Raw genomic sequence first — 72,089 nt, 5'->3', positions numbered from 1 at the left:
TTTCTCCCTTTTGTAGTATTCCTCCATGTATTTGGCACATGAACTGACGTTTTTGCCCTTGTGTTCATTTGCACGTTTCTTCTGTTCTTTTGCACCTTACATACTGATGCTAGGTAGCATCATGGCCTGTATGGGGCAAGCAGGCAGGCTGGCTGGCCGCCACCGCCTGGGCTGGCAGGCGACCGCTGGTCGCCGCCGCCGCCGTCGGGCATAAAAAATATGGAATAATGAGCAAATAAAAATTCTAGAATGTTGAACACAATAAAAATTCTTGGCATATGACACAATAATAAGCACAATAATCATGAGTTCATCTCAGAAATTCATGAATTTAGACTAAACAAGTTCATCTCACAAAACCATAATTTTGTTCTAAACGAGTTAAATCACATATCAAATAAAAATTCTAGATACATCCCACCATAGATAAAATCATTCATCCAATATGTAGCCTTCTCTTTGGTGTCATCTTTTTTTTTGGTGCAGACGCAGTAGGCATCCTCATAGGACTAGTGGTGTCAGTTTGTGAAGAGCTGCCCTCTCCTAATAGGAATGCAAGCCTGCCACACAGAAGTATGGTATGATAATTAGATGTATAATAAAATTTATTGTATGGTAAATGTGTTAATTTTTTATACCTTCTAGTGACCCATAATGGACCATTGAAGAAATGAGCTTGCACAATAAATAGTCTAGGTACTGCACCTCTCATGAACTATGATTGGTCATTCAATCCATTGCCACTAGCATCCGCAACATCAATAGCATCCCCTGTGGTTCCCTCAATGTCTGTTCTAGCCCATTGATGTCTTACATTTGCATTATTGAACATATCTCCAAGGTGTGTGACATGGAATGGCTCATTTTCTACATCATCTTCCCATTCATCACAACCTATGTCATATATATCTCTTGGTTTCATCTTCATGATTACAGACCACCTAGGGTTTTCTTTGTCTTCAGCATAAAACACCTGGTCAGCTTAGTTAGGAGAAATGTATGGTTCATGAACAATCTTTTCTCCTGTATGTATCAGGTGTGAGAAATTAACAAGTGTGTAACCATACTTGTCCTTCTTTATTCCTCTTTTAGAAAGAACATCAACCCATTCACAATTGAAAAGTTCCACAGAAAAATTCCCATAGTAGTTTAACTCAATAATATCAATTATCCTCCCATAGTAAGTCACATCACCTAAAACTAGCCTACCATCACTTGCACTGGCATAACTTTGATGTTTTTGCAGTTAGCACTACACCACTATTTTGTGTCACTCCATCCAACCGTTTGGGCCTAAAACGGGAACCTCGATTGTTGAAAGCACGGTACCTTTTTGCAGCCTCAACTGGGCCACAAGCTATCCATCTAATGTCATCTCTAACACCATGAATGCCATTGTCCCTCTCTAACTGCATTATCTGTACAATTATACAAGTTTAGTTTTGCACGTTAGCGCTACATGTAAAGCATTTTAAGTGAAGGTACATACATGACTTCTAAACCATTGATGGGACTTCTCATTTTGGATTTTCTCAACATCTCTATGACTGGCTCTATGTCCAGTACCTTTTCCGATGATCTCTTCAGCATGAGCTCTGGAGTTTACATAAGAAAATTTATGGGAGGCAAAAAATAAATTTATGTTTTCAATTTTGAGATATTACCTAAGGTATGTGTAACACCCTAAAATTTAAATTTCTAGAAATAGAGCTAAAATGATTTAATTTGGAATTTTTGTGCACATGAAAACATAGGAAAATAAAATTTTTATTAATTTAAAATTTATCATAAGGTAAAAATATGTTTGTTGCATTCATGTCGGTCGCACCTCGTGTTTCTATGTGCAAAATGTGTTTTTTACGTTTAGGAGACGAATATATATATCTCTAGGAATTTTCTAGCTTCTTTCTGGAATTTAATTCATACCTCCTTCACCTTAATCTTTATGTTTCGAGTTCCCAACAATATTTTTATGAGCTCTAAATACTTTATTTGGGTTCATCATGTTCCAAAGTGTCTCTAGGAATTTTCTCCCAATTTTCGGAGGTCTCGGAGTATTTTTCGTGGCTTAAATATCAATTCTGGACTTTTCTAGAATTATTTTATCCACGAAATTAATTAATTTTGAAAATAATAAATTTCTCATTTTTCTCAACGCTCAAAGCCCATGTGCAATAATCCTAATAAATCCAAAAGGCCCATGCATTTATTTACTAATGGGCTTTAATGATTATTTAGGCCCATTAGTAAATGTGGAGGGTGTAACATCAATTAGTACCATATCGCTAGTTGACATGGATGTGGGGAGTTTTTCTTCCTATATATACCAACCAACCCCTTGGACAAAGCACACCAAATCTACTGTAAGAGGAGCCCCTAGTTTGGGAAATCCCTTGTGTATTAAATTATATTTTTCTTCTCTTTCTCTCACCGTTGCCGTCGTCGCCGCCACGCTGTTCGTGCCGCCGACGAGCCATCCGCTGTGCCAAGCTCCGCGCTGTCTCCGCTTGCTCTGCGCCACCGTAATCCTTCATTGTAAGTTCGCCATCTCCTCCTCTATCCTTCCGTGTCTTCTCCATCGAAAACCATGCACCGTAGGGTCGTTTTTAAGTTTTGCCGCCGAGCTCCGTCGCCGGCCATGGTGCGCCACCGTGATTTTCCCTGTTCTGGCCGGCCACTGTCGCCTCTTCCACCGCTGATCCAATCTCGGCCGCCCGCGTCTGATCCGACAACCAATATTCATCCATACCCATTCGTCTGGGAATTTTGCAAAAGAGCCCCGATGTTTTTTGAAATCAATCCGTAGACTATAGCACAATCACAGATCACGTTTTCTTCTTTCGGAAAGCGTAGTTTCTTCGGTTTAGATCCAAAATACATTTTCACTTATTTACAGATTTGCCACTAATTTTGTTTTAGCCATAACTTCTCCGTTTTAACTCTGAATTGATCCATTCAGCTTGCGTTAGGTTCATATTTGCATTGTCTACCTATTCGTACTATTGTTAAGTAGGTTTTCAACTTTTAAAATTCAGGGTTAGATTTAATCTATTATTTTATTAAAGGAAATCTTGTTTATTTCATATCTTCTACGTTTTAATTCTGTTTTAGTCCATTCAAGTTGCGTTAGATTCATAGCAATGAGATCTACGTGTTAGTAATAGTGGTTACCATGTCACTGTTTCTGAAATTTCATGGTTTGAACTCTAATTTGAATAATACTTATGCAATTGGGTTTTATAAATAAAATATAATTTCTTTCACTTTAGTTTTATAATTCAAATCTAAGTTTGACTTAATTTATATTATTTATAAAATATCTTATATATGTTTTTATATAATTAAAACACATGAAGCTAATGGTTTTATATTTTTCCTATGAGCAAATCTTTCGGTAGTTGTATCTTTTCAACCGTAGCTCCGATTAGCATGCTTTTTGTGTCTTTGTGTTCGTAGCGAGGCGTAGATTCATTTCACAAACTTTTCATCTTGATTTTATATTTGATGTACTATTCTAACTTAGATCTATTGTTTACTTCATGTATGATTGTATGGATGCTTGTGTGGTGCTTTATGATCTTGTCCAATTGGTGAGGTTTGCATGGTGATTAAGAAGTTGTTCTCTTAAGACTAGAAGCTGAGAATTAGAAGCAGAAGATTGAAAGTTGAATACTAAAGGCTTTTGAGCATATTGCTTTGGGGGAAAAGCAAGTTAAGGCAAGTATAGCATGGGATCATCCTTGTTGTCATATACACCTTTAATCATTTAATTCATACTACATGTGTCTACCTTGACTACCACTAAGGATATCCTAGTCTTTTGTACTTGTGCCTTGTTACCTTTGGGGTATTGCATTGGGTACTATGATGCTAGTGCTCAGTTAAAGCCATGATCTTGTAACTTGACTAATGGTATATGCAATAAACATTAAAAGATGCTTTTTAGCAACATGGAATAAGGGGGCTAGAGTATTGGGCTACTTTATGGTGCTCTAGATTCCTCTCCCTAAGGACTTATCTGTAAGTGATCATTTGGGACTTATAGTATAGCTGTGAGGGCTATATGGCTCTAGCTTTAGCTCAGTATGAGGACCTTTTCTAGCTTGTTAGTGGTTACCTTTATTGGCGTAAGAATGGCTTACCGAATCGGTTATAGTGCGGCCTCTATCCCCATGAGTATAGGCTGCGCGTCATTGTGCCATCGGGAAGGGGTGCTCTATATCTGTTTGCCGAGTAAATCTAATGGCCCTAACTTGTTAGATGAACCTTTGAAAGGCTTCATAGTGAACCCTGCCGACCTTCTTTGGAAGTGGGTCAAGAGATTAGCTACCTCGGGCGAAAGGATAAATCACGACTCACAATGAAAGTGTACAACCTCTGCATGTAAAACTGGTATATCAGCCATGCTCACGGTCATGAGCGGCCTTGGAACCCTTATGGAATAGATGATCATTAATAGTTAATTATGATGAACACTAATGATACGGATGATGAAGATGCTCACTAATGACTACTGTTTATGCTATTCATTATTCCTGTTTACATGATCATGTGTTTATGGGTTGTGAATAAACTTGTCTCCCAATTGCTAAAATCATGACTCATTAAAAGCTAATCGTAGTTAAACCAGTGTCAGCCTTTTGAGCCTCATGAACCCCATGTTATATTTATTGAGTATGACATATACTTACGCTTGCTATATTTTTTAATTATTTAGATAAAAATCCCGGATGGGTACTAAATTACTAGAGTTTGGAGGAATTAGGCTTGTGATCAACTAGTCAGTTATCCATATGGATTTGGAGTCTTCGCCTAAAGATCGAAGTTGTTTTCCTGCTGTCTATACTCTGAGGTTATATTCTTTATACTAATACGCTATATATTTAAGCATTGTCCATTGATATTACCCTTATTTGTAGCCATATGTGAGATTTGACTTCATGGGATCACATATGGTGTGTATCTGGTTTTGTTTTTAAAATCGGGTGCTATAGAGTGGTATCAGAGCAATGCTGACTGTAGGACGCAAGCCTAGTAAAAACTGGTCGTTCTAAGGTTTAAAAGTTGCTACAAAAAATCCTTGTTCTATAAATCTTGATATTTTCTTCTCTACTATATATCTATCATTGATATTTATCTCCTCTTTGATGCTTGTTTTAAGCCTTTGTTCTCATCTTCACTTCTTGATTTGATATGCATTTAGAACTATTCCTCATCATCTTCTTGCGTAATCTAAAGATGAATGTTAGGATTGTTACCCCTAGTACAACAAGAATGATAGTATCGCAAGTTGAGTCAATGATTGAGTTGTGCACCTTTATTGCTTGTTGAATTGTCATAATGCTTATGATTGTTTTGAATCTTTGTAATGATTGCAATGATCTTATTGGGTGTTTTCATAATTTCATTTAGTTTATAGGCCTAAGATATAAGGATTACTGAAATAAATAGTCGGGTCTTGGTTTTCTTCTGTTTTCCCTATCCTGTCTTTTCGGAGCAGTCTGCACTCTTTAGCTTATATCTCTAATCTTAGATGATAAAAAATCATGAGAAAATTCTAAACAATAGTAGACTTCCATATCTTTCTCTGAGCACAAGAATCAGCTTGATAGCTATTTTGGTTATAGAGATACGAAAATCACAAGGCGATGTATTTGTGCTGTTTGGAACCTGGAACAGTTTCTCTTGTGCACTGTTTTTGACCTAGTTAACTGTAGAATTTGGAAACATGTTCAATAAGGAAGTTGTGGATAATTTTATAAGCTTTCCAACGGTATAATCTACAATATCATTGGATTAACAGAATGAGAGTTACTACTGTTTTACTGTGCTGCTATTTTTCTACTCGCGAGGAATTTTAGGTTTCTTGTTCTTGCCCATACACAAGAGTATCATTGGGATGTTAGAACATCTTGATACTAGTTAGCTCATCTAAAAGAATGTGCAAGCTATGCTTGGTGTCCCCTAGTTTATTTTTCTTAAGGGGGTAGCCAAGTTGAAGAATTTACAAGATGAAGTACCCTACGTACTAGTTTGCATAGCGGAAGCGTGGTGGTACCCAAAGATGTGAAAGAAGTTCAGAGTCTCAATAAGGTTTGATTAAAGATTCAAGGGAGGTTTAGCCAAGATCATCAAGATATTGATAATGCTACTGGGGAAGTTTTCAAGTTAGTTTGGATTAAGAGACCTCAGCTAAGTGTTGAAGGAGTCCAAGAAAAGGTTGAAGTAAAACCTATGCATTAGCTTTGCCAGATCCGGATGAGAGCTTCATATCTACAATGATGCACCTTGTCAGGGTGTGGAATGTGTCCTTATACAAGAAGAAAAGAAGTGGCTTGTTCATTAAGTCAGCTAAGGAAGCGTGAGTTAAACTACCTAACATGTTATCTGGAGTTATCCATTGTGGAGCATGGTAGTAATATCTTCTTGAAAGTAAGAGTGATATCTAGGAGGATCACAAGAATCTACAGGACATCTTCACTAAGTTGGTCTTAAGCTTGTGATATCCTCATTGGAATGAAATTGGTTATGACTTAGAAAAGTGCTATCACTTAGATAAGCAAAGTAGCGGTCGATGCCCTTAGCAACGGAGAGTTGTGCTAAGAAGGTTCGAGTGACACAAGAACTAAGAATTATATTCCAAGTTTGTGCAACCTAACCGGAATCCTTAATGTTTTGAAGATTGGTAGTAGAATTTCCTCCTAACCAAGAGATTCGTCAGGCTTCGTTGGAAGGTTAATATTATAAGAAAGAGAATTGATATTATGGACTAAAAAGAAAAGGTGGCCTAGTAATTGGAGTTACCTGTGAATTTCTCAAGGTACCTATTATAATCTTGGAGTTAGTTTGACAAGTTACTTGGAGTAAGGTCAATGGTATGCAAAGTAAAGTGAGATCCTTATCAAGATGATGAACTACCCGAGGAAGCAAAGAAGAATTCAAAGACAAAGTATTCCTATTTCTGTGTTGACGTCGTCTGAATCTCGGGGACGAGATTCATCTTAAGGGGTAGAATTGTAACACCCTAAAATTTGAATTTCTAGAAATAGAGATAAAATGATTTAATTTGGAATTTTTGTGCACATGAAAGCATAGGAAAATAAAAATTTTCATTAATTTAAAATTTATCATAAGGTAGAAACATGTTTGTTGTATTCATGCCGGTCGCACCTCATGTTTCTATGTGCAAAATATGTGTTTTTTACGTTTAGGAGATGAATATATATATATATATATATATATATATATATATCTAGGAATTTTTCAGCTTCTTTCTAGAATTTAATTCCTACCTCCTTCATCTTAATCTTTATGTTTCGAGTTCCCAACAATATTTTTATGAGCTCCAAATACTTTATTTGGGTTCATCATGTTCCAAAGTGTCTCTAGGAATTTCCCCCAATTTTTGGAGGTCTCAGAGTATTTTTCGTGGCTTAAATATCAATTCTAGAATTTTCTAGAATTATTTTATCCACAAAATTAATTAATTCCAAAAATAATAAATTTCTCATTTTTCCCAACGCTCAAAGCCCATGTGCAATAATCCTAATAAATCCTAAAGGCCCGTGCATTTATTTACAAATGGGCTTTAATGATTATTTAGGCCCATTAGTAAATGTGGAGTGTGTAACATCAATTAGTACCATATCGCTAGTTGATGTGGATGTGGGGAGTTTTTCTTCCTATATATATCAACCAACCCCTTGGGCAAAGCACACCAAAACTATCGTAAGACGAGCCCTTAGATTGGGAAATCCCTCGTGTAGTAAATTATATTTTCTCCTCTTTCTCTCACCGTTGCCGTCGCCATCGTCGTCGCCGCCGCGCTGTCCATGCCACTGACGAGCCATCCGCTGTGCCAAACTCCGCCCCGTCTCCGCTTGCTCCGCGCCGCCACAATCCTTCACAGTAAGTTCGCCATGTCCTCCTCTATCCTTCCGTGTCTTCTCCATCGAAAACCATGCACTGTAGGGTCGTTTTTGAGTTTTGCCACCGAGCTCCGTCGCCAGCCATGGTGCGCCGCCGTGATTTTCCCTATTCTGGCCAGCCACTGTCGCCTCTTCCACCACTGATCCAATCTCGGCCGCCCACGTCTGATCCGACGACCGATATTCATCCATACCCTTTCGTCTAGGAATTTTGCAAAAGAGCCCCGATGTTTTCTGAAATCAATCCACAGACTATAGCGCAATCACAGATCACGTTTTCTTCTTTCGGAAAGCATAGTTTCTTCGGTTTAGATCCAAAATACATTTTCACTTATTTACAGATTTGCTACTGATTTTGTTTTAGCCATAACTTCTCCGTTTTAACTCTGATTTGATCTGTTCAACTTGCGTTAGGTTCGTATTTGCATTGTCTATCTGTTCGTACTACTGTTAAGTAGGTTTTCAACTTTAAAATTCGTGGTTAGATTTAATCTATTATTTTATTAAAGGAAATCTTGTTTATTTCTTATCTTCTACGTTTTAATTCCGTTTTAGTCCATTCAAGTTGCGTTAGATTTATAGCAATGAGATCTACGTGTTAGTAACAGTGGTTACCATGTCACTATTTCTAAAATTTCATGGTTTAAACTCTAATTTGAATAATACTTATGCAATTAGGTTTTATAAATAAAATATGATTTCTTTCACTTTAGTTTTATAATTCTAATCTAAGTTTGACTTAATTTATATTATCTATAAATATATGTTTTTATATAATTAAAACACATGAAGCTATTGGTTTTATATTTTTCCTATGAGCAAATCTTTTGGTAGTTGCATCTTTTCAACCGTAGCTCCGATTAGCGTGCTTTTTGCGTCTTTGTGTTCGTAGCGAGATGTAGATTCGTTTCACAAACTTTTCATCTTGATTTTATGTTTGATGTACTGTTCTAATTTAGATCTATTATTTTCTTCGTGTATGATTGTATGGATGCTTGTGTGGTGCTTTATGATCTTGTCCAATCGGTGAGGTTTGCGTGGTGATTAAGAAGCTGTTCTCTAAAGACTAGAAGCTGAGAATTGGAAGCAGAAGATTGAAAGTTGAATACTAAAGGCTTTTGAGCGTATTGCTTTGGGGGAAAAGCAAGTTAAGGCAAGTATAGCATGGGATCATCCTTGTTGTCCTATACACCTTTAATCATTTAATTCATATTGCATGTGTCTACCTTGACTACCACTAAGGATATCCTAGTCTTTTGTACTTGTGCCTTATTACCTTTGGGGTATTGCATTGGGTAGTATGATGCTAGTGCTCAACTAAAGCCATGATCTTGTAACTTGACCAATGGTATATGCAATAAACATTAAAAGATGCTTTTTAGCAACATGAAACAAGGGGGCTAGAGTATTGGGCTGCTTTATGGTGCTCTAGATTCCTCTCCCTAAGGACTTATCTATAAGTGATCATCCGGGACTTACAGTATAGCTATGAGGGCTACATGGCTCTGGCTTTAGCTCAGTATGAGGACCTTTTCTAGCTTGTTAGTGGTTACCTTTATTGGTGTAAGAATGGCTTGCCAAATCGGGTATAGTACGGCCTCTATCCCCTTGAGTATAGGCTACGCATCATTGTGCTATCAGGAAGGGGGGCTCTATATCTATTTGCCAAGTGAATCTAATGACCCTAACTTGTTAGATGAACCTTTGAAAGGCTTCATAGTGAACCCTGTTGACCTTCCTTGGAAGTGGGTCAAGAGATTAGCTACCTCGGGCGAAAGGGTAAATCATGACTCACAGTGAAAGTGTACAACCTCTATAGAGTGTAAAACTAATATATCAGCTGTGCTCACGGTCACGAGCGGCCTTGGAACCCTTATGGAATAGATGATCATTAATGGTTAATGATGATGAACACTAATGATACAGATGATGAAGATGCTCACTAATGATGACTGTTTATGCTATTCATTATTCCTGTTTACCTGATCATGTGTTTATGGGCTGTGAATAAACTTGTTGTCTCCCAATTGCTAAAATCATGACTCATTAAAAGCTAATCGTAGTTAAACCAGTGTCAGCCTTTTGAGCCTCATGAACCCCATGTTATATTTGTTGAGTATGACATGTACTTACACTTGCTATATTTTTTTAATTATTTGGATAAAAATCCTAGATGGGGACCAGATTGCTAGAGTTTGGAGGAATTAGGCTTGTGATCAACCAGTCAGTTGTCCCTATGGATTTGGAGTCTTCGCTTGAAGATCAGAGTTGTCTTTTCACTGTCTATACTCTAAGGTTATATTCTTTATACTAATACGCTATATATTTAAGCATTGTCTATTGATATTACCCTTATTTGTAGCTATATGTGAGATTTGACTTCCTGGGATTACATATGGTGTGTATCTAGTTTTGTTCTTAAAACCGGATGCTACAGTATGGATCAACATCAGAACAATTGAATAACACATATCTATGTGCTTGTGCTTTAGCCAAACCTCTCATGACATAACTACTTGGCTTCCCAAGTGGTTTCCCAGGATGAGGAAAAAGAATTGATGCATGTCTAGTAGAGCATCCAAGTGACTCATCATTATCATCATTCTTTGAAAGCCTATTAGACAATGTCTAAAAACCATCAAGAAATGTTGAACAAAAGTGCATAGCCTCTTTTGCTAGAACTAATTCTACAATGCAGCCCTCTAGACGAGCTTTATTTCTCACGTTTGACTTCAAATCACCAAGGTACCTACACAAACAAGTATAAATTAATAGAAACTATAATTTAGCATGTGAAGCAAAGGTACCAAACATGGCTCTTACTTTTTTATAAAAACATACCTTTCCACAAAATACATTGACCGATAACATACATGATCACCTATTTTTGCCTCTATTGCTAAGTGAAGAACTAGATGCACCATGATAGTGAAAAACCCAGGTGGGAATATCATCTCCATCCGACATAACGTCATTATGATTCGGTCCTCTAACTTCTCAAGTTCATTCATGTGGAGAACTTTTGCTTTCAGTTCTCTAAAATATCAACACAGATCAAATAAGACATATGTAACTTCATTTGGGAGAAGACCTCTCAAAGCAAGTGGCATAAGTTGTGGCAGTCATGACTTTTTAGGCCTAAAATTTTTGCTTGACCAACATTTACACATCTAGAGATGTTACTAGAATAGCCATCTGGAACTTTTATGTCACGAAGGACTTTACAGAATTGTTGTTTCTCCTCTTTAGACATGTTATACAAAGCAGGAGGCAAGTAATACTTACCATTAGCCTTTTTTTGTGGATGTTGATCTGGCCTGATGTTCATTTCTTGTAAGTCTTTCCTTGCCTATAGATTGTCCTGATTTGGCATCCATTTCTAAAAGTGTCCCAAATATATTTTCACACACATTCTTCTCTATATGCATGAAGTCAAGATTGTGTCATAGCAAATTATACTTCCAGAGACAAACAAAATAGGCAACTAACACCCTTCTAGGTTTTAAACTTCTCATAGTCTTCAATTGATTTTATCCTTTCCAAAAGAGATACTCCAGAATAAGAAATAGGCCTCAACCGATGCTCTTCGGTTCCGTCAAATGAACTAGCATCATAACGGAACTCATGGTCAGTGGGTAGAAATCATCGGTGTCCCATGAAACATTGCTTGTTGCCATGCTTCAAGCATCTTGAACTTGTTTCATCTTCATAGGACACACAACCCAACTGTCCCATAACACTATACTGTGCCAGTATCCCTGTCCCAGGGTAGTCACTCACAGTATGCAATATTGTAGCATAAAGTTGAAATCTCTCATCTTGAGATGCATCATATGCAGACATACCAGTGTCAAACAACTCATTTAGCTCATCATAAACTGGCTGCATCAATGTATGGAGGTCCTTTCCAGGGTAACCAGGAATTATTAGAGTGAGCATAAGAGAAGAAGTTTTTATGCATAACCATGGTGGGAGGTTGTATGGTACTAATACAACTGGCCAGCAACTATGGGTAGAATTACACTTCCCATATGGGTTAAAACCATCTGTTGCTATTCCAAACCTCATGTTTCGAGAATCTGATTCAATATGAGAGTGCAGGGAATCAGTGATTTTCCAAACCTTTGAATCAGTAGGATGGCGCAAAGCACCATCCTTTGTACGCTCCTCATCATGCCATCTAGTTAACTTGGCTATTTCCTTGTTCATGAAAAGCCTTTTAAGTCTAGGTTTGACTAGAAAGTAATGCAATACCTTATTTGGTGTTGCCTTTCTTCTTTCCTTTTTTGTTAATGATGTTTTATCTGGCTTATTTTTTCATCTTGAAGCTCCACATTTTGAACAGAAGTCATCATCTTTCGTGTCTTTTCGATAGAGCTGACAATTATTTGGGCACACATGAATCTTCTCATATCTAAGACCAAGCTTCGCAATGGTCTTTCGAGCCTCCACAAATGTTCTAGGTATATTTGAACCATTTGGGAGAGCTAGCTATAAAATTTGAAGTAGATCATTAATTGATTTATTGCTCCACTTGTTGGTCAACTTCACACGAAACAATAGGACTAGGAAAGAAAGTTTTGATAGCTCACATCCTTCCCATAAAGGTTCATCAGCAGCCCTAAGCAAATCAAAGAAATCTTGTGTTTCCACATCTGGTCCATCTTTAGATAAACCTGATGAGTGAGGTGCATTTGTGTGATGTTCATTGTCTATATATCCAAAGGCTTCTTGGACTACTTGGCGCATATTAGTGTTTAAACTTGGACGCGGTGGCTCTGAATCTTTGTTAGCAGATATATAAGATGTTGTTTCCCCATGATAGCCCCAAATAGTGTTTCCACGTAGCATTCCATCACACACTAAGTGCTCATACACTGTTTCTTGCATTTGTAACTGCCTATTGACACATTTGACATAGGGGCATTGAATCTTTGCATCAGACCTTTTCCCACTGTAGGCAAACTTAAGAAAACCTTGTACCCCAGCTATGTAGTCATCACTTGGTCTTTTGGATTGCAACAACCTCTTAATAGCACTTAAGTCCATTAATTCACTGAAATCAAGAAATATTATCACTGCATTAGTTATGTGGTATGTCAATATCTAAGACAAAATGTTGGAAATACATAAAAAGCTATGAATGGACTCAAACAGTTTGTTTCATCTCAACTATGAGGAAACAATTTAATATTCTAATAACTACAAATGAATGAGATACTTCGACAATTCCTACTTCAAACTTAACTAATTGGTCAATGTTCTTGGAAAAATGTTTGTATGAAAAATACTTGGACAATTCCTACTCCAGACTTCTGTATGAAAATATATGGCTCAGAGTTGCAGCAAGCATCATTATATGCATTCAGCTATGATTGCAATGATACTATAATGAACAAAGCAAGTACTACATATTCCAATGATTATATTTTCTCTATGTCTGTTCAAATCAAAGTTCATCAACTTAGTAAGGTTGCCTTTTTTCTAATGAACTGGAATTAGATGTGCCAATTTCTATTTGTGAAGGAGAGGAGTTAGGTACAAGAGACCTAAAGAAACTGTACAGGCAAACCAAGTAGAAACAGCCACAAGGCAAATAACTACGGAGTACTACGGTTGCCATAGTATAAATATGGCAAACATAATTCAAAAGGCAAGCGTATGCAGCTCTTCTACATGTTTGTTACTGTACAGTTTCACATGGTTGCCATTTAGTTAGACACAATTATGACTAATGCAGCGAAAAAGTTTCATTATAAATGTTACTGACAACATTATCTGTGGAGATTCAGAAATAGCACCGAGGATATGTAGTTTTGAAACGCACATGGCGGACTCAGCAATGACAAATAGTGGAATTACTTAGGCCTTTAGTTGTGCATTTGTTACTATAATATACTAACTAAATCACAAATTTGTCATGGATTGGAAGGTTGCTTTTGCCCTCAAAACAAGGCTTATGTTCAGCGTTCAGACAATGCATTACACATGACATAGCCATATGCCCATATGTGTGCTATGCAGCATGTGTAGCATATGCCAATCAACACCAAAGTTAAACACAAACTTCTTACTTCAAGTAGTAAGATAGACATAGAGGTACAAGTGTAGAGGAGCCGATAGTTCCGACACTCCTTTTGCTAAGTGTACAAGGGCATCAAGTACATGTTGGCGGTCCTTAACGATCAAATCCGACCACCAATTAAGACTCAAAAAAGGGAAGAAATAAGCAACCTTATACACATATGTCATTACTACTAACATAATTCCACATGTATTTGGAAGAACATTGTTTTGCAGGACATATACACAAATACAATGGAAAATAAAACAAAAGGCGCAATCCAGGAAAGCGTAAAGTAGAATAGCGTAAAGGAATGAGAAGAAGGATCACATACCTTGAAGATTTGAGCCCCAAACCCACGAGGGAGCAGCCTAGGCCCACTCATCAACCGACTAGAGGAAGGCAGTTCGAGGAGGAGCTACCTAGGTGGTGGGTGGACGCCCCCTAAGGCTGCCAACCAGGCCCAGCTTCCTCCTAGCGGTGCATTGTTGACATTTCTTAGAATCACTCTTTACTAAGTTGTCATCCCTAGCAATGATGCTAGAAATGCGTTATTGGTAATTATTGAGAACACTTGTAAATATATATATATATATATATATATATTAAGTATCCATAAGCGCACAGATAATATAGCATTGTAGCATTTCACCCAGGAGTATACCAGATATCGTTATTTATATTTTCCACAGGGAGGAGCGATCGGGTGGATAGAGATATTGACAAATATGTAGACTTATGACAAGATCATTAGCTCTCATGCTTTAATAGGGGTAAGCCAAATGAAAAATAAATGAAGTGTAAGGCACTGATAGTAATCTAGAGATAGAAATAGATATTCATATATGTAGTATGGCCAGGCAGGAGATTAGTTAAGAGCAAAGATTCCTAAGCCATTTCTTATTTACCAAGTCTTTTATACACTCTAGTATATACACTTTCATCTATGGCATAATTAACTCTTCATCTATGCATAAGGAACATTACTAAGGAAGATCAAGAATAGAGCATGATTTCCTTCGAAACCGGGTTCTACTTGTTCTACAAAAGGGGAGTGGATTACAAAGGACTCAATGAGAGTGTCACACTCGTGATCTACCACATGTCTCGGAGTGTAGAGTGCATCCACAGGTAAACAATATTTAAGCACCACGCTTACATACTATAGACCACTTAACTCACTCAAGTACTTAGCTAAGCGCTTTGCGAACGTATGCATAAATTCATTATCAATCATGACTATATCAAGCATAATAGGAAAGCAAACTAGGAACATAATAAATAGAAACATAGTATTGAAGAAGCACAAAGTCACAAAATATAGAGGAATACAATGGCTTTACTAGCCTCTAGATGATGAATCCGAAATCCTTAGCAAAAGCCTAACTTGATGAGGACATCACTCCTTCAGATGTACCCACTGATCCTCCAACCGTCATGCAAGGTCCAATGACCTGAGCTTGAATGCGTCAACTCAATTTAGAGGTGAGCTCATTCTTAAGCGATCCTTTTCATACTTTTGAGAATTGACTACTATCTAATGATGTTATCTTACTTAGGAACATTGGAGAGGGTCATGAGGGTCTTAGAGCAAGAGGTGGAGGCGATGATGACTAGCAAGGACGTCCAACAGAAACTGGAGGCCCAGTCCAACATGATTTCGAGTCTACCTTGGCCTCCAGGACTAGTCTACCTTAAACTAGTCACCCAGGACGCATCCAAACTCTGTTTTTGATGATACACATATGGTTGGAAATCTAATTTGATAAGGAAGCCAATGCAAGTGGTCTCACATCAAAAGCCCTTTGGAATCAATAGGAATCATTGAAACAAGTCAGCGTTTAGAATCTGTCAGGGTGCTGTGACACCGTCTTTTGGTCTGTTGGACCGTGGATCGTGTTTGGGCCCATTAGGGGGTGCGTCCAGGGTAGGCGACGGCCCTAAGACCTTTATAATCATACGCCTCCGCCATCATTAGGTTTTGAGTTTTGCTTAGATTAATCTATCAAGAACAATTTCACCGTTCATCGGTTTGTGAGACCCCAACTTCGTGAGATTAATCATTCATCTGCAATTTGGTTGTTTTCTTTCTTGTTCTTGCTTGTGTTCTTTGTTGCGTAGGTAGGGATTAGCCTTCTTGGCGAGGTCAATCGGATCCATGTCTCGGTTGATAACCAGAGGAGTTGTGGTGCTAAGATTGCATGGTTCGATCTTTCGATCTGAAGCCGGATCGGTGTGTCATTCTTCACCACCTGATGGAAGATCAGGATCCCCGTTTCCATTATAACTCAACTTGAATCTTACTAGCTAGGCTATACTAGAAATTGAAGAATTGAAGCTCTATTCTCTTCTCTGGAAACCCCAATTTCTGATCTGACCTTGACTTATGATCAGGGTTATTGATGCCTCAGGGAGGGGGGTAGGGGCAGGTATATGCAATCCTTGAGGCGGTGGAGGAACCAACATAGAAGGGGAGACCAACATGTGGGACCAAGGGGCCGGCCAGCCTACAAGTGGGGCTGGCCAGCCCCACCTGTCACCCCCTCTCGAGGTCTGCTTCGGGGGGATGGCTTCTGGTGACCTCTAGAACCTTCTGGTGCTATTTTTGTCGTGGATAATTGTGATTTAACTAATTTGACAATTTGATCCACCTTGACGGGTTTCTGCATAAACCCTGCTAAAAACACAGATTCACCAAAACTTATGGAAATTGTTAGTTTAAACCCCTAAGTCTGTGTTGGTGATCACTTTCATGCATTATTTTGAGTTATGTTGATGATTTATGATGGATGTTAACTACTGCCAACAAACTCGCCCAAGCTTAACCTTTGCTCGTCCCTAAGCAATGCCAAACTCAGCAATAGATCAGGAGTTGCATCAAAGTTTTCACTCCTCAAAAATACACATGCATTCAATCAAGAATTCTCCTCTGGATTAGAACAAACTGATCCGACTTTCAAACTCACCCATATTACCTTCAACCATAGGGCTTCTTAGCCTTCACTTGGGTCTTGAGCAATTGAAAGACAGAAAGATCAAGTCAAGCACTATGTCTCAAGTTCTTTATTCAACCATTATTCTGGAGTTTTTACAAGGTTTCAAAATAAAACTCAGAGCTTCCATTGTATGACACTCTCAAGTCTCTCAATATATGTGGTATTTGTGGATCCTCAACAAGGCAATAGTGATGTTATGCCTTTCTTCCTACAACTAAAGCATATGTGGAGCTCATAGGAATGGAAAATAACATGAAAGTGCATACTTGTAATGCATATATTGTAAAATCAAACCTCGGATCCAAAGAGAGTTAAGTCATACAATCAAATCAAGATGTGCATGTGTGTGGATATGGTGGATATTTAATGGTGGCTAACCTAATTCTACCATACTCCTTGAAAACTTCTCTCTCTTTTGAAACTTAGAAACACTAATTGCAAGAAAACATGGGCTATCTTATTCATCTCTCCTTTTTTTCTTTTTTTCTCAGGTTGGCATCTAAGTACCCAATGTTTTAAATCTCTTGGACACTTGTCCATTTTTTCAAAACTTTTTTTCTTTTTTATGAATAACTTTTGCATAGCCCTTGCTTCTTTTCTGCAATAAAACTTTTGAGAGATAGCAACAAGAACTCGGAGCATTTATTTGATGGATGGAAAACCTATCAAACATATTTTTGGTGTTTACTCCTAGTGTAGGATTAAAACATTTTTGGGAGGATCTATATGGAATGCATGTTTTTGTGCCTACCTCTATTGTGGGTGGTGTGTACGTGATCTTGATTTTAAGAGCATGACAGATCTCTCATAAGGGTCAATAAAGCTTGACCAAACTCAATGTAAAATAAGTAGCATATGTGAGTGGAAGTTTTCCTAGCCTAAATATCATGTTTGGCTCTGGTAGGAATTCAAGCTTTGTCATACAGGAACTCATCATGTAGTATTTTTATGTTGTTTGTTCAAAAAAAATCTCCAGAATTTTAGTATCACTTGGAATAGGATAAATAGTAGCTCAGACCTTCTTATATCATAACCGTGTAGACTTAGATCAAGCATATACTACCCACAAGTTTCAAGTTCAGAGCAAATTCTCATGTCAAAACAATTCTATCCAAAACTCGGGAGAATTCAAGGCTGAAAACTAGGTATTTGAAAGGAATTACAACAGAGCAAATATTCATCATTTCCATTATGAGAGATCATCTTCTAGTTCTTTTTCATTTATTTAATTTTTAGAAATAAAAATTTTAAAGCAAACTTTTTACACACTCTTTTTATTTGGTTTTCATTTTTGGATCACACCATACTAATATATATATAAGATAAAGACAAATTTTTATTTTGTTTTTAGTTATACATTTTTTTAATAAATAAGACAAACAGGAAAATAAATAAATATAAGGAAAAAGAAATAAAATACTAGAAAAGAAAAACTTACCTTAGATAAATGGGGGATCCTCCTCCCTCAAGCTGGGTGTTGCTATAGTCGTTTAGTATGGCGGGTCAAAGTTGAGCCTCTAGAACAAGAAGTTTCGGTTCTCATTCTCTTGCTGCTAGTTCTGCTTAATGTTGGCGATGACGTCTCTCATGTTTGCCTGTCACTGAGAGTGCTGGTGCAAGGTGTTACGAATGTCTTGTTGTGTTTCTTCAATGGTGGTCAGCCTGGTGTTGAGGCGAGAATGATCCATCAGCTGGTAATGGTAGCCCATCTGCTAATCATGATAGCTAAGGGCAGAGAAAGACATACGTCCTCCCTGGTGGCCGCTTAAGACTTCTTATAATACTATGGTTGGTAGTTGTGGAAGTTCCCTTCTTGCCAATGCTCACTTGGAGCCTACTGCCAAGCGCCTTCAGAGTGACGAGGAGTGGGCAGCTCCCAACCAGCATCCTCGGGCTAGAACACATGGGAAGGTCCTGCTTGATCCTAGCCTACATAACTGGTAAAAGCTGGTCCTTCTAGAATTGGGTCGTCGCCATGGTATCGAGGCTACGGTACATGGGTTATTCTTGCGGAGGCACTCCTACGGGTTGCCGCCTCCTTCACCTACAAGTTGAAAGTGAAAGAATTCACGATATACAAACTGAGATTTTGCTCTGGTAATGGAATCTCATTTGTATACCCAAGATACATCATAACAAGTTGTCCATTTTCTTTCTTTTTCAACATGTGAGCCTTGAGAAAATATTCATAATCAATGTACCAGCGAGGAATGTCAATGTGAGAAATTGAAGCATTATCTAACAGACCCAAATTCTGGACAACGCGAGTGACCAAAGAGGTACACTCAACATCACCCTTGAGCTCAAAAACCTCCTTCCATTGATTCATCATGAATTTAACAGGTGAAACTTTCCTCCTCTTCACCATAGCATAAAGTAACTTAAGATCATCTACCCTTACAGTGCGAAAGTTAGGTCTGGAAAACAAAGAAAATCCTATGCACTTGTGGATGAACCGCAATGTACGGTTATGGATATCATTAGTACGAGGATGGTAAATGTGAGGTTTTCTAAAAATTTCTTTCCAGAATTTTGCCTTATCAAAATCTTGCAGAGCAGAGTCTACGTCAACTACGCACCGTGCATTAAAATCTAGAAGCAAACTAAACTCCTTCCAGGGATAGAAAATTGTTTCCCAAAGATTCTAAATTTAACTTCAGTATCAGTGGTTTGCAAGGTGTATAGAAATTCCGTCGTTAAGAGTTTAGACCCATGCTCATGAATATTCTAAATATTTTCCCATCCAACAGCTCTAAATATGAAGTCAAATTCAACATCCATACCTGTTGCGTGCAAAATGGCTGGATCATAGGCAGAAGTAAGAATGAACCTTTGGATTTTCAATTGCTTGAAGGCGTCTTTCTCCGTCTTGTTCTGCAACTTGAGGTGCTTCTCCTCTAGCAGGATGTTCCTTTTAGTTGATGACGACAAAGACGGTGCTCTCACAGCAGGGGATAGAATGGGATGATCCCGCATGCTTGAGCTCACCCAAAAACTTGCTCATCTTCTTGCAAAAAAATCAATAAACAACAAAACTCGTGGAACGGATTAGGAAATAAAATGTCAGCGGTTAGCAGTCCAAAAGTCAGTCGTCCGAGGGTTAGTCGTTCTTGATTGCTTAATGACTTTTCTAATAAAAAATTTCATAGAACTTCTGCCCTCAATCTCTTTAATTTTTCTTCATAATTTTGGCAGCACTTCTATGCTTAATCTTTGTCACTCTTCCTAATTCCAACAATACTTCTTCTAAGTGGATTTTTAAACTATGAACTTGGAGTTTGGAATTTCGAACTTGGGAGGCTGGATTGTGAATGTGTTTGAGGCCGAGAGCAACCAAGAAGGAGTGCCATTTATAGGCGGCGCGACAGTAGGCCGGCAGGCCAAGTGGTGGGGCCAGCCAGCCCACTTGGGTTGGCTCTCCACCAGATGGTGCCTAGCTTCGTGCTTAAGTAAAATATCTGCTCTTGAAATGGGCGGTGGAGATGCACTCAGAAATGGGCTGTGGAGATGGTGATGGATGGTGGTTGAGTGGGTCCCAAGTGTCTCCTGGTTGCCTGCATTTCTACCATATACACATGTATATATATGCAAAAATATTTTATGATACTATGAAATATAAGAAGATGAATGGATAGTATTTTTAATTTTTTACGCTTCCATGGTAAATATCCTTTTGGGTTTTTACACTCTGTAAAGATTATTGCAATGCAAATGCAGAAAAATAAATATGCTAAGGTAAAAGTAAAAAGTAAATATGGATAACTACTGATTTTACCTCCCGGCGAGTGTTCAAAATTTTGAATCCGTCGAACTGAACTTCTCCAGTTTTATTTATTCTTCAGTTGCATTAATTGGTCCCAAAGATGGAGACCTTGATGGCTGCACTAGCTTCTCTCGCCACTCCAATTTTGAGCATTGCTCTGGTCTTGGCTTGAAGGTGAATTGCTCTTCCTTTCCATTAATATAGAATTTGATTTCTCCAGCTCTAACATCAATGTGTGCATTTGTAGTGCTCAAGAAGGGTCTCCCAAGAATGAGGGGTGTCTTCAAGTCTTCCTACATGTCAAGCACTATAAAATCTACTGGAAGAAAGAAGTTTATTATTTTTACCAGAATATTTTTGGCGATTCATACTGGGTAGCGAACTGATTGGTCGACTAGTTTTAGGCACATTGATGTTGGCGTGAGTGTTGAATAGTTAAGCTTATCCAAAACCTTCTTGGGCATGACACTAACACTTGCTCCAATATCGCATAGTGCATTCTCAAAATTTTGGTTTTCGATCGAACAATCAATAGTGGGACATCCTGGATCCTTCTTCTTTATAGGTGATGTATTGAGGATGGCCGCACTACACTCCTCCATTAACTTGATTACTTCAGTGGTAGGCAGTGGTCGCTTATTGTTTAGAATGTCTGTGAGATACTTCGCATATGTAGGTACCTGTATGGCATCTAGAAGAGGGATATTGATATATAACTTTTGAATTACCTCCACAAACTTACCAAACTGCTCATCCATTTTAGCCTTTTGATTTCTACGTGGAAACGGTAGGAGGGTGGTGTCGTGATAATCTTGCATCATCTCCTATGCTTGTGGTTCAGATTCTTTGGCTTCTTCTTTTTCTTCCTCTCGTATTGCTTCTGGTGTCTTATATGTCCTCGTTGGATATGGAGGATCACGAGTAGACTTGCCACCTCTTGTGGTTATGGCATTGACCTTCTAAAGGTTAGTGGCAAAAGGTAGATCAGCTGCCAGCTGAGCTATTTGTGATTCTATCTTTTTTATAGCTAAGTTGGTATTTGATGGCAGAAGAAAAACTATCCATTTTAGTATTTATGTTTTCTAGGACCTTATCATTAAAAGCAAGTTTTTTAGAAATATTCTCATTAATCTTAGCCTGTTCTAAGATTAGATCTCTCAAGGATGGTTGTTTAGGATTAGAAGAATTATAGTAATTACCTAGGTACTTACCTTGGTAATTTGACCGTTGTTGTTGCCCCCATCCTTGTCTTTGTTGTTGTGGACCAGAATTATTGACGATAATGTTTACATCCTCTTGATACTCAAAGAAATCAATCCCTAAATATTCTCCATATATGTTTTGGGCATTATAAGCATCTTGAATGGCTTGATGATCTTTCTTATAATTGGCTTGACGTCCATCTTGGTTGAAAGTGCACACACCTCTTCTGTTACTTCTTCGCTCTTATTGCATGCTTGAATATTGCATTGAGACCAACCTTGATTAGAGGCTATTTTCTCCATGAGAGCTTTAGCTTTTCCAAGGGTGAGTGACATAAATGCTCCTTTAGCAGTAGCATCTAGTTGTTCATGAGTTTTCTAAGTTAATCCATGGTAGAAACATTGCATGAGCAACCAATCTTCCATCTTGTGATGAGGACAATCTAAAATGTATTCTTGAAAATGTTCCCATGCCTCTAGAATGGTTTTGCCTTTTTGCTGTTGGAAGTTGGAAATTTTTCCTCTCAAGGCATTGGTTTTGCCTATAGGGAAAAACTTTGCTAGGAAGGCCTTCGAACACTTTGCCCATGTGTTGATGTCATCTTTGTTGGTGTAGAACCACTGCTTGGCCCTTCCCACTAACGAGAGTGGAAATAGGTGGAGTAGTATGATATCTTGAGCAACGTCCTTGATGGTGATCGTGCTACTAATCTCTAGGAAATTATGAAGATGAGCACTAGCATCTTCATGTGCCTTCCCGCTAAATGGGGTAGCTTGCACCATGTTGATGAGGCTTGGCTTGAGCTCAAACTCAAGGTTGTTGGTTTTGAGTGTTGGTCCAGTGTGAATGTTCTCAGTGCTTGGAGTAGAGAATTCTCGCAGTGTCTTGTCAACCATTGCTTCAGAAACTGGTGTTGAGCTTCCTCTTGATTGATATGATTGTGATGGATGGAATTTGTTGGTAAATCACAACCAATCCTGCAATACCATGTATAAAATATGAACAAAGACAAACAAGGGTAAGCCTGCAAAAGTAGAGATGCTTAGTTATGATTTCATCAATAAGTATGTATTTGATCAATTCTCTTAGCCTTGTGCCCCTCCCTGGCAACGGCACCAGAAATGCTTGTTGGTATTTCTTAGCATCACTCTTTACTAAGTTGTCATCCCTAGCAATGATGCCAGAAGTGCGTTGTCGGTAATTATTGAGAACACTTGTATATATATATATATATATATATATATATATATATATATATATATATATATATATATATATATATATATATATTAAGTATCCACAAGCGCACAGATAATATACCATTATAGCATTTCACCTGAGAGTATACTAGGTATTGTTATTTATATTTTCCATAGGGAGGAGCGATGGGGTAGCTAGAGATATTGGCAAATATGTATACTTATGACAAGATCATTAGCTCTCATGCTTTAACAGGGGTAAGCCAAATGATAAGTGTAAGACACTGATAGTAATCCAGAGATAGAAATAGATACTCATAAATGTAGTATGGCCAGGCAGGAGATTAGTTATGAGCAAAGATTTCTAAGCCATTTCTTATTTTCTAAGTCTTTTGTACACTCTAGTATATACACTTTCATCTATAGCATAATTAACTCTTCATCTATGCATAAGGAACATTACTAAGGAAGATCAAGAACAGAGCTTGATTTCCTTCGTAACCGGGTTCTACTTGTTCTACAAACAGGGAGTGGACTACAAAGGACTCAACGAGAGTGTCACACTCGTGATCTACCACATGGCTCGGAGTGTAGAGTGCATCCGTAGGTAAACAATATTTAAGCACCACGCTTACATAATGTTGACCACTTAACTCACTCGAGTACTTAGCTAAGCTCTTTGCGAACATATGCATAAATTCATTATCAATCATGACTATATCAATCATAATACGAAAGCAAACTAGGAACATAATAAATAGAAACATAGTATTGAAGTAGCATAGAGTCAGAAAATATAGAGGGGTACAATGGCTTTTCCAGCCTCTAGACAGCGAATCCAGAATTCTGAGCAAAAGCCCAACTCTACTTGAATCTTGCTATCTAGCCTATACTAGAACTTGAAGAATTGGAGCTCTATTCTCTTCTCTCTGAAAAATCTAATTTCTGATCTGACCTTGACTTATGATCAAGGTTATTGATGCCTCAGGGAGGGGGTAGGGGCTAGTATATATATGGGGATACATCAATTTTGGACCCTCGGATCAAACTGACTTGAAAGAATGGCATAGATGCAATCCTTGAGGTGGTGGAGGAACTAACATAGAAGGGGAGACCAACATGTGAGACCAAGGGGCTAGTTGGCCTTCAAGTGGGGCCGGCCAGCCCCACCTGTCATCCTCCTGAGGTATGCTTCGGGGGGATGGCTTCTAGTGACCTCTAGAACCTTCTGGTGCTATTTTCGTCATGGATAATTGTGATTTAATTTGATGATTTGATCCACCTTGATGGTTTTCTAGATAAACCCTGCTAAAAACATAGATTCACCAAAACTTATGAAAATTGTCAGTTTAAACCCCTAAGTCTATGTTGGTGATCACTTTCATGCATTATTTTGAGTTATGTTGATGGTTTATGATGGATGTTAACTACCGTCAAGGCGGTTTTGGGTAGATTCCCCATAATTCCCCCCAAACCATCCTTAGGCTAGTATAAATGGAGGGGGAGAGCCCCCTCTCAACACACACAACTCTTGGAGCCAAACACCTCACCCCACCTTTGTACTTTTACATTTTCTTAGAAGCATTTGGAGCTTGGCAAAGCTTGTAAGAGACTTGGACATCTTGGCAACACTTGGTATGAGAAATACAAATAGTTCCAATATGTTCTTGTTCTCTACTTATCAATATAGTCATACTCATGAACTAGAGTATAGTTCTTATGTTATGATCATGGCATATGAATTAGCATATAGTTCTTATGTTATGAACTTAACATGTAGAACATTAAGCTTAATCATTCATGCAACCTATATGATTAGAATTAGAACTAAGCTGAGGTGGCAGTTCTTGTTCCTTCGGGTTTGCCCATGTCCTATGCTTGTCAATCCGTAGGGTCAGAGTCCCAGGGGGATATGGGTAGTTCCCTTATACACGGGCGTGGTGCTCAGGTGTACAGGAACCTTCGGATGTGACGGTGCTCCACGGTTGAGGGGTAGGCGGTAGGTGGTGATAGCCCTATCCGTCCCTTGTAATCCCCCATGTTCGGGTATTCATATAGGAGTTCATAAAGTCTCCCTGGCTTGCTGGCAGACCAGTGCTCGGAGATCTCCCCATCCATCTTACACTTAGGTCTAGGTCTAACCATGTATTTTGTATGATCACTCACTATTCTTTGTATGACTATATTAAGGATAAGCCTTCTCCATTTAGGAACATTCTTTTATTCTTTCTTTCTCTTTTATCCTTGGGGTTGGCCCAAGTGTGTGTCACACTATCTTAAAACTATCATGACTTACCCCCTGTATTGAGTATTGGTCTAGTATGCAGTCACTTTATCCTGTCCATGTCCCCGCTAGAATGTTTTACACTATGCCTTCTGATGAGGACATCACTACTTCATCGCATACAAGCCAAGGAGAGGAGGAGGTCCAGCATGGGCGTCCAATTCATCTTTTTCATGGTGGAAGCCCAGTCCAACTCAAGTTCGAGTCCGGCTCGGGCTCTAGGACCAGTCTGTCTTAAACTGGTCACCCAGGACGCATACGGACTCCGTTTTCGACGATCCACATATGGTTGGAAAGATAATTTGATAAGGAAGCCAATCCAAGTGGTTTCACATCAAAATACCTTCGGAATCAACGGGAATCATCGAAACAAGTCAGCGTCCAGAATCTATCAGGGTGCTGCGACACCGTCTTTTGGTCCATTGGACCGTGTATCGTGTTTGGGCTCATTAGGGGGCGCGTCCAGGGGAGTGATTCCCAAGACTCTATAAATAGTAGCCATCGCTCTCCTTACGGTTTGGGTTTTGTTTAGTTCTTGATTTCCTCGTGAAACAGACGTCGTTTTGCTGCAACTGTCGCCGCCAAGGCCGCTTGCTATGAACCAGGGCCCCAGTTCTTGATCTTGTTCGCCTGTGGCGATTAGGCCTTTCAAATAAAGACTTGAACTCTTTCTCATTATCATAAGCCTCATATTTATTTGCAATTTCATATTGCGTTTATCTCATTCTTGCTTGTGTTCTCAATTCGCTTGCAGTAAAGCCTTCTCGGCGAGGTCAATCGCGTTCACGTGGTTGATAACCAATGGAGCAGTGGTGTAATGGTTGTGGGGGTCCGAATCAGTCTTAGTTTGAAGCCTAGATCATGAATGTCGAGTCTCCACCAATCGACGCTATCATACCTTTCGGAAGATTGGGCCTAGTCTACATCACCTTCCTTTGGGAAAATATAAATAACGATACCCTGAATACTTTCGGGTGAACTGCTACAATGATAGATCTAGTTGTGGATAATTTCTGTAATAGTTAAGAAATATTGTCAAGACATTTTTTGCGGCGTTGCTAGGATATACCAAATCTTAGTGACGATGCTGAGAAATGCCAACAGTACACTAGTGGAGGTAGCCAACAACTCTGGTACTTCTCCAGCTCTTCTCTCTCACTCCCTATACTAATCTAGCTAAGAGCTAATGTGGAGTTGAGCTTGCTCTTTGTAACACCCTAAAATTTGAATTTTTTTTAATAGTAAATTTGATTTGAATATGCAATTATATGTGCATTTCAAATTTAGGAAATAATATTTCTTTTATGAAATTAAAAGAAAATACAAGAATAGAAACATGTGATGCATTTATGCTATTGTGTATTTATTTCTGTGACGGGTGTTTTATTCAAATGCTAAAAGATTCTAAAAACCTTTTGAAAATGAGTTTGAAAAGTTATTTATAAAAAGGAAAAGGAAATTTCCTTCCATTCCTCCCCTTCCTCTCATTCGGCCCATGGCCATTTTTTTCCCGCGGCCCAGCACCGCAGCCAGCGCCCAGCCCACCCTTTCTCCGCGCTGGCCCAGCCGCGCCAGCCCAGCCGCGCGCACCCGCGCCGGCCCAGCCGCGCCAGCCCAGCCGCGCGCACCGTGCCGGCCCAGCCTCGCCGCACCAGGCAACTGCCGCGTCCAGCAGTTGACGCCCGGGCCCCACCTATCGGCGCCGTCCCCTACCCCGCGCGGCTCGGCAACCGCCCGCTCCTGGCGCTGCAGCAACCACCGCCACGACGCGCGTCGTGGGCGCGTCCTCCCGTTGCCCTCGGCCTCGTTAAAAGGTAGCCGAGCCCCCCCCCCCCTCGCGCGCCCCCTGCTGCCCCCGCTCCGTTTTCGCCTCGTCCCGGCCGCAACTACCGCACGGAGGAGCCCCGCCGACCTCCGACCTCGCCGTCCGCGTCGCCGTCGTCTTCGAGCCGTCTCCACCTCCGATTCTCGCCTGTGGTGAGCTCGCCGTGGCCCCCTCTCTCTCCCTATGCGTTTCATTTTGCGTTTCGTGGTTTGTATCGCCCAATCCGTGAGCACCGTGAGCTCCATGCCGCCGGCCATGGCGCCCGCGCCCCGGCTTTCCCCTCCGGCCGTCTTCTCGGCATGGCCACGAACCCCCTTACCCCCCCGATCTCACGGGTGTCCTCGGTGATCTTTTTGGTGGACCGTAGGCCCCTTACCGAGCTCGCCGGCGTGATCTTTGCCGCCGGCCATGGCAAGCCTCGCCGGCGTCACTATTCCGGCCGGCCGAAACCCCCCAGGCTAATCCGAACCGTCCATCGCGAGATCTACGGCCGGAAATAGAAGATACCCCTTCGGGGGTAAATTTGCTAAAGAGTCCCTGGATCTTTCTAAGTCCTAACCCGCCGTCCTTAGCGTATTTCCCCGAATGCGCAATCCTGTTTAGAAAGCGTAAACCTCACTGTTTAAGTCAAAAGTACGCTTTTAGTATTTACAGAAATGCCATTCGAACTGTTTCGCTTATAGAATTGTCGTTTTAACTCCGAATTGATCCATTCAAATCGCGTTAGCTTCGTAATTTCATAAGCTACATGTTGGAGCTACTGTTAGTCAAGTTTGGAACTTTTTAATTTCATGATTAGAATTAATTAAATATAGGGCTATTGGAAAACCCGTTTTAATCATAACTTTCGCATTTTAGCTCCGTTTTTCGTGAACTTCGTGTTGACGTGATCGTAGCGAAATGTAGATTAGTTTTACAAACATTTTATTTTGATTTCAATACTGTTGGTGTACTGTTCTAATGATAGGAGTGTTTGCTTTGCATGAATGCTTTTGGAATGTTGTATGTTGCCGTGTTGGTCGCGTTCAGACGGTGAGGAAAACGTTGGAGACCAAGAACTCTTCGACGACCAGCAGGACCAGCACGAGTTTGTGAACCAAGGCAAGTATAACATGGGCCTTCCTTGATGTCCTATTTCACTTTAATCAATTACTCATTTGCATGTGTCTAATTTTGATAACCGTAAGGACATCCTAGTGATTGTTATCCTGTTCCTTGTCTCCTATGGGTTAAATGCATATGGGTAGATTGCTAGTGCTCTAACTGAACTTGATATACATATAGATGAATGATACTATGGAACAAAGTGAGTAACATGAATTATAACAACTGTTCCATAGGGCGAGAGTGCAAATGACCTTTGTTCATGTTGCTTCCGGCCCTCCATAAGGACTTATCTGTCGGCAAAAGCTGGGACTGACAGTGCAACCGGGAGAGTCATATGGCTCTGACTTTAGCTCAGTAATAGGACCTTTCCTAGCTGGTTAGAGGTTACCTTTTTTTGGCGCAAATGGGGCTTGCCACTTTGGGTATAGGGCTGCCTCTGTTCCTATGAGTATAGCCGCGATGGATTTGTGCCATAGGAAAGGGGGGTCCCTACATCTGCCTGCCAAGGAAACCTAGCGGCCCTAACTTGTTAGGGAAACCTATGAAATGGCTTCATAGTGTACCCTGCCCGCTCACCTTGGTAGTGACAGGGGAGTAATTAACCCGGGCGTATGGGGATCACGACTCGCGGTGAATGTGCACCACCTCTACAGAGGGTAACAAACTGTTATAACAGCCGTGCTCACGGTTACGAGCGGCCCGGAAAACTCACAGAATAACTGGTTAATTGTTGATGATCATTTAAAGTTGTTCAATGATGATATATGGTACACCTGACCCCGATATTTGTTCTTATGGGAATTAAATGGGAGTTTAAGCATAACTTGATAATACTTGAGAATAAAAGTTTGACCTATTAAAAATGCTAACTGCAGTAAACCAGAGTCTATCCTTTTTGAGCTTCATAACCCCATGTTAGATTGCTAAGTACGGAATGTACTTACACTTGTTTATTTTCTTTACTTGGATAAAAATCCCGGATGGGTAACAGATGACAACGGGTATGAGGATTTCCCGGAGGATTACTAGGCTTGTGGTCGACCAGTTGACCTTCCCTGTGATGACGGCCATGAGAGTTCATTCTATTTTTATTATTCCACTGTGATGTATGAGACTAAGTTCTATTATAACTCTGATGTATGAGACACTTTGATGATACTATTGTAATTTGTCAGCTTGTGTGTGTGATTGATTCCTGGGCACACACGAGTTTAGTGCATTCAATTTTATCCTTAAAATTGGGTGTGACAAATTGGTATCAGAGCCGTGTTGACTGTAGGACGCAAGCCTAGTTAGAAAATGGTCGTTTTAGCAGCTTTGCTCCTCTGGTTTCTTGCTTACTGACTTATCCTTGCTATTTTATTAAAACATTTATGTTTTTCATACCTTAATCTATTATTTAAAATTGTTGATTCTAATTTCTATCTCACTTTAAATCTATAGATGTCTCATAATCCAAAGACTGCTCGACTCAGCACTGCCGGCTATCGTGCCATGTTCACCCCGCGTGCCCCACCGGCAGAGAGGGAGATTGTGATCATCTCCGACGACGTGGAGATGGCTACACCGACGCCTACACCTACTCCTACACCAGTCGCCGTGCCCGTCTACCCTATGGTCGCTACACCTGAGGAGTCGACAGCTACTTCTCCTACACCTGCACCCTCCCCAGCTGCCCCCGTGGAGGACGATGCGATTGGCTGGAAGTGCAAGTACTACTTCAAGCCAGCTCCACAGACAGCCTACTACCACACTCTTCTCACCCACGTGCTGGACGACTACTTCCCCGACTTGCACGCCTCCATCAGCTACCACTGCGCTGAGTACAAGCACCCACTGGAGGCTACCTTCTGGAAGGTAGAGCTGGTGGTCACCGCATGGAATGATATCATCAATGGACATGAGGTGGAGACTGTCCACAGTGCCCCTGCCAGGAGAGCCCATGCTTTGGATGGCATGGAGGATGCAGCACAGAATGCCTACATCCACTACCATGGTCGTCGCTTCGAGGCCATGAGGGAGGATCATTTCAGGTTCCTTCCTCGAAATGATCATGAGGGTGTTTGGCAGGTTTTGGCTCCACCAGAGAATGACCCAACTCTGGAGGCAACGGTGCAGCATGTCCACGCTATGCAGGGAGTGGATGATGAGATCAAAGGAGAACTACGTGCATCTCAGAGGGCGCAGAGACGTCTTTAGAAACAAGTGGATGAACTTCGAGCACAGCTGGGACAGCCTTCCATCTACAAGAAGAAGTGCCGTTCCTTCACCATGATTGACACCGCTCCATAGGTGTTAGGTGCCTTGATCTAGATTATCACGTCGTTAGTTCGTATCCTTATTTAGTCTTGTTGGTCTTGTGAACTTGGTTGATTAGATGTTTGATTTCTGAACTTGGTTGAGTTGGTATTTTGCTTGATTGCTGGAAGTTTGTGAGCATGTCCACAACTTCTTTAGATTGGAACTTTAAATTTAGAATGAAATCTTAATGCAGAAGTATCATTTTACCTTATCTCTGATGTGCTGATTTCTGGAGCAGCCTGTGTTCTTTATCTGGTAACTCGAAATATGGGATGATAAAAATTCTGAAATTTGTGTGGTGATGACTAGACCTCTGTATCTCTCAAGTTTCTTTGGAATCACGTCAATAGCTATTCAGGTTTGGGAGATCTAATTGGCACAAGTTGATGTTCCTGCGCTGTCTGGAACTCAAAACAGTTTCGGTTTAACTCTATTTTTGACTATGTGTGAGTTCGAATCTGTAAAAGTGGTCAAAATGAAAGTTGTAGCTGATGTCCTAAGCTTTCTAACGAATCTTGGTGCACCTCTGTTGGACCTCTGAAACTCGAGTTATAACAGTTTTACTGAACTGCTGAATTTGAGTCTTGCCCAGAAAAATTTCAGCATTGTTTCATATCTCTTGTAAGTTCTCTATAATTGGAAAAAAAATCTCTAAACTTTGCACATTTGTTGGACAACAGATGGCCGCAAGAGGAGGAAGAGGCAGAGGCCGTGGTCGTGGGCGTGATGCTCTTATGAATCCACCACCGCCACCTGTGACCATGGAGCAGATCTTGGGTATGCAAGCGCAGCTGATGCAAGCTATGATGCAGCGTTTGGACAATGAACCTGCAAGAGGTCCACCGCCTGTCCAGGTTAGAGATAAGCGTGGAGAGTTTATGAAAGGTCATCCAGCGGTGTTCACACATGCCACAGACCCTATGGAGGCCGATGACTGGTTGCGTGCTGTGGAGAAACAACTGAACATAGCACAATGCAACGACCTGGAGAAAGTGTTGTATGCTTCCGGGCAACTCCAAGGAGCTGCTCAGGATTGGTGGGAATCATTCCAGTTTGGACGTCCCAACAATGCTCCTGATATCACTTGGCAGGAATTTAAGGACAGTTTCCGATCATACCATATTCCTGATGGACTAGTGGAACTAAAGCAGGAAGAATTCAGATCTCTCAAGCAAGGATCAATGACTGTGGCGGAATATCGGGACAAGTTCGCACAACTATCTTGCTACGCTCCTAATGATGTGGCAGATGACAAGGATAAGCAACGCCGTTTCCTCAAGGGACTCTATGATGGACTGCAGCTCCAGCTGATGTCTAATACTTATCCTAACTTCCAGTCTTTGGTGAATCGCGCAATCGTGATTGATGATAAGCGCAAGGAGATGGAAGCTAAGAAGAGAAGGCTCCAAGGGCAAGCTTCTGGAAGCAACACACGCCCACGTGCTTTTCCCCAGCAAGGTTTCCAGCAGAGGAATCAAGGACCAACTCATCAGGGAAACCGTGGTCAGTATCCTCAGCGGAACCAGTTCCAGCAACGCCCTCAGTATCAGCAATAGTTTGGAAGTCAGCGTCCCCCGCAACAGACTAGCAATCCTGCAACATGCCAGGGAGTGCCTAACAATGCTCCTATGAAGAGTGGCGCATCCAACAATCCCAATGCCTGTTACCGATGTGGAGAAGTAGGTCACTATGCTCATCAGTGTCCTAAGAAGCAGAACCAGCAAGTACCTCAGAATCAGGCCAACAATCAGAAGTTCAACGCCCGACCACCTCTCACAGCGAAGGTGAACTATGTGTCATCTGATGCAGCTCAGGAGACGTCTGAGGTCATGTTGGGTACGTTCAGTGTCAACTCTATTTCTGCTACCGTACTTTTTGATTCTGGTGCTTCGCATTCTTTTATCTCCCAAGCTTTTGTTAGAATGCATAGCATACCTTTGTGTGCCATGAAAAACCCAATACTAGTGAATTCCCTGGGAGATAGTATGCCCGCTTCTTATTGGAGCCCCTCAACTAGCATTTCCTTAAGGGGGGTAGACTTCAAGGTGAAGCCTATTGTGTTGAGAACAGCGGGAATTGACCTTATCCTGGGAATGGATTGGATGAAACAACACCGGGCAGTGATACAGTGTCAGGAGAAATCTGTGGTTGTGACATCACTCAATGGGGATAGAATCTGTGTAGAAGTAGTAGTGCAAGCTCAGCCTACAGCCACAGTGAATCAGCTAGATGGTGAAATCAATGAACAAGATCGTGTCGTGGAGGAATTTCCGGATGTCTTCCCCGATGACTTGCCAGGTATGCCACCTGACTGAGACATTGAATTCATTATTGAATTATTACCTGGAACTGCACCAATAGCTAAACGCCCATATAGAATGGGAGTTAATGAATTAGAAGAGCTTAAGAAACAACTAAAAGAGTTGCAAGAAAAAGGTTTCATACGCCCCAGTTCTTCCCCGTGGGGGGCACCTGTGATCTTTGTGGATAAGAAGGATGGTAGTCAACGGATGTGTGTGGATTACCGCTCACTTAATGAGGTTACCATCAAGAATAAATACCCTTTGCCTAGGATAGATGATTTGTTTGATCAGTTGAGAGGAGCTCATGTGTTCTCCAAGATTGATCTCCGATCTAGTTATCATCAGCTTAAGATTCGGAACTTGGATATACCTAAGACAGCATTCACTACACGGTGTGGATTATATGAGTACACCGTTATGTCTTTTGGATTGACCAATGCACCTACATACTTCATGTATTTGATGAATAAGGTGTTCATGGAGTTTCTGGATAAATTTGTGGTAGTATTCATAGATGACATACTAATATTCTCCAAGACTGAAGAAGAACATGCGGAACACTTAAGGATGGTCTTGCAAAAGCTTAGAGAACATAAGTTGTACGCTAAGCGGAGCAAGTGTGAGTTTTGGTTAAAGGAAGTCTCTTTTCTGGGTCATGTTGTCTCCAATGGTGGAATAGCAGTGGATCCAGGCAAAGTGCAAGATGTACTGAATTGGAAACCACCAACTACTGTAAGTGAGATTCGAAGCTTTTTGGGATTGGCTGGTTATTACCGAAGGTTCATTGAAGGTTTTTCCAAGCTAGCCAAGCCTATGACAGCTTTGTTGGAAAAGAATGCTAAGTATGTATGGTCGGATAAATGCCAGGCAAACTTTGAAGAGCTAAAGAAGAGATTGACTACAGCTCCAGTATTAATTTTGCCTGATTTAAACAAGAACTTCTCTATATATTGTGATGCATCCCGTTTGGGTCTTGGATGTGTGCTTATGCAAGAAGGAAGAGTGGTTGCATATGCATCCCGACAACTAAGGAAGCATGAATTGAATTAACCTACTCATGACTTGGAATTGGCAGCTGTGGTTCATGCTTTGAAGATCTGGAGACATTATCTGATTGGACATAAGAGTGATATCTTTACTGATCATAAGAGTTTAAAGTATATCTTCACCCAATCAGATCTGAATTTAAGACAACGTCGTTGGTTGGAATTGATCAAAGATTATGAATTGGAAGTGCATTATCACCCGAGAAAGGCAAACGTAGTAGCTGATGCACTTAGCAGAAAGAGCTATGCCAATGGAATTCAGACAACACCTAAGTCAGCAGAGTTGTGTGCTGAAATGGAGTATCTCAACTTGAGCCTGGTCACTAATGCAATGGAATTGGTAATAGAGCCTACACTGGAACAGGAGATACGCAAAGGTCAATTGGAGGATGAAAAACTTAAAGAGATAGCAGAGAATGTAGTGCTTGGAAAGGCACCCGGATTCAGAATGGATGAGAATGGAACTCTTTGGTTCGGGAAAAGGATATGTGTACCGGAAGCGAAAGCTATCCGTGATGCAATTCTGCAAGAGGCCCATGAGTCTGCTTATTCTATACATCCCGGAAGTACCAAGATGTACTTGGATCTCAAAGAAAAGTATTGGTGGTATGGTTTGAAGAGAGATGTGGCAGAATATGTGGCTTTGTATGACACTTGTCAAAGAGTGAAAGCTGAGCATCAAAGACCTGCAGGGTTACTACAACCAATGAAGATCCCTGAATGGAAATGGGAAGAAGTTGGCATGGATTTTATTGTAGGATTACCTCGCACTCAAAGAGGTTATGATTCAATATGGGTAATAGTGGATCGACTCACTAAGGTCGCTCACTTTTTACCAGTCAAGACTACATATAATGGTGCAAGATTAGCAGAGTTATACATGGAACGAATAGTGTGCTTACATGGTGTTCCCAAGAAAATTGTGTCGGATAGAGGCACCCAATTTACATCGCAATTCTGGCATAAAGTACATAGATCTTTGGGAACCAAGTTGAATTTCAGTTCTGCTTACCACCCGCAAACTGATGGACAGACTGAAAGGATCAACCAGATTTTGGAAGATATGTTGAGAGCCTGTGCACTTCAGTATGGTGATAGTTGGGATAAGAGTCTGCCTTACGCAGAGTTCTCATACAACAACAGTTATCAAAAGAGCCTCAAGATGGCACCTTTCGAGGCGTTGTATGGACGTAAGTGTAGAACACCTTTGTTCTGGAATCAGACTGGAGAAACCCAAGTGTTTGGTCCCGATGTCCTTAGAGACGCGGAAGAACAAGTGAGAATAATTAGAGACAATTTGAGAGTAGCTCAGTCTCGACAGAAGAGTTACGCTGATACTCGCAGAAGAGAGCTGACTTTCGAGATTGATGATTATGTGTACCTGAAAGTGTCACCAATGAAAAGTGTGAGAAGATTTAATATGAAGGGAAAGTTAGCACCAAGGTATATAGGACCTTTTAAGATCCTAGAGAGACGTGGAGAAGTAGCTTATTAGTTGGAATTGCCTGAGAGCTTGTCCGGTGTGCACGACGTGTTTCATGTTTCCCAGTTGAAAAAGTGTCTGAGGGTACCAGAAGAACAAATTCCTTTGGAAGAACTTGTTGTCAAGGAAGATCTTACTTATGAAGAGTATCCGATAAAGATCTTGGAAACTGCCGAAAGAGTTACGAGAAGCCGAACAGTAAAGATGTGCAAGGTGCAGTGGAATCGTTACACAGAGGATGAGGCTACTTGGGAAAGAGAAGAGGATCTGAGAAAGACTTATCCCCAATTGTTTGAGTAAGCAATCACCCGAATCTCGAGGACGAGATTCATCTTAAGGGGGGTAGAATTGTAACACCCTAAAATTTGAATTTTTTTAATAGTAAATTTGATTTGAATATGCAATTATATGTGCATTTCAAATTTAGGAAATAATATTTCTTTTATGAAATTAAAAGAAAATACAAGAATAGAAACATGTGATGCATTTATGCTATTGTGTATTTATTTCTGTGACGGGTGTTTTATTCAAATGCTAAAAGATTCTAAAAACCTTTTGAAAATGAGTTTGAAAAGTTATTTATAAAAAGGAAAAGGAAATTTCCTTCCATTCCTCCCCTTCCTCTCATTCGGCCCATGGCCATTTTTTTTCCCCCGCGGCCCAGCACCGCAGCCAGCGCCCCAGCCCACCCTTTCTCCGCGCCGGCCCAGCCGCGCCAGCCCAGCCACGCGCACCCGCGCCGGCCCAGCCGCGCCAGCCCAGCCGCGCGCACCGTGCTGGCCCAGCCTCGCCGCACCAGGCAACTGCCGTGCCCAGCAGCTGATGCCCGGGCCCCACCTGTCGGCGCCGTCCCCTACCCCGCGCAGCTCGGCAACCGCCCGCTCCTGGCGCTGCAGCAACCGCCGCCACGACGTGCGTCGTGGGCGCGTCCTCCCGTTGCCCTCGGCCTCGTTAAAAGGCAGCCGAGCCCCCCCTCGCGCGCCCCCTGCTGCCCCCGCTCCGTTTTCGCCTCGTCCCGGCCGCAACTGCCGCACGGAGGAGCCCCGCCGACCTCCGACCTCACCGTCCGCGTCGCCGTCGTCTCCGAGCCGTCTCCACCTCCGATTCTTGCCTGTGGTGAGCTCGCCGTGGCCCCCTCTCTCTCCCTATGCGTTTCATTTTGCGTTTCGTGGTTTGTATCGCCCAATCCGCGAGCGCCGTGAGCTCCATGCCGCCGGCCATGGCGCCCGCGCCCTGGCTTTCCCCTCCGGCCGTCTTCTCGGCATGGCCACGAACCCCCTTACCCCCCGATCTCACGGGTGTCCTCGATGATCTTTTTGGTGGACCGTAGGCCCCTTACCGAGCTCGCCGGCGTGATCTTTGCCGCCGGCCATGGCAAGCCTCGCCGGCGTCACTGTTCCGGCCGGCCGAAACCCCCCAGGCTAATCCGAACCGCCCATCGCGAGATCTACGGCCGGAAATAGAAGATACCCCTTCGGGGGTAAATTTGCTAAAGAGTCCCTGGATCTTTCTAAGTCCTAACCCGCCGTCCTTAGCGTATTTCCCCGAATGCGCAATCCTGTTTAGAAAGCGTAAACCTCACTGTTTAAGTCAAAAGTACGCTTTCAGTATTTACAGAAATGCCATTCGAACTGTTTCGCTTATAGAATTGTCGTTTTAACTCCGAATTGATCCATTCAAATCGCGTTAGCTTCGTAATTTCATAAGCTACATGTTGGAGCTACTGTTAGTCAAGTTTGGAACTTTTTAATTTCATGATTAGAATTAATTAAATATAGGGCTATTGGAAAACCCGTTTTAATCATAACTTTCGCATTTTAGCTCCGTTTTTCGTGAACTTCGCGTTGACATGATCGTAGCGAAACGTAGATTAGTTTTACAAACATTTTATTTTGATTTCAATACTGTTGGTGTACTGTTCTAATGATAGGAGTGTTTGCTTTGCATGAATGCTTTTGGAATGTTGTATGTTGCCGTGTTGGTCGCGTTTAGACGGTGAGGAAAACGTTGGAGACCAAGAACTCTTCGACGACCAGCAGGACCAGCACGAGTTTGTGAACCAAGGCAAGTATAACATGGGCCTTCCTTGATGTCCTATTTCACTTTAATCAATTACTCATTTGCATGTGTCTAATTTTGATAACCGTAAGGACATCCTAGTGATTGTTATCCTGTTCCTTGTCTCCTATGGGTTAAATGCATATGGGTAGATTGCTAGTGCTCTAACTGAACTTGATATACATATAGATGAATGATACTATGGAACAAAGTGAGTAACATGAATTATAACAACTGTTCCATAGGGCGAGAGTGCAAATGACCTTTGTTCATGTTGCTTCCGGCCCTCCATAAGGACTTATCTATCGGCAAAAGCTGGGACTGACAGTGTAACCGGGAGAGTCATATGGCTCTGACTTTAGCTCAGTAATAGGACCTTTCCTAGCTGGTTAGAGGTTACCTTTTTTTGGCGCAAATGGGGCTTGCCACTTTGGGTATAGGGCTGCCTCTGTTCCTATGAGTATAGCCGCGATGGATTTGTGCCATAGGAAAGGGGGGTCCCTACATCTGCCTGCTAAGGAAACCTAGCGGCCCTAACTTGTTAGGGAAACCTATGAAATGGCTTCATAGTGTACCCTGCCCGCTCACCTTGGTAGTGACAGGGGAGTAATTAACCCGGGCGTATGGGGATCACGACTCGCGGTGAATGTGCACCACCTCTGCAGAGGGTAACAAATTGTTATAACAGCCGTGCTCACGGTTACGAGCGGCCCGGAAAACTCACAGAATAACTGGTTAATTGTTGATGATCATTTAAAGTTGTTCAATGATGATATATGGTACACCTGACCCCGATATTTGTTCTTATGGGAATTAAATGGGAGTTTAAGCATAACTTGATAATACTTGAGAATAAAAGTTTGACCTATTAAAAATGCTAACTGCAGTAAACCAGAGTCTATCCTTTTTAAGCTTCATAACCCCATGTTAGCTTGCTAAGTACGGAATGTACTTACACTTGTTTATTTTCTTTACTTGGATAAAAATCCCGGATGGGTAACAGATGACAACGGGTATGAGGATTTCCCGGAGGATTATTAGGCTTGTGGTCAACCAGTTAACCTTCCCTGTGATGACGGCCACGAGAGTTCATTCTATTTTTATTATTCCGCTGTGATGTATGAGACTAAGTTCTATTATAACTCTGATGTATGAGACACTGTGATGATACTATTGTAATTTGTCAGCTTGTGTGTGTGATTGATTCCTGGGCACACACGAGTTTAGTGTATTCAATTTTATCCTTAAAATTGGGTGTGACACTCTTCTTCTTCTTCTTCTTCTTCTTCTTCTTCTTCTTCTTCTTCTTCTTCTTCTTCTTCTTCTTCTTCTCAATGTGTATGATGATTTTCAATGAGGAGGCCTCCCCCTTGCTTTTATAGCTCACTTAGGATGGTTTGGGGGAATATTCCCAATGGATACCATGCAACTGTCCTAGGGGCATTCAATTCACCGCCTCCTGAAGGGTGGGCCCGAGGGGCAGCAAGGGGGGGGGGTGCGGCCGCACCCTGGGTGGCGCCTCCCTACACCGCCTTCACTGGGGTAGTTGCTGAATGGGCCTTGGCCTCATCTTCGCTGGTTTGGGCTTTAGATTCCTTAGGTACATGGCCCATCGCTTGTTTTGTTTGATTGCACTTTCTTGATTGCGCATTTTGATGTGTTTTCATGTGTTTGTCCTGCAAAACTTATAAACACCAAAACTTGTGGAACTTGTGAGTGGTAATCCCTAATTCTAAGTTTGGTATTCATATTTGTACATTTTATTGAAATGTTGGTGGTAAGAAATATGAGTTAAGCACCGCCAACGCGGCCGCTGCCGCCACTTTGTTCTAATCGACGCTGCCACCCTTGTTGCTTTGCCATCTCCTGCCGAAGTATTCGGCTTACTAGTAACCACACCAGCATTTGCAAAACCTGCTGCTTCTTGCATCTCTGCCAGCGATGTTCATCTAACCATGGCACTGCACCGCTGATTGTCCTAGGGTGTTGATTAATCTATCCTGTGCTGAAGTTTCCCTGAAGCACCAGGTGTTGTGGCTGGTCTTCGATTAGTAATAGGTAAACGACATGGTGCCAGCTAAAGAAAATAGGAGAGGGCAGGGCAACTGAGAGGAAAGCAAATGAAAGAAAAATTTTAGGAATGCAGGATCCATTCAATCCTTTACAAATTGTTACCTCTGCTCTGAGTTCGATCCTTTGTGGAGCAATCGGATAAAGAAATTCTGTGCAGAGAAGAGTACGCCAATGATACATTAAGTTCAGAGTACGCTTAAATTAGACTGACTAGTTCATGAATTTCTAGGAATAATTGGTGTGGAGTTTCAATGGTCCACTGAAAGAAAAGTTATAGCCTGTGTTTTTATTTTTCCAATAGCTTCTGTTTCACTTGAATCGGATTAACGGATATGGAGTTATGCCCGAATTAGTGCAGCTATCTGACTTGATATATTCTCGTAAAGAAATATGTTTTTGTCTATTTTCGACAAGATTAGAGCCAGAATTGGTCCTGACTTTCTAATCAATAGTTCTAAGATTTTTTTTCTAGATATTTAAGATGTATTTGTTTGCTTTAATTGGTTAAGCGGATCAATAGTTATCATCAAAACAGCGGGGAACTAGGAACCCTAAGTGATTTTTCTTGAGAATATGAGAATTGATAGTAGAGTTTGAGTGAGAGTTTTATTTGAGTGAGTTTCATAAAATAGGTTCATCATGGTTGTTACTGAAATAGTTAGATCACACATGCACATATATGATATCACAAATATTTTTCAACTATTTTTCTGGATTAAATTAAATCTAAAAATGCCTAAGTTTCTAACAGTACATGTGGTGCTCGTCATCCGTGGAAACAGGAAACGGGGCCAACACCCTGGTTAGAGTTAGGCAATGATGGCAGGGCGATGCCCCATCCTGACCCAATCGAATGCGAGAGCCAGAGGGCGGCTAGAGACACCATGAGCGATGAAGGCGTAGCCACCATCTCCTCCAGTGCCACCGACGATGTCCAGCGAGATTTGTCATGCAGTGCATCCACGGCGAAGGGTCTGGGACATGTGCAATGTGCACAGGGGCAACCTCTAGCCAGTGGAGGAGGCATGACCAGGTCGGGCGCCACAAGCTAGCAGACATGGCGGGTGGGGTCGGATGCTACAAGCCGGTAGACAAGGCGAGCCCAAGGTAGACCATTGCTGGCTAGCTGAAGCGCGCTCAAAGTCGACCGTTGCAGACCAGTGGAGGAGGGTGGACGATTTTACGAGGGGTCAAGATGAAGAGCCATGCAGATGCACGATTTTGGGAAGGATCGGATGTGTTAGCATTGTGATGTATGGTGCGGAGGAGATAAAAAATAACTGGTGCTATGGTGGAGGAAGAACAAATGCTCAATTGGCTGGAGGTCTTGTGTCAGTGGTGTGTCTGGTGCTAGCTACTGGGTAGACGTTGACACTTGAGGCTTTTTAGTTGTAGATAGATAGATATTGTTAAATCTCAGTAAGCAACCATAGTTCCACCACTAACGTGCAACTAACGCATCAACACATGCAGAAGCCAGATAATCATATTCCTTATGAAATATGTTGAACACAGAGTTATGGATGGGAATATATTCAAAAAAAAATTCATTAGCACTCAGTGCACTTGAAGCATTAACGATAACAAAATCTATAGTCTCCCCATGAGCTAATACAAGTTTTGGTTTTGCAATGAATTATTATTTTGGTAATGATACACTAAAAATAACAACAAACCACAACATCATAAGTGTTGGTGAAATTTTATTGGTATATAGTATGGAAGAAGTTTCTTTAGTCTGCATCCTGATTGTCCATCCCCTCCTTAATCCTGAATTGAGGTGGCCTTCCTGATGGACAACGGACAGTGTTCGTTGAGCTAGTTGCTTTTTTTTCCGGCAGCCTTCTGGCTTCTAATGTTTTCTTCTTCTGACTCATTTGGTGAATCTGATCCACTTGAGGTATCACTATCTTTTGCTAGCATAAAAAAACCATAATTATGTATCAGAGCATAGAAGGGAAAACACAACATATTCAACAGTGATAAAATAATCATATTTATTTAAATGGAACCAATACATGTGTACTAACTATTACCATTCAAATCACACGTATAATTTGTTATTGAACATGCATGCTGCCTAGTTCCATATGTAAACAATCTTTCTATCGAGGCATGTGTTTCAATCAAGAAAGTTGGATGCATCTAATCAACCACACAAGTTTGTATCTTGAGATTGTAGTTCATCACTAAAAGAGGTATCCCGTCTGTCCTAGTTTGAGTTGGATTCAAATGAAATTCCACATGAGAAGATTTAACAGGAGGTGAAAAATGAACTTAGTGTTGCACAGCAATAGACCAACTTATTATATCTATATTAACTAGTATTATGTGCTATGCATGCTAAGGATCATGGGCATTTGGTCTGGTTAATCATCTAACTACCAATACTCTTGAAACTTTTATTTGTAAAGTTAACTCTTTGCTTACTTACCTGGTGCTTATAAATTGAGTAAAAGTCAGAATACAAACCAAATAATTAAAGGCCAAAGTATAATGCTGCCTATTTTATCTCAAACTAAGCACATCAGATTTAAAGCTTCCATGTAAGACATGATATTTCAGTATCTATTGTTGCATAGAAATTTTGCAAACAAACCCTGAGAGTTTTCATAAAATTTTGTGATAGCAGGTATACCATCATTCCCAGTGCACAAAAAGAAATGAGAAGACCGTTAGAAGCAACAATGCAAAATTTAAGTAGCAAAAAACAAAATATAAACTCTTGATAACCAACCCTATACTATCTTTGATGTCATGTAAGTATTTGCAATTTTTTGGAACATAAATAAAGTAATTAAAACTCAAGCAGGTGTGCACACAACAGTACAGAATTTATGATAATAACAACAAATGCAGGAACTTACAGTCATCTATATTTTGATCCTGTTCGATTTTCGATGCTCGCCTAGACCGAGATGATCTTGTGGGCTCCTGATAAGGCTTCTCATTTACTATTAATCTATTACGTAAACTTTCATGCTGCCATATAAAATAAAATTAGTCAATTATATACTAGAATTACCTCTGTAGTTTTCCATTGCTACTCTTTATAGTCAATAGATTTGATTTTGTGCACTATGATATATATGCTCTTCAATATATACTGTTGACTGCTAGAAATTTTTATTACAATATACCTAAAGTGCTTGAAGCATACAATATATGTTTTTGAAAACTAAATAGTTTAAAGTTATATTATTCTAATATTGGAAAGTTTGGAAGCAAACTTGTCGAGAATGTAAACTTTGTGGGTGGAGGGAGTATAAGAAATCTTGTCCCCAAATGCCAAAAAACTAAGACCATAAATAAAATTACCACTACAAAAAAGTAAGTGAAACTTGATTTCCATAACATTGTTGACCCATAAATAATGATTTCCTAGTTACTTATTGCTGATGGTAATGGTAAAACAGACTAGGTAACGAGTGACAGTTAGAAATGCAAATAACAAACCATTTGGAAGTTAGGAACGACAATTGTGGATGAATCAAGTGGCATGGGAACAAAATTCACTGCCTTTGTTTCTAGATGATAATGTCCAAAATGCAAGCAACTAGGAAAAAGTATGTCATGCAGATTTTCACTAGATAAACAAAAAACCAAGAGAACAATTACCATATCTGCAGATATTTCAAAAGAGTACAGATCATGAACTCTTGTCCTTTGAATAAATGCACGCCTGGATACCTTTCCAGTTTCTAGGAAGGATAATGCAGATTTCAGTGTGCGGAATGTGTAGGAACTAGCAGGATCCGTGTAATACTGCATGATAAGACAAAATAATGATTCCTAAATCAAGCAATGTTCATTTAATCAATGGTAAAAATCATGACTCATGAGCCATATTATTTACCGGATCTCTCCTGGTCAATCCTTCCTTTGTTTTTCTATATACTATTTCTTTTACCCAACCTTCAGGCAATCCACTTGGCCGAAAGTCCACTTTTGCAAGTATCTACAAATATTTTAAAAGAATAAATAGAAAAAACATCAAACACTCAAAAGATGTAATGTGTTATTTGAGTTGAACAAGTTATATTAGCAAGAGCCACACGTTGTCTTCAGAACTTGTGTCACATTGTCCATTGGTGTCGCACCCAGAGACCTTTGCCTCATTGACATAGAGTAGTACATCTTGCTTTGATAGCAATCGCACACCAGTGATTGAGTGGACATAAAACTACAATGAAACCATCAGGACTATCAATAGTAGCCATCAATGTATACTAAAATCATTAGTAACACAAAATTGTTTGCACTTGATGCTCCATTTCAAAATTAAATCAATTACTTCTAAGACCTGAAGATAACATATATATAACTTTATTTATAATAAGTTTCTTGGATCAAAGCATGATTGTAACCCTAAAATTAGCTACTTTCTAAAAAGAGTAAAATAATTTCTGTTAATTGTTTTGTGCTCATAAAAACATAGGTAAAAGAATTTTTTTTTAAATTAAAATCCAATGTAAGGGTAACAACATGTTTGCGCATACATACCGTTGCATTGATACTTTTGTGATGAGTGGTTTGGAAAATAAATTCAAATCTCAATCTTTAAAATATTGCTTTTAAGTAGTGGTTTAAAAAGAATTTGAAAATTTGCAAAAACAAAAGTTAGATAAGATGCCTTGTTTTTAAAATCTAAAGGCTTGGAAAAGGTTTTAAGACACGTTAGAACGATGCCTCTCTTTCCGGGAATCTCTCCGACCTTTTTCAGGATTAAATTCATGTTTCTTGGAGCTTTGTCTTTTTCATCGATCAATGCAAAAGTCTTTTTCGGGAGCTAAACCACTTTGGTTGTGTTCCTTATTCTTCCATCTATCCCCAGGAATTTTTCTAGTATTTTTCAGAGCTCAGAGATATTTTTCGGAGCCTAAATAGTAATTCCCGATTTTCTATAATTATTTTAATTCCGAAAATCAATATTTACTAAAATATCTCGGATTTCCAAAATATCCAAACCCGACGTATATATATATGCCGGCGTAGCCCTCGACGCGAGGATTCCAGAAGTACAGCCCGTTTTTCGAGCCGCCACTCGTAGCCCCGCAGATCGGACGCCGAAGTTCTCCACAGCTAGGTTTTCGGCGAACCTTCGGCGAGCTTTTCCGGCCACCTCGGACGTCTCCGGCGAAAACCGTCACCACCACGAGGTAGATCTCGTCATTCTCTACGCCGTAATGTCCTTCTTTGCATCCATCCATCATCTATTGATCGTATTCTCTTCGTATCTTTGTTTCCCGGCGAGGTATTCCGACGAACTCCATTGACGCCCACAAAGCTCCTTCGTTCTGGCCGTCCTAGCCCTTGGCCGCGTCACCCCATTCCGAAGCCCTGCGCCTGGAGCCGCGCCTGACCCCGCGGTCGCCTCGGGGCCGTGCCGCGATGCCCGGTCCTGCATATGATGCAAGGAAGAGACAGATGTTGCTTCTGTACGTGCGTCCGTCGCTGCCGTACGTGAATCAACCTCTTGTTGACGACGTGGAACAGCAAACGTGCAGCTGCTACTGGTATGATCCATGGTTTGGCATGCATGTGCTCAAGTCCAGATTATCCTTTACCATGCAAGATCGCCGACCCGTCCGTTTTGTTGTCACTGCATAAGCACACGCCTGAGCCACCTGCCGTGCTTTGTGGTGCAGCATCGACGATCGTGATCTCACCGATCTCGACGACAACCGCTGCCGCCAAAGACCTCACATGCTGCTTCATCGTCGCGCCTAGACGATCGTTGCCGAGTCCCTCCCTTCCCTGCCTGCACGAACACAGCAGCAGCAGGCAACCTCTTTGCCATGGCCACGTACGTCCAGATGGGGGAGGCCAGAGGTACAAGATGATGTATTTACAGTTTTGCCACCGATCGTTAATCCTTTACCGTTTCATCGTCTTAACTCCGTTTTGAGCGATGCTAGTTGCGTTAGTTTCGTAATTTTGTGCTCTACGCAGTATAGTAAAGTTTATCATATCAGTTAATTATGAATTTATTAACCTAATACTAATTACATTAATAATTAGTTAATGGGTTCCAATTAAAAACAATCAGTTTAATTTCGTTCTTGTTCTTTTATGACCGTGCTAATCATGAGGTACACATTAGTAGGAAAATTTATCATGCTTCACATCTTTGAATTTTATAAATATTAATTTGATTAATCAGTAACTTCAGTATAGTCTTAGATTATAAATAGTTGAATGTTGCATATGTGTTAAGTATGAACAGATGCCCTCATATGATTTATGTTTTTAATTTATAGATGTTTCAATGACTAAAAGTATATATATAATCTTTTATAATTATAAAATATGACGTATGCCAACATTAATGCCTTTTTAATTATGACTTGCTTAGATCAATTATGAGACATAATATAATTGTTCTATTAGTTGCTCTCACATGTTCTATATTTCTAAAGTAAAGTTTAAATACTTTATATAATATGAGGTATGTTGATTAATAAAATATGATTAATTAGTGACATAAACATGTATGTCTTTAAATTGTAATTTGTCAAGTTTAAATGTGACATATATACTTTGAATATATATACTCTCATTTGTTATTATATTTCAATTTAATTTGCATAAATGATATCAAAATATTTATAATTAAGATATGATTAATTTATCTTAGTTTTCTAAATCTAATAACTCAAGTATAAAATGACTTAATTCAATTTTAGATATTCCCCTGAGATGTCTTATACATGTTTTATGATCATTAAAATAGATAAAGCATATAGTTTTCTTTCCAACGTAAATCCTTCGATAGATGTTTCTGTTTTACCGTAGCTCCGATTAGTGTGCCTTTCGCGTGTGTGTGATCGTAGCAATGTGTAGATTAGATTTTGAATCTTTTCATTGATTGGTGTATTGTTCTAATCTAGTATGTTGCTATGCATGCTTGTTCGGGTGCTTGTGTGGTGCTTTTCGGTCTTGTCCAGTCGGTGAATTTTGCGTTGGTGATCTATAAGAAGTTGGAGATCAAAAAGGAGAAGAAGAAAACGTTGAAGATTAAAGCTTACCAAAGGATCAGTGTTTAAGGCAAGTATATCTTGGGTTTTCTTTCTGTGACCATGATCTTGAAACTTGTTTAATGAAATGTGATATAAACATAAATGATGAATGTTATCCTTTGGCAAAAGCTGGGACTTACAGTACAACTGTGAGGGCTATATGGCTCTGGCTTTAGCTCAGTATGAGGTCTTTTTCTAGCCGGCTTAGAGGATACTGCGAGTTGGGTATAGGACAGCCTCTGTCCTGTTGAGCCTAGCTATGGAAGCGGCCTTTTATTTTTTTTTTGGAAGAGGGGTTCCTATATCCGATGACCCTGCGGCCCTTCCCGGTTAGACGGAACCTTTGAAAGGCTTCATAGTGAACCCTGCCGACCTTCCTTGGTAGTGGGTTAAGAGGCTGATCACCTCGGGCGAAAGGGCAAATCATGACTCACAGTGAAAGTGTACACCTCTGCGCAGAGTTTAATAAACTGGTATACTAGCCGTGCCCACGGATACGGGCGGCCCGGAAAACTGAGGGAATTGTTGTATGTTCATTTAAATTGTTTATGTGCAATTCATTATTCAATTACACTTGATCATGTGGTTATGGATTACACTACCTTGTTGCTATATTTGCGGAGTTCGACATGGACTCACTCTTGCTATTCCCCCACACCTCAGGAGAAGTTTTAGGCTTGTGATCAACCAGTCAGTTGGATCCAGTGGAGTGGAGTTTACACCCGGAGATCGGAGTTGTCCATTCGTTGATTGCTTTTTAAGGTTATCTCTTTTACTAAGTACGTTATATAATAAGCATTATTATTTGATATCACCTCCCTTTTGTAGCTATATGTGAGAATTGATTCTAAAGACTCACATATGGTGTGCATCAGGTTTTGTCCTTAAAATTAGGTGTTACAATAATAATGGATAGGATATACGTAATAAATAAGTTTCCTAAATAAAAATAACAGTTAAGTTTAAGAATATAAAAAAATGCAATGATTTCATACAGTGATATTCCTTACATACCTCCACTCTAGTTTGCTCCTCACTGGGGTGCAATTATGTACTTAGAATCTGGCTATTCCATATCATCCTCTTCTATAATTCAAATATGTTCAATGTATTTGTTTATTAATTGGAAAATTCTGTATTTACTGAGTTTCTTGTTTGAATGTAACAATTTGCATACAAATAGATGAATGTTACAATAAGAGATAACTTGTTTAATTGCAATTTTAGTTACTATGTGAGCCTTAAAGTAATGTAAAACCAACAATATATATATAATATAGCAATAGTACCAACTAACTAAACTCGTGGATATATACCTTGTACATCTTGTTTGTCTTCTCCCCACCAGCTCTTACCTCCATCACCCACCCCTTTGGAAGCCATTCATGTTGTCTCTGAATATGCAAGCATAACGAACAAACAAAAAAATTGTAATAACACGGCCAAAATAAAAAGTTGGACATACATAAAAAATTGTAGTCATGCACCTGAAGCGTGTTTTCTGCACCACGTTCCTTCGATTCTAACATACGCTCATCTGTCCCAGAAAAAAGGTACTCCAATACCTCTGACTTCATGGTGAATGTGTAATTTGATATGGGAGAAGTATAGTACTGCTTGCAAAATAGTTCAAAGGTTCAAAGGAAATTCATAAATCTGAATAATAGGAAAGTGTGGTTTACAGGTGATATTCCATACGGCAAAATTACTTGTTGAATCATATACAAACACTATTCCTATTGTTTGAGAAACATACTCGAATAATGGTGCCATCTTCAGCGCGGAAGACCTCCATGATCCATCCATCGGGGAGCCAATCCGGTGGCTCGGCTAATGTCTCAATATCCTCCTCATCCAGAGTAGTTGGTTCGTTTTCCTCCTCATCCGATATCATAGTAATAGGTTTGTCACCCATTTTTTGATGGTTTGGCTACAATCTACTTATGCTTACCTTGTAGCTTTGGATCTATCAAAGCAAAGGATTGCTTCAACGATGGGTATTTATACTAATCTTCCTATCCATCTGGTGCTAGCTGGCATCCACCATAGGCTGGAAATTGTCTGGTTGTTTGGTAAGGAACAACTCAAAGATTCAATTTCAAGATCTAATAGATAGTGTAACACCTATCTCGTTTAGTGTTGTAGATACTTTAGATTTGAAATGCATATTACATTATTAATACACAGAGTGTAAAATAGGAAGGTGGGTGAGCCAACGTCATGTGTAACACCTACCTCATTTAGTGTAGTTGATACTGCAGATTTGAAATGCAGATTGCATTATTGATACACAGAATAAAATCGGAAGGAGGGTGAGCCAACATCGTGTTGTGGATCTTTATTGTAGGCAACCGGCAGAACAACTCATAGTGTGCAATGCCTAGCTCATTTAGTGTTGTAGATATTGCAGATTTGAAATACAGATTGCATTATTAATACACAGAATGTAAAAAAGGAAGGAGGGTGAGCCAACATCGTGTTGTGGATCTTTAAGGTAGGTAACTGGAAGAACAACTCATAATGATGCTAGCTGGCATTCTATGTACATAGCTGCACTGCAAAGAATACTATGTTTGAGTACAGAATGAATCTGGACTTGATGTGGTTGGTGTCCAGCGAACCTGACCACGATTGAAACATAGTTTCAGCCCCTTTTTGCCTCTTAATTAATATTGGTATGAAGACGTGATGCTCACTGGTGAGCCAAACCCAAAACTATCACATAAAAATTATAGCTGGGCCTGGGCATGATGAGATTTGTCATCTAGATTACTTGACCCCCTTTTTTCATGATGTCTCATGAACTTGATACTGAACTGTACTCAGTGCAATCTGATTGCGTGTTGTAAGTTGTAACATAGAAACTGACCATATGTTATGGTAGAACAAATATATAGATTTTTATATTAAACTAGTGGAAATGCACATGCGGCACACACGTGTCTATAAAAAATCCTATATACAATACAAGAATAACAATGCTAGACATACCTGGACCTTGTAATAGGCATACAAACTAATAAAAATTATCAAGCCATAAATTTATCAACAGTCTAATATATCAAAGCCTTGTATAATGAATGGTCAAAATTCACATAAAAATTGCAAGTTGCATTACCTTTGATTATAATCATGGACAAATTATCATTACTTTAAGTGGCTGCCATGTCTTGTATAAAATCAAAGACTAAAAAAATATGCAAACCACATGCTAGAAACATATAGATTACCGATAATGTTTTTTGCATAAGCCAAATCATTATCTTCTCCTGGTAACCTGATGAATGACAACTCGCATCTGAAGCACCACCTGGTTGCAGAGGTTCACTGAAATCACCTCTAAATAATTAATATGTGCAGTGGCCATGCGTGACAGGCTTGAATCATGGACATCTCGCATACATGTTGTCTTACATTGGCTATGGAAAATGAGGACGAGCCATAGTGCTCTGATTGCCTTAGTGATGGGGAATGTGACTAAAAAACACTGGTCAAAATGCCATAAAGAAGAAGTGAGAATTTTCGAGCATGAACCCACCTTCACGTTGATTGAGTTGCTCTAGAGGGGGCGTGAGTGCAGCCTATTGACAAGTTGATTGAGTTGCTCTAGCTGCCGCTTCCTCTCCCTCTCCTGCGCCTACACCACCACCACCAACAGTTTGAGTACAAGAGGCAAATAGAGAAATTCCAAACAATTAGCACAATGGTCTCATCAATGCATGTAGTTTCGGAGGTGTCAGCATTAATTGTAGCATTATGTAGCAGCTTCATGAAGACTGATTTGTTTCGGAGGTGACCACGATTCACAAAACATGCAGACTGATTTGTTTAGCTGTGTCAGGCACATGATCATCTTCTCATAGTAGCGCCAAAGAATTGTGCTTGCCAATTTTCACCCAGTTCGGTACATGAGTATGGGCTCAAACGAATCAAGTAAGCTGCTGACATTATGCAGTATAGCTAGAGCGATTGACATGGACACTGAACCTCGCTCCAATTTTCCTGCTGTGTATAAGAGATTCAACAAGTACTATACCTTGTTAAATCTTGAGAGTATTTGGCCCAAAGAAAGGCTCCCAAATAAATTATATAACTTGGTGAACATGGGCATATATATCACGTGACCCAAACAATTTGAACAACGACGTTCTAAAGGACATTAGTTGTGGTGCGACTTCCCTAAAGAAAGCAAGATTCCGTAAAAACAGCTGCTGTAAAGGCTTAGTCCATTCGAGGTATGGGAAGGCACCCAAACAATTCATTCAGATAGCCGTTTCAGCTATGTGGCAAAGCACATACAAGCGTGATTAGGACAATTAATCCCTTGTTTGAATATGAGGAAGCTTCAGAACTCTGAAGTTTCCATGTACAGGGCATCACCGCATCACAATGCCCTAAGATACTTGCTTGTGAGTTTTTGAGCCACGTAGCTTACCTGGATGATCTTTGTAATACCCTGAATTTAAAAAAAATAATGGGTTGATCGTGCAGACTGAAAAGAGGAGAAAATTTTGACTTCTTGAACTGTAAGTCCTATGGACAATCGGAGACCGTATTTTTGTAGATCTCGTCGAAACAAATCCATTTGACTAGTAACATGTTCTGATTGGAGGTCGGATAAATTTAGTAGGAGCCGCTAAATTTAAACCCTTGCATATGACTTAGTTTTCCTAATTGGTTAAGAAAAAGAAAAGGCAGGGTTTTTTTTCACACCGTAAACTCTTCTCACGCCACCACCCGTTCTACTCATTCTTTTTGGTAATAACTTTAATACGCATGGCCATATTTTTATCCAGCCGCGCGCACACAATCACTCACGCCCGACGCCACACTCATCTCCCTCCCCACGCGCCGCGGCTCCTCCCTCCCTCCCCTCCAACGGCGGCGATGGGGTCTAGCGGCGGACGGCGGCGCCGATGAGGTAGGCGACTTCCTCCTCCTCCTCCTCCTCCTAGATCTGCGAGTTAGGGGTCCGGCAAGCTCCCCCTCTCATCTTCCCCAACTCCGGTAGCCTTAGAAGGGAAGTGGTCTGGGGGAGGAAGGCCGGCCAAGTGGTGGGGAGGCCGGCAGGAGGTTTAGGGGCCCTAGCAGTGGTGGAGGTGGTCGGACTAGGTCGGGGCAGGGGCACCATGGCTATGGTGGCAGCGGGGGCTGGGCCAGGGGCGCGGAGCTCCAGCAAAACCCTAGCTCGCTTGTGGCGGGGCGATGGGACCGCAAGAGGAAGAAGATGAACAGTACCATGCGAAGGAAGAAGATAGAAGAGAGAGGGCGCGTGCAGAGCGGCTGGCTGTGCGACTGGCCTAACACATGGCCGGCCGGGCGATAGCCGTGTCCTTCTTTTTTCCCTTCTTGACTTTGTTCATGCTCCTACCACCACTTTTCTCTAATCGACGCTGCCAAAGATCTCTGCCTCCCAGACCCTTGTTGCTTTGCTATCTCCTGTGGAAGTATTCGGCTTACTAGTAACCTGTCGAAGTATTCGGCTTACTAGTAACCTCGCGTGCATTTGCAGTCCCTGATGCTTCTTGCATCTCTGCCAGTGAAACCGTGGCGGTGCATTGCTGATTTTCCTAGGATGTTGATTAACCTGTCCTGTGCTGAAGTTTCCCTGAAGCACCAGGTGCTGCTGCTGGTCCTAGGATAGTAATAGGTAAAGGCCATGGTGCCGGCTAAAGAAAATAGGAGAGGGCAGGGCAACTAAGGGAAAAGCAAGTGAAAGAAAATTTTTAGGAATCCAGGATCCATTCAATCCTTTGCAAATTGTTACCTCTGCTCTGAGTTCGATCCTTTAAGGAGCAATCAGATAAAGAAATTCTGTGCAGAGAAGAGTATGCCAATGGTACATTAAGTTCAGAGTATGCGTAAATTAGACTGACTAGTTCATGAATTTCTAGGAATAATTGGTGTGGAGTTTCAATGGTGCACTGAAAGAAAAGTTGTAGCCTGTGTTTTTATCTTTCCAGTAGCTTCTGTTTCACTCAAATTGGATTAACGGATTTGGAGTTACACCCGAATTAGTGCAGCTGTCTGACTTGATATATTCTCATAAAGAAATATCTTTTTATCTATTTTCGACAAGATTAGAGCCAGAATTGGTCCTGACTTTCTAAACAATAGTTCTAAGAAAATTTTTCTAGATATTTAAGATGTATTTGTTTGCTTTAATTGGTTAAGCGGATCAAGAGTTACCATCAAAACAGCGGGGAACTAGGAATCCTAAGTGATTTTTCTCGAGAATATGAGAATTGATCGTTTAGAGTTTGAGTGAGAGTTTTATTTGTGTGAGTTTCATAAAATAGGTTCATCATGGTTGTTGCTGAAATAGTTAGATGACACGTGCACATATATGATATCACAAATATTTTTCAACTATTTTTCTGGATTAAATTAAATCTAAAAATGCCTAAGTTTCTAACAGCACCTGTGGACCTCGTCATCCGTGGAAACAGGAAATTAGGCCAACACCCTCGTTAGAGTTAGGCAACGATGGCAGTGCGATGCCCAATCCTGACCCAATCGAATGCGAGAGGCAGAGGGCAGCTAGAGACAACCATGGGTGATGAAGGCGTAGCCACCATCTCCTCCTGTGCCACCGACGATGTCCTGATATTTGTCGTGCACTGCATCCATGGCCCAGGTTTCACGAGTGCCACAAGCTAGTAGAGAAGGCGGGCATCCGGGACATGTGCAGCGTGCACAGGGTCGGCCTCTAGCCAGCGGAGGAGGCATGACGAGATCGGGTGCCACAAGCTAGCAGATATGGCGGGTGGGGTCGGATGCTACAAGCTGGTAGAGAAGGCGGCCCAAGGTAGACCATTGCTGGCTAGCAGAAGCGCACTCAAAGTCAGCCGTTGCAGACCAGAGGAGGAGGGTGGACGAATTTAGGAGGGGTACAGATGCAAAGCTGTGCAGATGCACGATTTTGGGAAGGATGTGTTAGCGCCGTGATGTATGGTGCGGAGGAGATTAAAAATAACTAGTGCTAAGGTGGAGGAACAAATGCTCAATCGGCTAGAGGTCTTGTGTCAGTGGTGTGTTTGGTGCTACTCAGTAGACGTTGAAACTTGAGGCTTTTTAGTTGTAGATAGATAGATATTAAATCTCAGTAAGCAACGAGTTCCGCCCCCAACCGTGCAACTAACGCATCAACAGATGCAGAAGCTAGATAATCATATTGCTTATGAAATATGTTGAACACGGAGTTATGAATTGGAATATATTCAAAAGAAATTTATTAGCACTCAGTGCACTTTGAAGCATTAACGATAACAAATTCTGCAGTCTCGCATGAGCTAGTACAAGTTTTAGTTTTGCAATTAATTATTATTTTGGTAATGACAATACACTAAAAATAACAACAAACCACAACATCATAAGTGTTGGTGAAATTTTATTGGTATATAGTGTGCAAGAAGTTTCATTAGTCTGCATCCTGATTGCCCATCCCCTCCTCAATCCTGAATTGAGGTGGCCTTCCTGATGGACGACTGACAATGTTCGTTGAGCTAGTTGCTTTTTTTGCCGGCAGCCTTCTTGCTTCTAATGTTTTCTTATTCAGACTCATTTGCACTAGTAGAAAACAGACCTTTTGTCTCGGCACCATTTTCGGAGTTACTTCCGGTATTTTTTGAACCCGGGAGTGAAGGAGATTTAATCCCGGCTATACCCTCGAGCCGGGAGTAAAGGTCGCTGGCCAACGCTGCTGGCTCGGCAGGCAAACCTTTAGTCCCGGTTCGAGGCTATAACCGGGACTAAAGATCGACATTTAGTCCCGGCTAGAGCCACTAACCGGGACTAAATGTTTAGTCCCGGCTGGAGGCTTTAGACGGAAATAAATATTGCTCTTTGTTCCTGGTTATAACCTCTAACCAGGAATAAAGCTTCCGTCAGTAGTTATTAAAAAAACAAATAGTTTTAGTTTATTAGTTTCATTTATAATCTTTTCTTAAGTATACTTTGATTTTTAGAGTCTTTTGTTGAAAAATAGTTTTAGATTTTAGGGAAAAATTATAATTTTCACACATAAGTTTTTAAGTTTTATTTTACCATATTTCGACGCAAAATTCTAGTGTTTTCAATCTATAATTCACCGTATTTCGTCTCACACGGCACAAAGAAAAATGTAATAATAAAAATAATTATCAGAAAAACCTAAGATCTTGTGTGGGCCCATATTTTGGGGGTAAATGACTGCAAAAAAATTTCAAGCCATTTCGACATAGGCGGAGTCGACGTGCTTCACAGAGGTATATAGAACATTTCGTCGAACCCTATCTATACACCTAGGTTCTCTGGGATTCTGAGGTCCATGTGTTTTCCAGTGCCGGATTGGTCTCCAACTTTTTCTCAAGACTGCAAATGCCCTGTGTGGGTCCACCGCCAAGTTTGAGATTTTTCTGAGCTGGTTTGGTGCTTTTTGCACTTTAATTGAATTTCCGCGCGAATTCACCGATTAATTATACGTTGAACTGAGTCCACCTCGAAAAGATCTGGAATGGTGCCAAACTTTGACAAATGGTCTCTTGTGCCCTAGGTGACAAATCTCTGTGGAGGTCGGCGCAAAATTCTAGTGTTTTCAATCTATAATTCACCATTTTTCGTCTCACGCGGCACAAAGAAAAATGTAATAATAAAAATAATTATCAGAAAAACCTAATATCTTGTGTGGGCCCATATTTTGGGGGTAAATGACTGCCAAAAAAATTTCAAGTCATTTCGACATAGAAGGAGTCGACGTACTTCACAGAGGTATATAGAACCTTTCGTCGAATCTTATCTATACACCTAGGTTCTCTGAGATTCTGAGGTCCATGTGCTTTCTAGTGCCGGATTGGTCTCAAACTTTTTCTCAAGACTGCAAATGCCCTGTGTGGGGCCACCGCCAAGTTTGAGATTTTTCTGAGCTGGTTTGGTGCTTTTTGCACTTTAATTGAATTTCTGCGTGAATTCAATGATTAATTATACGTTGAACTGAGTCCACTCGCAAAAAAATCTGGAATGGTGCCAAACTTTGACAAATGGTCTCTTGTGCCCTAGGTGACAAATCTCTGTGGAGGTCGATGCAAGATTCTAGTGTTTTCAATCTATAATTCACCGTATTTCGTCTCACGCGGCACAAAGAAAAATGTAATAATAAAAATAATTATTAGAAAAACCTAAGATCTTGTGTGGGCCCATATTTTGGGGGTAAATGATTGCCAAAAAAATTTCAAGCCATTTCGACATAGGCGGGGTCGACGTGCTTCACAGAGGTATATAGAACCTTTCATCGAACCCTATCTATACACCTAGGTTCTCTCGGATTCTGAGGTACATGTGCTTTTTAGTGCCGGATTGGTCTCAAACTTTTTCTCAAGACTGCAAATGCCTTGTGTGGGGCCACCGCTAAGTTTGAGATTTTTCTGAGCTGGTTTGGTGCTTTTTGCACTTTAATTGAATTTCCGCGCGAATTCACCGATTAATTATACGTTGAACTGAGTCCACCTCTGAAAAGATCTGGAATGGTGCCAAACTTTGACAAATGGTCTCTTGTGCCCTAGGTGACAAATCTCTGTGGAGGTCGATGCAAAATTCTAGTGTTTTCAATCTATAATTCACCTTATTTTGTCTCATGCGGCACAAAGAAAAATATAATAATAAAAATAATTATAAGAAAAACCTAAGATCTTGTGTGGGCCCATATTTTAGGGGTAAATGACTACCAAAAAAAATTTCAAGCCATTTTGACATAGGCGGAGTCGACGTGCTTCACAGAGGTATATAGAACCTTTCGTCAAACCCTATCTATACACCTAGGTTCTCTGGGATTCTGAGGTCTATGTGCTTTCCAGTGCTGGATTGGTCTCAAACTTTTTCTCAAGACTGCAAATGCCCTGTGTGGGGCCACCGCCAAGTTTGAGATTTTTCTAAGCTGGTTTGGTGCTTTTTGCACTTTAATTGAATTTCCGCGCGAATTCAACGATTAATTATACGTTGAACTGAGTCCACCCCCGAAAAGATCTGGAATGGTGCCAAACTTTGACAAATGGTCTCTTGTGCCCTAGGTGACAAATCTCTGTGGTCGATGCAAAATTCTAGTATTTTCAATCTGTAATTCACCATATTTCATCTCACGCGGCACAAAGAAAAATGTAATAATAAAAATAATTATTAGAAAAACCTAAGATCTTGTGTGGGCCCATATTTTGGGGGTAAATGATTGCCCAAAAAATTTCAAGCCATTTCTACATAGGCGGGGTCGACGTGCTTCACAGAGGTATATAGAACCTTTCATCGAACCCTATCTATACACCTAGGTTCTCTCGGATTCTGAGGTCCATGTGCTTTCCAGTGCCGGATTGATCTCAAACTTTTTCTCAAGACTGCAAATGCCCTGTGTGGGGCCACCGCCAAGTTTGAGATTTTTCTGAGCTGGTTTGGTGCTTTTTTGCACTTTAATTGAATTTCCGCGCGAATTCATCGATTAATTATACGTTGAACTGAGTCCACCTCCGAAAAGATCCGGAATGGTACCAAACTTTGACAAATGGTCTCTTGTGCCCTAGGTGACAAATCTCTGTGGAGGTCGATGCAAAATTCTAGTGTTTTCAATCTATAATTCACCGTATTTTGTCTCACGCGGCACAAAAAATGTAATAATAAAAATAATTATCAGAAAAAACATAAGATATTGTGTGGGCCCATATTTTGGGGGTAAATGACTGCCAAAAAAATTTCAAGACATTTCGACCTAGGCAGAGTCGACGTGCTTCACAGAGTTATATAGAACCTTTCGTCGAACCCTATCTATACACCTAGGTTCTCTGGGATTCTGAGGTCCATGTGCTTTCCAGTGCCGGATTGGTCTCAAACTTTTTCTCAAGAATGAAAATGCTCTGCGTGGGGCCACCGCCAAGTTTGAGATTTTTCTGAGCTGGTTTGGTGCTTTTTACACTTTAATTTAATTTCCACGCGAATTCACCGATTAATTATACGTTGAACTGAGTCCACCCCCGAAAAGATCCAGAATGGTGCCAAACTTTGCCAAATGGTCTCTTGTGCCCTAGGTGACAAATCTCTGTGGAGGTCGACGCAAAATTCTAGTGTTTTCAATCTATAATTCACCATATTGCCAAGGGGGTCGTACCTAAATCAGCATCGTGGCCTGAACGCACAAAGCGTTGGTTTTTAGGTCATGGGGGAGGATTGGACCCAGTCACCGGGAAGCTCGTCCATGGCACAAAACTCTAAAGAACAATAGAAAGGTTGATTCAAATTCTAAAAGCTAGAGATAGTGGACTATTTTGGCCCAACAGAGAGAAAGATGAACTGACATATTCCATCAGGACTGCTGAGCATTGTGGACGAACTAGAGGCAAAGGGGCCATTCTGTGGGTGCAAGGTTTCCTTGAATGGATCGATTCGTACAGAAGCCACCAGAGACTGAAGGATGAGGAGGCAGAGAGGATCCACATCTTGTAGCAATATGTTATTGAGTCACAGAAAGCGGTGCTTGAATCACAAAGGCGAGAAAAAGAAATGCAAGCGAAAATGCAAGAGGAAGTCGCAAGGCAAGTGCAAATACAACTGAGTGCCCATAGGATTACAACAGCTCTGGGAATCAACATTAGCTCTGATTAGTTGAGAAGCAGTTGTGCTTCTACGAAGCTACCTGATGCCATAAAAGATGCAGAGCTGCGCTTCCCCATGGATGACATCACTGAACCTTTTATATCATGTGAGCTACACATTCCAAAAGATAATGGCACAGTGAAGGTGGCTATTGGTGTTGTAAACCCTATCAACCGTACCAAGACACCAAGAATCCATGGGGCAGTAGTACCAGCTGGATATGCTATCGTCTCGGTGGATAAAGCTATTGAAGATTTTAACGATGTGCCTCTTGACATTCATGGAGGTGATGGGGAGAAGACCGTGGGAGAAGCAGAGAAGTCATTCATTGCATGGCGCAAGCTCTACATCAATATTCCTGGGAAGTCGTTGCCGCACAATAGGTACGGATGAAAGTGAATGAAACAATTTTTTATTAATTTTATATTGCCTCTTAAATAACAATTGACTCATTGTCTTCTGTACGCACACAGCAGGGCCTCCCCCAACCTAAGTCCAATAGTACAATCACCAGACCAGCATAGTGCTCTGGGCGGCGGTTACGATGGGGTAGAAGACACGGCTGCATCCCCACCATCTCCAAGACGGTCTCCACCATCGCCGCCATCGCCACCAAGGCGTTCCCCAACGCTGCCTCGAAGGTCTCCAACTCTTGTTCCCCCACCTCCTCCCATGAACTAGGGAAGACGGCTGCAAACAAATAAGCCATCTGCCCCACCGACGAAGACGACCAAGAAGGCCCCCGTGAAACCAAGGCCAATTCCATAGAAATTGCCTGGTGAATGAGTAAAGAGGAGTTAGATGATGCAGTTAAAAAAACGTCGATGCATTCTTCTCAGGCACAAGGAAGAGGAAGCAGCAGGAGCAGAAGCACTTCCACCTACCTCCAGCTAAACTAAGGCGGATGGTGGAAGCTGAGCAGAAAAAGAGGCAGCAAGCTCATAAGCCCTCGCCACCATCAGACTTTGACCGCACTCTTAGCAAGATAATCAAGAAAGCTGCTAAAGCAGGGAAAACTATTGCACAACTCGGAGAACAAGAATTGTAATCAGTCCCTCCTCTAGTTATTGCTAATGAATATGGTTCAAACATAGATATGCTGGATATGATGGAAATACCTGCTGATAAAGAAGTGGATATGGCAAAACTTGCTAACTTTTATGCTATGAGTGGTATCGACCTTGGCGATTTCCTCTTCGAAAGTGCGTCGGTAGCGGATGAATGGCAGAAATATGAGCATGGCAGGAGTCTATGGAATCCTAAGACCATCAATGAACTAGGTACACAATTGTTCAAGCTAAACACCTTATACCTCGATGCGTGTCACCGGAAAGAGTTCTATATTTCTGTCAGAATCAAAGACGACCATTGGTTCCGTGGCGATGACGTTATGTACATTGAGTTAGCTGAATTACACCAACTAGTCCACCAGAACTCTCTCAACAAGACTCTCATCAGCTGCTATTGTCTGTAAGTGATTCTTTCTACTAATTAATAATAAGTCGCTACATATGTACATGTCTATGTTTATTATCCTCACTCTATATATATGATGCAGGTTTGAGATGGGAGAGTGCAAAAAGAGAGGGTGTATTGATATTGGTTTCATTGATCCACATATCGTATTCAAAAACCCTAAACCCCAACCAACATGGAAAGCAGAAACGGAGGCCAATATCAAGATGTTCTTAGAGAAGCAACGTGACAAGAAATGTATACTCTTCCCCTACAACTTCAGGTAAGTATTCATAATGTTGACGATCGTGTATCCATATATATATGTTCACTGTACCTGTGAGCTAATTAATGAGTGTTAATGGACATGGCAGTGAACACTAGATATTGATGGAACTTGATCTGGAGAAAGGTCTTCTAGGCATATGGGACTCGATGAGAAAAGATCAAAAAGAGTTCTAAGAGATGATAGATATTATTCAGAGGTAATTACAGTCTCACTAGCAAAACTATTCCAGTCTCTCTGCATGCAAATTAATGGTCCAAATATTTTTTATGTTATTTGGTAGTTGTTGGGAAAAGGTCTGTCAGGAACACCATATGAAACGCAAAGTGCCACTGAAAGTAGTGCTATACAAAGTAAGTACTATATACCTACCTTAGTTCAATTTCCCTATGCTCGGATGATGATGAATCTTTTTCTCGTAAAGTGGGTTCTGCTGTAGCCCTAGGGGACCAATCTCTGTGGATACCATGTTTGCGAGTTCATGAGAGTGTGATAAAAAAGAACTAGTCTAGAGGAAAAAAGGGTAAGTGTACACATATATATATATTCTTCATACATATATTTATATATATATATATATTCGTGATAGATACAATTTATTTATCATTATTCTTGATACATATATATATATATATACTAATATACTTTTTCTTTATCTCATATCTCAAATTGAAGACTCGTTGGTTGAAGGAAAAAAACCCTAGACACACACCATCTCAAAGCAATCCAAGAGACAATAGGTGGATTTCTGAATGATCAGGTCTTAACTCCCGGCGGCGAGTTTTACTATGACCCAAATATGTGATGATGAAAGCCAAATTTCATATTGATCCAAAGAACATGTGATGATGAAATGTACAATTAATGCAAACTTTACATGTGACGATGAAATGTAATATTATGTTTTAGTTTACTTTTACTTGTGTTGCTTGCGTGCATTGATTGAGCGAAAACTTTACAGTACGCGCGCGTATATGTATATTACTTTGCAGCGAATAATGCATATTCGAAAACTAAATTAAAACAAAAAAGAATCATCAATTGAAATAAGCAGGAAAAGAAAAAAAGACCCTTTAGTCCCGGTTGATAATACCAACTGGAAATAAAGGTGCTAGCCCAGGCGCTGGCATGGCTACCTTTTTAGTCCCCGTTGGTATCACCAACCGGGACTAAAGGTCCACTTGTATTCCCGGCTACTAACCCTTTATTCCCGAACTCCTATTCCCGGCTGCGTAACCGGGAATAAAGGGGGTTGGCAGCCAGGAATAGAAGCCTTTTTTACTAGTGTTGGTGAATCTGAGCCACTTGAGGTATCACCATCATTTGCTAGCATAAAAAAAGATAAATTAAGTATCAAAGCATGGAAGGGAAAACACAACATGTTAAACAATAATAAAATAATCATATTAGTTTAATTGGAACCATTACATGTGTACTGACTTTTACCATTCAAATCTCACGTATAATTTGTTACTGAACATGCGTGCTGTCTAGTTCCATATGTAAACAATCTTTCTATTGAGGCATGTGTTTCAATCAAGAAGGTTGGATGCATCTAATCAACCACGCAAGTTTGTATCTTGAGATTGTAGTTCATGCATCTAATCAACCACACAAGTTTGTAGCTTGAGATTGTAGTTCATCACTAAAAGAGGTATTCACTAAATTACCAGGGCTATCCCATCAGTCCTAGTTTGAGTTGGATTCAAATGAAATTCCGCATGAGAAGATTTAACAGGAGGTGAAAAATGAACTTAGTGTCGCACAGCAATAAACCAACTTATTATATCTATATTAACTAGTATTGCGTGCTATGCATGCTAAGGATCATGGGCATTTGGTCTGGTTAATCATCTAACTACGAATACTCTTGAAACTTTTATTTGTAAAGTTAACTCTTTGCTTACTTATCTGGTGCTCACAAATTGAGTAAAAGTCATAATACAAGCCAAATAATTAAAGGCCAAAGTATAATGTTGCCATTTTATCTCAAACTAAGCACATCAGATTTAAAGCTTCCATGTAAGATACGATATTTCAGTATCTTTTGTTGTATAGAAAATTTGCAAACAACCCCTGAGAGTTTTCATCAAATTTTGTGATAGCAAATACACCATCATTCCCAATGCACAAAAAGAAATGAGAAGACCGTTAGAAGCAACAATGCAAAGTTTAAGTAGCAAAAAACAAAATATGAACTCTTGATAACCAACCCCAAACTATCTTTGATGTCATGTAAGTATTTGCAAATTTTTAGAACATAAATAAAGTAATAAGAACTCAAGCAGGTGGCACACAACTATGCAAGAATTATGATAATAACAACAAATGTAGGAACTTACAGTCATCTATATTTCGATCCTGTTCCATTTCTGGTGCTCGCCTAGACCGAGATGATCCTATGGGCTCCTGATAAGGCTTCTCATTTACTATTAATCTTTTACGTAAACTTTCATGCTGCCATAGAAAAGAAAAATTAATCAATTATATACTAGAATTACCTCTGCAGTTTTCCACTGCTACTCTTTATAGTCATTAGATTTGATTTTGTGCACTATGATATATATGCTCTGCGATATATACTATTGACTACTAGAATTTTTATTACAATATACCTAAAGTGCTGGAAGTGTACAATATATGTTTTTGAAAACTAAATAGTTTAAAGTTATATTATTCTAATATTGGAAAGTTTAGAAGCAAACATGTTGAGAACGTAAACTTTTTGTGGGTGGTGGGAGTATAAGAAATCTTATCGCCAAAAAACCAAGACCATAAATAAAATTACCACTACAAAACATTAAGTGAAACTTGATTTCCATAACATTGTTGGCCCATAAATAATTATTACCTAGTTACTTATTGCTGATGGTAATGGTAAAAGAAACTAGGTAACAAGTAACAGAAAGAAATGCAAATATGAATTTGGAAATTAGGAAAGACAATTGTGGATCAATCCAGTGGCACGGGAACAAATTTCACTACCTTTGTTTCTGGATGGTAATGTCCAAAATGCAAGCAACTAGGAAAAAGTATGTCATGCAGATTTTCATTCGATAAACAAAAAACCAAGAGAACAATTACCATATCTGCAGATATTTCAAAAGAGTACAGATCATGAACACTTGTCCTTTGAATAAATGCATGCCTGGATACCTTTCCAGTTTCTAGGAAGGATAACGCAGATTTCAGTGTGCAGAATGTGTAGGAACTAGCAGGATCTGTGTAATACTGCATGATAAGACAAAATAATGATTCCTAAATCAAGCAATCTTCATTTATTTAATGGTAAAAATCATTATTCATGAGCCATATTATTTACCGGATCTCTCCTGATCAATCCTTCCTTTTTCTTTCTATATACTATTTCTTTTACCCAACCTTCAGGCAATCTACTTGGTCAGATGTCCACTTTTGCAAGTATCTACAAATATGCCAAAAGAATAAATAGAAAAAACGTCAAACACTCAAAAGATGTAATGTGTTATTTGAGTTGAACAATGTTCTAGCAAGAGACACACGTTGTCTTCAGAACTTGTGTCACATTGTCCATTGGTGTCGTACCCAGAGACCTTCGCCTCATTGACATAGAGTAGTACATCTTGCTTTGATAGCAATCGCACACCAGTGATTGAGTGGACATAAAACTACAATGAAACCATAAGGACTATCAATAGTAGCCATCAATGTATACTAAAATCATTAGTACACAAAATTGTTTGCACTTGATCCTCCATTTCAAAATTAATTCAATTACTTCTAAGACCTGATGATAACATATATATAACTTTATTTATAATAAGTTTTATGGATCAAAGCTGGACAATGGATAGTATATACATAATAAATAAGTTTCCTAAATAAAAACAATAATTAAGTTTAAGAATATAAAGATGCAATGATCTCATGTAGTGATATTCCTTACATACCTCCACTCTAGTTTGCTCCTCACCGGGGTGCAATTACGTACTCAGAATCTAGCTATTCCATATTATCCTCTTCTATAATTCAAAAATGTTCAATGTATTTGTTTATTAATTGGAAAAAAATTTTGTACTGAGTTTCTTGTTTGAATGTAACAATTTGCACACAAATAGCAGAATGTTACAATGAGAGATAGCTTGTTTAATTGCAATTATTAGTTACTATGAGAGCCTCAAAGTAATGTAAAACCAGCAACATATATAATATAGCAATGGTACCAACTAACTAAACTTGTGGCTATATCCCTTGTACATCTTGTCTGTCTTCTCCCCACCAGCTCTTATCTCCATCACCCACCCATTTGGAAGCCATTCGTGTTGTCTTTGAATATGCAAGCATAATGCACAAACAAAGAATTGTAATAACACGTCTAAAATAAAAAGTTGGTCCTACATAAAAAAATTGTAGTTAGGCACCTGAATTTTGTTTTCTACACCACGTTCCTTCGATTCCAGGATACGCTCATCTGTCCCAGAAAAAAGGTATTCCAATACTTCCGACTTCATGGTGAATGTGTAATTTGATATGGGAGACGTATAGTACTGCATGCAAAATAATTCAAAGGTTCAGAGGAAATTCATAAATTTGAATAATAGGAAAGTCTGGTTTACAGGTGACATTCCGTACAGCACAATTACTTGTTGAATCATATACAAGCACTATTCCTATTGTTTGAGAAACATACTCGAATAATGGTGCCATCTTCAGCGCAGTAGATCTCCATGATCCATCCATCAGGGAGCCAATCTGGCGGCTTTGCTAATGCCTCAATATCCTCCTCTTCCAGATTAGTTGGTTCCTTTGCCTCCGCATCCGATATCATAGTAATAGGTTTGTCCCCCATTTTTTGAGGGTTTGGCTACAATCTACTTATGCTTACCTTCTAGCTTTGTATCTATCAAAGGATTGCTTCAACGATGGGTATTTATACTAATCTTCCTATCCATCTGGTGCTAGCTGGCATCCACCATAGGTTGGAAATTGACTGGTTGTTTGGTAAGGAACAACTTAATGATTCATTTTCAAGATTTAACAGATAGTGTCACGCCTAGCTCATTTAGTGTTGTAGATACTACAGATTTGAAATGCAGATTGCATTATTGATACACAAAATGTAAAATAGGAAGGAGGGTGAGCCAACATCATATGTAACGCCTAGCTCATTTTGTGTTGTAGATACTGCGGATTTGAAATGCAGATTGCACTGATAATACACAGAATGTAAAGTAGGAAGGAGGGTGAGCCAACATCATGTTGTGCGTCTTTATGGTAGGCAAGTGGCAGAACAACTCATAATGTGTAAAGCCTAGCTCATTCAGTGTTGTAGATACTGCAGATTTGAAATATAGATTGCATTATTGATATACAGAATGTGAAATAGGAAGGAGGGTGAGCCAACATCGTGTTGTGGATCTTTAAGGTAGGTAAGTGGAAGAACAACTCATAATGATGCTAGCTGGCATTCTATGTACATAGCTGCACTACAAAGAATACTATGTTTGACCACAGAATGAATCTGAACTTGATGTGGTTAGTGTCTACCTTTCCTGACCACGATTGTAACATAGTTTCAGCCACCTTTTTTGCCTCTTAATTAATATTGGTATGAAGACGTGATGCTCATGGACAGGCCAAAAACAAAACTATCACATAAACATTATAGCTGGGCCTAGGCATGATGAGATGTATCATATAGATTACTTAACCCCTTTTTTCATGATGTCTCATGAACTTGATACTAAACTGTACTCAGTGCAATCTGATTGGTTGTTGTAAGTTGTAACATAGAAAATGACCATGAATATGTAATGTTAGAACAAATATATGAATTTTTATATTAAACTAGTGGAATTTCACGTGCAGCATGCACGTGTCTATAAAAAATCCTCTATACAATACAAGACTAACAATGCTAGACGTACATGGACCTTGAAATAGGCATACAAATTAATCAAAATTATCATGCCATAAATTTATTGTAGCACCCAGTTTTAAGAACAAAACCAGATACACACCATATGTGAGCCCAGAAAGTCAAATCTCACATATAGCTACAAATAATGGTAGTATAAAAAGACAATGCTCAATATATAACGTACTTAGTATAAAGGATATAACCTTAGACAGCAAACAACAGAAAGACAACTCTGATCTTCGGGTGAAAGACTCAAATTCCACAGGAACATCTGACTTGTTGATCACAAGCCTAATTCCTCCAAACTCTAGCAATCTGGTATCCATCCAGGATTTTTCCAAAGATTTAAAAAGTAAAACAACCATAAGTACATGTTGTACTCAACAAATATAACATGTGGTTCATGAGGCTCAAAAGGTGTCGCACCCAGTTTTAAGGATAAAACCAGATATACACCATATATGAGCCCAGGAAGTCAAATCTCACATATAGCTACAAATAAGGGTAATATCAAAAGACAATGTTTAAATACATAGCGTAATAGTATAAAGATTATAACCTCAGAGTATAGACAGCGGAAAGACAACTCTGATCTTTAGGCGAATACTCTAAATCCATAGGGACAACTGACTAGTTGATCACAAGCCTAATTCTATCAAACTCTAGCAATCTGGTACCCATCCGAGTTTTTTATCCAAATAATTAAAAAATAAAGCAAGCGTAAGTACATGTCGTACTCAACAAATATAACATAGGGTTCATGAGGCTCAAAAGGCTAACACTGGTTTAACTGCGATTAGCTTTTAAGGAGTCATCTTTTAGCAATTGAGTAGCAATAAGTTTATCCACAAGCCCATAAACACATGATCAGGTAAACATGAATAATGAATTGCATAAATAGTAATCATTAATGAGCATATTCATCATCAGTATCATTTGTGTTCATCATCGTTAATCATTAGTGATCATATATTCCGTAAGAGTTCTAAGGCCACCCGTGACCGTGAGCACGGCTGATATACCAGTTTTACACTCTGCAGAGGTTGTACACTTTCACTGTGAGTCGTGATTTACCCTTTCACCCGAGGTAGCTAATCTCTTGACCCACTTCCAAGGAAGGTTGGTAGGGTTCACTATGAATCCTTTCAAAGGTTCGTCTAACAATTAGAGCCATTAGACTCACTCGACAAACAGATATAGGAACCCCCTGTCGAATGGAATAATGACACGGAACCTATACACATAAGAGTAGAGGTTGTCCTATACCCGATTCGTCAAGCCATTCTTACGCCATAAAGGTAACCTCTAACAAGCTAGAAAAGGTCCTCATACTGAGCTAAAGCCAGAGCCATGTAGCCCTCATAGTTGTACTGTAAGTCCCGAATGATCACTTACAGATAAGTCCTTAGGGAGAAGAATCTAGAACACCATAATAATAGCCCAATGCTCTAGCCCACTTGTTCCATATTGCTAAAAGGCATCTTTTAATTTTTATTGCATATACCATTAGTCAAGTTACAAGAGCATAGTTGTAGTTGAGCACTAGCATCATACTATCCAATGCAGTACCCCATAGGTATCAAGGCACAAGGTACAAAGTACTAGGAAATCCTTAGTGGTAATCAAGGTAGACACATGCAATATGAATTAAGTGATTAAAGGTGTATAGGACAACAAGAAAGATCTCATGTTATACTTGCCTTAAACTTAGATCCTTCTTCGAGTCCAAACCTTCAAAGATCTGCTTCTTGATTCATCACGTAAAACTCACCAACTGGACAAGATCATAAAGCACCACACAAGCATCCATACAATAATACCCAAAGCAAACAATAGATCTAATTTAGAATAGTACACCAATCATAGAAAAATAAGTAAAAGAGTTTGAGACACGATTCTACGCATCGCTATGAACACACAGTCGTGAGAGACACGCTAATCAGAGTTATGGTTGAAAAGATACAACTACCGAAAGATTATCTTTATACGTGGAAAAGAAAACTATAGGCTTCATTTTTAACTATATAAATTCATATATATAAGATATTTTATAAATAATATAAATTGAATCAAATCAAATTTAGATTTAAATTATAAAACTAAAGTAAAACAAATCATATTTTATTTATAAAATCCAGTTGCATAATTATTATTTAAATTAGAGTTTAAACCAAGAAATTCCAGATGTAGTGACATGATAAACATTGTCACTAACGCGTAGATGTCAATGTAATGAATCTAGCACAACTTGAATGGGTCAATTCGGAACTAAAAAGTAGAAGATATGAATTAAACAAGATTTTCTTTAATAAAATAATAGATTAAATCTAACCTTGAATTTTAAAAGTTAAAAACATATCTAACAGTAATATGAATATGTAGATTATGGAATTACGAACCTAACGCAAGTTGAACGGATCAAATCGGTGTTAAAACGAAGATTTTATGGCTAAAACAAGGTTAGTGGCAAAACTGTAAATAGTTGAAACCTAATTTTTGAATTTAAATAAAATCTGGTTTTAAGCCGATCCACGGACTGCGGGCATGATTTGAACAAAACACAGGGTCCTTTTGAAAGAATCTAGGGATGGCGGGTTGAGATCTAAATAGTTACAAGGGTCTTTTTGCAAATTTCGCAACGAAGGGGTATCTTCTAATCTCGGCCATCGGATCGAAATCAGACGGCCAGGATTGATTTGGGAGGGAAAAAGAGGACGCCAGTTGGCCGATGGCGAGGTCCGATGGCGGCGCCATGGCCGGAGCGGGTGGTGCTAGCGATTCACGGCCTACGGACCACCACTTAGCGAACCAAGAGCACGAGGAGAGAGGAGATCAAGGCGAGCTCGGCTAGATACCTTACCAAGGCGCGGAGCGGGCGGAGGCGGCGTAGCGCACGGCGAGGTGGACGGCAATGGCAGTGGTGCTAGGTTTGCAGTGGCTCAGCTTGGCGAGGGCGGCGACTGGTGTTAGAGGGTTAGGTGGAGGCGGCGTGGCTTGAGGCGGCTATTTAAGGACGACTTCAGCGTGCGGCGCAAGGCAAGGAAGGAAAATGGTGTGGGCGCGGACTCCTAGGCAGCGACGGCGGAATCCGAGTGGGTCATGACCGGAGGTGGAGGATAGAGCTGACAAGGCGGGTCCACCAATCAAATAGACAGAGGGGAAGATGAGGCGGGGACACTGTTTCCGCACAGCATAGCTACTGGGCCGTGGCTGTGGTCTGGGCCGGCCTAAGAGCGGGCCTACGAAAAACGAGAAGCAAAGCTGGGCCACGCGGGGAGGAAGAGCTAGGCCTGCACGCTGGCTTGGGCCGAAGCGTCAGCGGACAGAAGGAAAAGGTAGTGGGCCTGCGCGGAAGGAAGAGAAGCAGGCCGGGCTGAGCAGAGAAGGAGAGGAGAGAGTTTTTCCTTTTTGTTTTTCTCATTCCAACACCAATTCCAAATATAAACCAAATCAAGTTTGAATATGGGTTAAAATACTCTTTTCAATTCAAATAAACATGAGAAATTTTTGTAAGTTTTCAAAAATATTTTCTTCACAACTTTTTAAACTCTTTTATTTTCAATTTTTTTCTTTTCTTTTATTTCAAAGCTAATTTCAAAAGCATTTCAAAAGCGATTTTGAATTCATTTTGAATTTTGAATTCAACCATTCAACTCAATAAATCAAATGTAAGGGCATGTATGCACAAACATGTTTCTAAACCTTATAATAAATTTTAATTTTATGAAAAATTTTATTTCCTATGTTTTAATGAGCACAAAAATCCAAAATTAAATCTTTTTAACCCTATTTCAAAAAGAGCAATTTTTAGGGTGTTACATTTATCAACAGTCTAATATAACAAATCCTTGTATAATGAATGGTCAAAATTAACATAAAAATTGCAAGTTGTATTACCCTTTATTATAATCATGAACAAATTATCATTACTTTAAATGGCTGCCATGTCATGTATAAAATCAAAGACTAAAAAATATGTAAACCACATGCTAGAAACATAAAGATTACCAATAATATTTTCTGCATAAGCAAAATCATTATGTTCTCCCGGTAACCTGATGAACAACAACTCACATCTGAAGCAACCACCTGGTCGCAGAGGTTCAGTGAAATCACCTCCGAATAATTAGTGCGTGCAGTGGCCATGCGTGACAGGCTTGAATTATGGACATCTCGCATACATCCTATCTTACATTACCTATGGAAAATGAGGACCGGACATAGAGCTCTGAGTGCCTTACTGATGGGGAATGTGACCAATAAACACCACCCAAAATGCTATGAAGAAGAAGTGAGAATTTTCGAGCATGAGCCCACCTTCACATTGATTGAGTTGCTCTAGTGAGGGCGCGAGTGTAGCCTATAGACAAGTTTTGTGATCAAAACAATAGTCTAGCATGTGCAGAACTTCTTTGTTTCATCGCGGCTCACCAACATTAGATGGATTTCTGAAAAACCATTACAAATTTGTTAGTGTTTATTTAATAGAAATCAATCAACAATACAAATTTTTTATCACTAGATAGGAATTTATCAGGCTAAACCAAGATCATGAAGCTCAAATTATTTTCCTAAATACGTTACTCGATCAAAAAATTGCATGCCCCGATGCTTATGTCATGTCAAAACAGTTCAAAGCTCAGTATCATTTCTTGAGGCTTCGCTAGTGATCCTCCATAGTGATAGCCAATTAGCTAGTAAACTTATGAACGCGATGGCGAGTCCTCCATGATCCTCCTAGTAACGGCTAATAATGCAGAAATTAAACAAGAGAAGCAAGAAGCAATCAATCCAATGTTATGTCAAGGTCGCGGTGCTTGGGGTGATTTGGAACTCGATCACCTGTCTCTTCCCTCTTGTTGAACTGACGATCATTTTCCCATTCTGGCCACAGTGCAACATGAGAGATTAGTCGCGAAATGTCACCACGTATGAGGCAGACAACCAGTGAGGCAAAAACATGAAGTGGTGGCAGGAGGCCATGAGCAAGTACTACAAAGGAAAAACATGCTAGCTTATTATGCATGCTCAATGCACAAACTAAAAAGATTAATGATGATTGAAAAACCAATGGCATCACCTTCAATGCCTGAATGTCGCCTCTAGAATAGTTGCTGATGTTCCCTTCGGGCGCGTGCATGTAGTCTCTATGCCGACATGTATGGTCATATATCACCTACGAGGACTGAATTGAGGACTATATTGGACGACACTAACCTAGATGATGATGTGTAACAACCTAGGTTTTCCCATAACAAAAAATCCCAACTTAAAAAATTTTCTAACAAAACCCATGCATGGTGAGTGTGCATACTAGGAAACCACCCTTGTAGTTGCACAAGTAGATCCCTAGTTAGCATGGTTAAGCATTTGCATATTTAAACAACATGTGAGTTGCATCTTCTTATTTTATGTGATGTAATAAAATCAACTAAACATTTTCACCAAACTTGTTGTGTGTGTGTTGCAGATCCTTGGCTTTGACCCTAATACCCTAGTTGACCCCTAGTGGACCCCATAGGGATGTGTACATGCTTGGCAACACATGTATACATGCATAGGTGCCCAAGGTGTAAATAGAAATAGAAAAGGGATTAGAAAAGGGGAGAAAAAGGAAAGGCCAAAGCAGCCCAAGCCACCAGAGCCATCCAAGCTCGTGGCACGGCCACCCATGCCCATAGCTCGCTGCTGCCAACCTAGCTCGTGGCCCAGCTCCATGCTCACCCTCACCCGTGCCCCGCATGTGGCTGAGCTGGCCCAGCAAGCGGCCCAAGTCGCGCCTGCCCATGTTGTGACACACAGTCGTCATCTTCTCCCCTGCCGCTGATAGCCTAGCCCCGCCTGTCATCCCCAACCCCCGCCAATCCTCTACTTTTCAAAAAGCAGAGCATCGGTGACTGGGGGAATCTCACGGTCCCCCATACGCCCTAGCCATCCGCGCCCCTAGCCATTGTGCTTCAACGAGCAGATGCATGCCATGTCCATAGCCCCAGCGCGCCTCGCTTCCCCAGCCAGCATTGCGACTTGCATGACGTTGCCGCGGACCCACGCCCCCTGACACCGCTCGTCCTCGCCTTGACCACTAGGGATTCAAAATTGGAGGCGCCTACACCCAAGCAACCACCCCATGCTCCCAAAACCCTAAGCCAGAGCCCTTGATCGCCCTCCATGCATCCCCTTTCCCCTC

General features: G+C 40.3%; 1 protein-coding gene, 2 long non-coding RNA genes, 1 other non-coding gene and 2 pseudogenes across 4 annotated transcripts; 3 read left to right on the top strand and 3 right to left on the bottom strand.

The window, feature by feature from the left end:
• Positions 1-715: 715 nt before the first annotated feature.
• Positions 716-12,977, bottom strand: LOC136456765 (uncharacterized; annotated as a pseudogene).
• Positions 12,978-22,377: 9,400 nt separating this feature from the next.
• On the top strand, positions 22,378-22,484 carry LOC136511190 (small nucleolar RNA R71). The gene has a single exon (XR_010772660.1). It is a non-coding gene; the product is annotated as a small nucleolar RNA R71 (small nucleolar RNA).
• Positions 22,485-41,451: 18,967 nt separating this feature from the next.
• On the bottom strand, positions 41,452-48,691 carry LOC136456756 (uncharacterized). The gene is made up of 8 exons (XM_066456721.1): positions 48,409-48,691; positions 48,140-48,265; positions 47,969-48,046; positions 43,691-43,816; positions 43,490-43,591; positions 43,252-43,398; positions 42,501-42,615; positions 41,452-41,549 (listed from the first exon to the last, which is right to left on the bottom strand). Exons 1-8 carry the CDS (start codon positions 48,565-48,567, stop codon positions 41,452-41,454), a joined length of 951 nt encoding a protein of 316 aa, XP_066312818.1. The 5' UTR covers positions 48,568-48,691.
• LOC136483798 (uncharacterized) lies at positions 44,693-47,712 on the top strand. Its single transcript, XR_010765646.1, has 4 exons — positions 44,693-45,149; positions 45,282-45,465; positions 46,581-46,680; positions 47,316-47,712. It is a non-coding gene; the product is annotated as an uncharacterized lncRNA (long non-coding RNA).
• Positions 48,692-59,836: 11,145 nt separating the features above from the next.
• Positions 59,837-60,316, top strand: LOC136483793 (uncharacterized). Its single transcript, XR_010765644.1, has 3 exons — positions 59,837-60,000; positions 60,092-60,202; positions 60,287-60,316. It is a non-coding gene; the product is annotated as an uncharacterized lncRNA (long non-coding RNA).
• An 891-nt stretch (positions 60,317-61,207) lies between these two features.
• LOC136456750 (uncharacterized) lies at positions 61,208-64,831 on the bottom strand (annotated as a pseudogene).
• Positions 64,832-72,089: the final 7,258 nt, after the last annotated feature.

Source organism: Miscanthus floridulus, chromosome 1 (assembly GCF_019320115.1).
Source record: "Miscanthus floridulus cultivar M001 chromosome 1, ASM1932011v1, whole genome shotgun sequence".
Lineage (NCBI taxonomy): Eukaryota > Viridiplantae > Streptophyta > Magnoliopsida > Poales > Poaceae > Miscanthus > Miscanthus floridulus.
The sequence above is the reverse complement of the archived record's forward strand: the minus strand, read 5'-3'. Positions and strand labels throughout refer to the sequence as shown.

Bases quoted from the DNA above. Each gene is read 5' to 3' on its own strand.
- LOC136456756 (XM_066456721.1), bottom strand. From the start codon at position 48,567: ATGGGTGACAAACCTATTACTATGATATCGGATGAGGAGGAAAACGAA. The intron at 48,047-48,139 runs GTGCATGACTAC...TTGCATATTCAG, and splicing joins GTGCAGAAAACACGCTTCAG to AGACAACATGAATGGCTTCC. The intron at 41,550-42,500 runs GTAAGTTCCTGC...TTTTTATGCTAG, and splicing joins GGATCAAAATATAGATGACT to CAAAAGATAGTGATACCTCA.